General features: G+C 40.1%; 11 protein-coding genes across 14 annotated transcripts in view; 5 read left to right on the top strand and 6 right to left on the bottom strand.

Annotated features, from left to right (window-relative positions):
• The window catches only part of ikbkb (inhibitor of nuclear factor kappa B kinase subunit beta), a 35801-nt gene extending 31767 nt beyond the window's left edge, over window positions 1-4034 (top strand). The window contains exons 19-22 of the mRNA XM_085367443.1: window positions 1198-1345; window positions 3144-3232; window positions 3531-3624; window positions 3733-4034. Coding sequence (XP_085223569.1) covers window positions 1198-1345; window positions 3144-3232; window positions 3531-3624; window positions 3733-3792 — 391 coding nt within the window. The 3' untranslated portion in view covers window positions 3793-4034. The remainder of the gene's footprint in view (window positions 1-1197; window positions 1346-3143; window positions 3233-3530; window positions 3625-3732) is intronic.
• Window positions 4035-5660: 1626 nt separating this feature from the next.
• vdac3 (voltage-dependent anion channel 3) lies at window positions 5661-16715 on the bottom strand. Of its 2 annotated transcripts, XM_085367444.1 has the most exons (10): window positions 16645-16715; window positions 12145-12260; window positions 10786-10857; window positions 10490-10539; window positions 9378-9530; window positions 8788-8840; window positions 8479-8706; window positions 8237-8387; window positions 6725-6782; window positions 5661-6611 (listed from the first exon to the last, which is right to left on the bottom strand). In XM_085367444.1, the coding sequence occupies exons 2-10, from the start codon at window positions 12254-12256 to the stop codon at window positions 6520-6522; spliced, it is 969 nt and encodes a 322-aa protein (XP_085223570.1). In that variant the 5' UTR covers window positions 12257-12260; window positions 16645-16715; the 3' UTR covers window positions 5661-6519. The 2 variants fall into 2 exon arrangements, with proteins under 2 accessions (XP_085223570.1, XP_085223571.1); XM_085367445.1 differs by lacking the exon at window positions 12145-12260.
• A 2142-nt stretch (window positions 16716-18857) lies between these two features.
• On the top strand, window positions 18858-21590 carry enkd1 (enkurin domain containing 1). Of its 2 annotated transcripts, none has more exons than XM_085368517.1 (7): window positions 18858-18942; window positions 19608-19832; window positions 19994-20169; window positions 20257-20412; window positions 20495-20631; window positions 20760-20896; window positions 21430-21590. In XM_085368517.1, the coding sequence occupies exons 1-7, from the start codon at window positions 18858-18860 to the stop codon at window positions 21588-21590; spliced, it is 1077 nt and encodes a 358-aa protein (XP_085224643.1). The 2 variants fall into 2 exon arrangements, with proteins under 2 accessions (XP_085224643.1, XP_085224642.1); XM_085368516.1 differs by having other exon boundaries at window positions 20489-20631.
• A 652-nt stretch (window positions 21591-22242) lies between these two features.
• Window positions 22243-27519, top strand: polb (polymerase (DNA directed), beta). The gene is made up of 14 exons (XM_085368515.1): window positions 22243-22427; window positions 22735-22792; window positions 23831-23897; window positions 24271-24345; window positions 24474-24532; window positions 24663-24712; window positions 25014-25065; window positions 25194-25248; window positions 25338-25410; window positions 25492-25562; window positions 25647-25733; window positions 25864-25931; window positions 26246-26385; window positions 26557-27519. Exons 1-14 carry the CDS (start codon window positions 22367-22369, stop codon window positions 26649-26651), a joined length of 1011 nt encoding a protein of 336 aa, XP_085224641.1. The 5' UTR covers window positions 22243-22366; the 3' UTR covers window positions 26652-27519.
• Window positions 27520-28400: 881 nt separating this feature from the next.
• On the top strand, window positions 28401-30452 carry dynll1 (dynein, light chain, LC8-type 1). 2 transcript variants are annotated; one of them, XM_085368514.1, is made up of 3 exons: window positions 28401-28469; window positions 29226-29364; window positions 30046-30452. In XM_085368514.1, exons 2-3 carry the CDS (start codon window positions 29233-29235, stop codon window positions 30181-30183), a joined length of 270 nt encoding a protein of 89 aa, XP_085224640.1. In that variant the 5' UTR covers window positions 28401-28469; window positions 29226-29232; the 3' UTR covers window positions 30184-30452. The 2 variants fall into 2 exon arrangements, with proteins under 2 accessions (XP_085224640.1, XP_085224639.1); XM_085368513.1 differs by having other exon boundaries at window positions 28401-28473.
• A 1593-nt stretch (window positions 30453-32045) lies between these two features.
• rpl6 (ribosomal protein L6) lies at window positions 32046-34792 on the bottom strand. The gene is made up of 6 exons (XM_085368511.1): window positions 34623-34792; window positions 34422-34520; window positions 34079-34222; window positions 32660-32708; window positions 32333-32517; window positions 32046-32245 (listed from the first exon to the last, which is right to left on the bottom strand). Exons 1-6 carry the CDS (start codon window positions 34767-34769, stop codon window positions 32093-32095), a joined length of 777 nt encoding a protein of 258 aa, XP_085224637.1. The 5' UTR covers window positions 34770-34792; the 3' UTR covers window positions 32046-32092.
• Window positions 34793-43350: 8558 nt separating this feature from the next.
• acaa2 (acetyl-CoA acyltransferase 2) lies at window positions 43351-51253 on the bottom strand. The gene is made up of 10 exons (XM_085368510.1): window positions 51145-51253; window positions 47835-48001; window positions 47611-47739; window positions 46236-46352; window positions 45995-46142; window positions 45711-45886; window positions 45316-45445; window positions 45151-45221; window positions 44340-44494; window positions 43351-44241 (listed from the first exon to the last, which is right to left on the bottom strand). The coding sequence occupies exons 1-10, from the start codon at window positions 51158-51160 to the stop codon at window positions 44160-44162; spliced, it is 1191 nt and encodes a 396-aa protein (XP_085224636.1). The 5' UTR covers window positions 51161-51253; the 3' UTR covers window positions 43351-44159.
• Window positions 51254-51516: 263 nt separating this feature from the next.
• mrpl40 (mitochondrial ribosomal protein L40) lies at window positions 51517-54650 on the top strand. The gene is made up of 5 exons (XM_085368508.1): window positions 51517-51673; window positions 52633-52716; window positions 52910-53065; window positions 54054-54135; window positions 54252-54650. Exons 1-5 carry the CDS (start codon window positions 51612-51614, stop codon window positions 54477-54479), a joined length of 612 nt encoding a protein of 203 aa, XP_085224634.1. The 5' UTR covers window positions 51517-51611; the 3' UTR covers window positions 54480-54650.
• On the bottom strand, window positions 54542-56736 carry lg12h22orf39 (linkage group 12 C22orf39 homolog). Its single transcript, XM_085368509.1, has 3 exons — window positions 56677-56736; window positions 55449-55616; window positions 54542-55350 (listed from the first exon to the last, which is right to left on the bottom strand). Exons 1-3 carry the CDS (start codon window positions 56707-56709, stop codon window positions 55219-55221), a joined length of 333 nt encoding a protein of 110 aa, XP_085224635.1. The 5' UTR covers window positions 56710-56736; the 3' UTR covers window positions 54542-55218.
• A 472-nt stretch (window positions 56737-57208) lies between these two features.
• ufd1l (ubiquitin recognition factor in ER associated degradation 1) lies at window positions 57209-61563 on the bottom strand. Its single transcript, XM_085368507.1, has 12 exons — window positions 61419-61563; window positions 61084-61216; window positions 60090-60122; window positions 59883-60004; window positions 59423-59553; window positions 59256-59328; window positions 59073-59141; window positions 58923-58991; window positions 58799-58849; window positions 58621-58709; window positions 57850-57934; window positions 57209-57753 (listed from the first exon to the last, which is right to left on the bottom strand). The coding sequence occupies exons 1-12, from the start codon at window positions 61419-61421 to the stop codon at window positions 57679-57681; spliced, it is 933 nt and encodes a 310-aa protein (XP_085224633.1). The 5' UTR covers window positions 61422-61563; the 3' UTR covers window positions 57209-57678.
• A 2841-nt stretch (window positions 61564-64404) lies between these two features.
• Window positions 64405-67412, bottom strand: part of dhx37 (DEAH (Asp-Glu-Ala-His) box polypeptide 37) — a 9060-nt gene continuing 6052 nt past the window's right edge. The window contains exons 18-27 of the mRNA XM_085367438.1: window positions 67403-67412; window positions 67085-67209; window positions 66680-66796; window positions 66424-66596; window positions 66230-66344; window positions 65748-65885; window positions 65574-65668; window positions 64961-65034; window positions 64732-64829; window positions 64405-64647 (exon numbers count right to left, since the gene is read on the bottom strand). The exon at window positions 67403-67412 is cut by the window's right edge and continues 179 nt beyond it. Coding sequence (XP_085223564.1) covers window positions 64571-64647; window positions 64732-64829; window positions 64961-65034; window positions 65574-65668; window positions 65748-65885; window positions 66230-66344; window positions 66424-66596; window positions 66680-66796; window positions 67085-67209; window positions 67403-67412 — 1022 coding nt within the window. The 3' untranslated portion in view covers window positions 64405-64570. The remainder of the gene's footprint in view (window positions 64648-64731; window positions 64830-64960; window positions 65035-65573; window positions 65669-65747; window positions 65886-66229; window positions 66345-66423; window positions 66597-66679; window positions 66797-67084; window positions 67210-67402) is intronic.

Below are 67412 nucleotides of genomic sequence, written 5' to 3'. Positions count from 1 at the left end.
AATCATTAAACAATATGCACTGGTGAGCTTTCATTTGGAAACTTTTGCTGTTAAACTCAAGATCCATTATTTGGTGTTGAAGAGCAAAGTTGGTATCAGTTTTCAAGGATACTCATCATCAGGCTGGGAAAACACAAAGGCATTCCCAAGCCAGCTGAGCAATATAATCTCTCCAGGGTGCTGTGTGTTTGGTTCCCCTCCTCGTGGGACATGCCCAGAACACCTCACCAAGGAGGCATCCTTGTCGGATGCCCGAAACACCACAACTGGCTCCTTCTGATGTGGAGGAGTGGTGGTTCTAGTCTGAGCCCCTTCCAGATGGCCGAACTCGTCACCCTATCCCTAAGGGAGAGGCCAGGCACTCTTCAGAGAAAGCTCATTTCCGCCCCTTGTATCCGCAATCTGGTTCTTTCGGTTACCTCGAGCTGACAACCCTAGGTGAGGGTAGGGATGTAGATTGACCAGAAAATCGAAAAGGCTTTGCTTTCACGCTTAGCTCTTACTTCACCACGACGTACCAATACAGTGTCCACATCACTCCAGCCAAAGCACCAATCTCCCACTCCTATTTTTTCCAAAAATATTCTGCATTACTTTACATAATCCCAACCATTGGTGGCTGTCAAACTGGACCCATGCAAAAGTACAGATGAAATAATGTTTAATGATGAATCAGTACTGTGAAGCCTTCTGGTGCTATGGCAGTCACTATGTTTCCATGAAGCCCAACACTACGACCAGAATTCTAGCAGAATAAAAATGTTCCACAAACTCAGCTCAATGAGAAAAAATGATGTCAAAGTGATCAAAATTTACAGTTTATGAAAACTGGTTTCAAACCTTAAACCTTTTTATAAACCAATCAGAAGAATAGCTGTTTCATGTGAGGAAAAACTGATTACACTCAAGCTGTTTTGCTTGTGCACATAAATGGGGATGTGTGCCAAGCGTGGCAGCTTCTCAGTTTAATTTGAATACAAACTCTCGCGTAATTAAAGAATCAACAGGAGCTCAGCAGTGACACCTACTGTGCTGAACAGCTGATACACATAAATATTTGGGGTATTTATCAAGCAAAAAGACAAATACACTACATATTCGTCATTTTCATGCATGCTCTATGTTCCAGTTATATGTGTCAGCACGTTAGCTACACGGGTGCTTCACCTTCAAATTCTGTTTTTATGTGTTATGCAGTAAGACTGCACTGTGCCGCCAGCGTGTGATGGAGTTACTGCCAAAGGTGGAGGGCGTGGTCCAGAAAATGGCGGAAAGCGAACAAGTGCTGATGAGTCTGCAGGAGAGACGACAGAGGGAGCTGTGGAACCTGCTCAAAGTCGCCTGTGTGAGCAAAAATGACCTGTTCACAAACACAAAGACACTTCCAATTCTGATCATAAGATAAGATAAGATAACTCTTTATTGTCATTGCACAGTCATACTTAGTACAGTAGTACAATGAAATTGGAAAACTGTCCTACGTCGGCACTACATATAACACAACACGACACGATATGACACATCACAACGCAACAAACAACACAACACAGTATATTAACTTAGTATAAAAAAGAAGAATAAGTGTATGTGTATTGCACACTGTTATTATTGCACAATAATTATTATCGCACCTTGTTATAAATATAAATATTATTATTGTTATTGTTTTAAACATTGTTACCTCCCCCCTAAAAAAGTCCAGGGAGGCAGCCAGTCAGGTGAGCTATTTGCATTGATCAGGGCTATTGCCCTGTTGTAAAAGCTGTCCTTGAGTCTATTTGTTCGGGACCTCAGCAGCCTGAACCTCCTGCCAGACGGCAGCAGCTTAAACACCCGGTGTCCTGGGTGTGTGCAGTCCCGTAGGATGCTGCGTGCCCTCTTGAGACAGCGAGTGCTGTACAGGTCCTTCAGGGAGGGAAGAGGATGTCCAATGATTTTTTGGGCCATATTGATGACCCTCTGGAGTGCCTTTCTGTGTGCTGTGGTGCAGCTGGAGAACCACACACCGATGCAATATGTCAGCACACTTTCAATGGAGCAGCGGTAGAAGACGGTCAGCAGCTCCTTCTTCAGGTCCATTTTTCTGAGGATTCTCAGAAAGTGGAGATGCTGTTGGGCCTTCTTTAAGACCGCAGAGGTGATAGAGCTCCATTGGAGGTCTGTGTCTATGTGCACACCCAGAAACTTGAAACTGGAGACCCTTTCCACGCACTCCCCGTTGATGCTGACAGGCTGCAGCTCGGACTTCCTCCTTCTGAAGTCAACTACCAGTTCTTTTCTCTTGGTGGTATTGAGGTCCAGGTTGTTGTCTACACACCAATCTGACAGCCTCTGAACTTCAGCTCTGTACGCAGTCTCATCTCCCCCTGAGATGAGCCCCACCACGGTGGTATCATCTGCAAACTTGATGACTGTGTTGTCTGGGTGTGAAATAACACAGTCATGTGTGTACAGAGTGTACAGTAGGGGACTCAGTACACTCACATACATATAGACTCATATACACTCACCAGCCGCTTCATTAGGTGCACTTTGCTAAAGCTGATTTAGAATTACATTTTGAGAAACACTGGAGATTTTGGTCCATGTTGACATGAAAGCGTCACACACAGAGTTGATGCAGATTTGTCAGCTCCTCATGATCCGTGATGTGAATCTGGAATTCTGAGATTTTATTATGTTCAGTAAATAAATTTGAAATGATTTGAGCTTTGTGATATGATGCATTATCCTGTCTGAAACAACATACTCAGGTAGACTGTGGCATTTAAACAATGCTCTGCTGATGCTGTGCCAAGATAATATCCCAACACCGTTACCCCACCAACAGCACCAGCAAGCCTGACACGTTCAAAGTTCCTTAAATCACCGTTCTTATTCATTCTGATGCTCAGTTTAAACTTCAGTAGGTTGTCTTACACAAGCCTAAATGCAATGAGTTGCTGCCGTGTGATTGGCTGCGACTTATTTATGTTAACGTCAGTTGAATAGTTGTACTTAACAAAGTAAGCACACAAAATACAATTTGCTTACAGTTGTAGCCAGTAGTATATGTGTAATTTCTGTCTACTGTGATTATCAAGAGTGTTACATTTACTTTATCAGCTAATATTGACTAAAGTCCATCATCTTGTCTTACATAGAGTAAAGTTCGCAGTCCAGTGAGTGGGAGTCCTGATGGATTACGTACCCCGTCGTCAGTACTCACTCCCAGACACAGCTTACAACAACTGTGAGTGCACTCTCTCTCTCTCTCACTCACACACACACGTGAGTACTGGGATGTGAGGGTAGGCGTCCATTCAGACCCTAAAATTAATGATTGTGATATTGTTGAGGTGGTGTAGGCTTACGTTTATTTTTACATGCCTATACATGATGACTAACCAAAAGAATTTTAAACTAATTATATATTGTGGGATTTTGTTTAAAGACAACTTTTCAGAACATCTCAGATAGCACAGACACATAACAGGAATCCTAACAAAGTCGTCAGAGGAATGCATGAATAACTTTGGGTGTGTTTGCAGTGATGAGTCTCTTGTGGAGGAGAGCAGGACATTTGAGAGCCGCCTTCAGAGTTTGCTGCACGACACCATCCAGGAATCTGAGAGCAGTATGGAGGTGTGCAAACAGATGCATAGCAGCTGCATGGAAGTGTTTTGTGATTATTATTTTTTTTTAATTTTTTTATTGTTTAACTAAAACAATTGCCTTTTGTTTTTGTCCTAGATGCTGAGGGAGTGGACGTGGCTGCGTGGAGGCCAGGATTTCTCCAGTGACCTCTCATAAACTGAGTTTCCATCTTTGCAGATATGTAGTACTCTGCTGCCTCTGTGTGGATGGGCTGTCAAATTACACGTGGGATGTATGACGACAGTCTGAAGTGAACGTGTAGCAGTTTAAAAAAAAAAAATCAAAAAAAAATCAGTGAGATCGCTAACACCTTATTGGCTTTGTGAAAAAGAATAATTAAATCTATGTTCAGGATTAATGTCAGAGAGATTAATTGGAGTGTCATCTTTCATCTTAAACAGAACATTCTGGCTGTAATTCCAGTAAAGATTAAAATCTTAATCTCATATTACATATTTGTACATTCCTATAGGCTTATGGTTTATGAAGCACCTTGCACAGTTCTGACCCAATATCTGCATACAGCATGATTATTGTAAATAATCTTTTGCTGGATTTGTAAGACGATCTCTTTCTTAGTTTAAGAACTAATTTTGTTTCATCGTGATTGTTGGTCTTTGGAAACCACAGATGTTATTCTTAACAAATGTGTGCCTTGAGCTGCGTGTTCATATCTGGAACACTACTTTTTATTGCAGGTTTTATTTGGTTTAAGGGTGTGATTTAGAATTGAAAAGAGGTCTGTTTTAACCGTTTGCTCAGTAACTGTATGAATGTGTTTTTAAACCCACTTATGAATGCATGGGGAAATGAGGAATATCTTCAATAAGAGGAACATGTATCAAATGCAGCACAGTCCAGTATGCCACGAATAACTGCAAGTGTTTTGTTTATACTGTTGAATTGTTTTGACATGCTGGGTATGGCAATATTTTATACATTTTTTTAATCATTACCTTGAAACAATGAAAAAGAAGTTAAATGTGTGAATTTATCAAAACTGTGAATTACCACAAAACTAACATATTACTCTGGTCTGGTGTTTTGGCCTCATCGCAATTGTTTCCACATTTTTCTTCTCGTTTTCATCTTAAGCCCAACAATTAGAGGTAGTACTGTAAAGATCACACAAGGTGATGCTTATTATCAAGTATCTCGGAATTATTTTGTGTACAGACTTTATGCTGTTAAGATTGTAAAAATGTCAAACAAAATTAAATCTTGACTCTGGTAAGCAGGTTTAATGTGACCTGGTGTTTTCTTTGCTTCATTTCCAAATAATTTGTTTGGACACGAGGACGCTGATGGCCTTGACTGTTTTATTGCGATTAAGAAAAATAATATACAGAATTAGTGCTTGTAGTACTCTGCCATCCCATGATTCATTAGGCTGTAGAACTTTTAGCAGCAATAATTTGTAACCTAGTAATGCAGGTATTCCATCTTACTTCCTTTAGTAATCTTTTTCTATACAATTGTCTCACTCACATTCTTGAGGAACTGAGGTTTGCAAAACATTTTTTGCACAGCTCTCTGTGCATAGATCTCTACTTTGACTCTTTTAAATCATTGTCTCCTTGAATGACTATTTCAGCCAAGCTTTGGCTCTCAGAGGTTCTCACGTGTGACTCTAGAATACTTTGTTAGACACAGGTTTATTCAACTTGACTGCAAGGTTCCCAGATCCTGTGGCTGCACCTCAAGCTCAATTCATCACCCTCCAACTGCTGTGCTCGACAGTTATGAGGCGTTTGTGTTATGTTGCGTTTCGTTTTCCCCAAATGTAGTGTTGTGGGCAAACATCTCCACTTTGGTCTTACTGGTCCAAAGGATATTGTTCTAGGAGTCTTGTGGTCTGTTCTGAAGTCACTTTGCAAACTTATGTGCCACCAAGAGCAGAGGATACAGGGCTGCAGAGTACTGTGAAAACAATTTTTCACATGACTAACATCAGTAGGGTGGGGGGGGAAAAAAAAGAAAAAAAAAACAAACAAAACAAGAAACCAAGCCAAAACCCACTACAAATCTGTTTTTAAAGTCTTTATTTCATTCAATAAAGCCAGTTTGAGGTCCTAACTGATGGCTAACTTCCTATACAAAGCACAGCACAGGTAAAGTGAAATGTAGTGCTCAAGGTTTAACAGTTACAGGACATAAAACATGACAAAACAAAGAGGTCATATAGAGATCCTAATTTTTTGACCAAACAAAACCTGAAAACAAAACTTTTAGGTAACCAAGGGCTCACAGTGTTTAACTGTTTTATTTAGGTGGAAACAAAAGCAATCCACTCAGACACATGACCCGTTTTTTCCTGCTTATTTCTCTCTAGCCTCTATTGCATCAGTTGTAAATATGACAATGAAAAGTCTAAAATAAAAAATAAAAAAAATAAAATTAAAAAAAACCTTAGCATTTAAAGCGTGCAACAAAACTACAATATACCAAAACAAGCACCCTCTAACAATCTCACTGATGTCTAAATCCTAGAGTATCTGAACAAAACCTGCCTGAATAACACAGAATGACAGGGTGCTTCAGACATGCTATTAAAAGTGCACTTTGTCTGGCCAAAGCAGCCGAGAAGTAGCACAGTATTTAGAGAATGGGGTATTTGAATAAACTGGCTGCGAGACTGTATGCAGTACTCTGGTAATATATGCTAAAAACTGATGTGTGGGTCATGTCAATAACACTGTGAAATCCTTGCTTTAGAATTACAGTACTAGAGGTCTTAGAGGCTGTTTGGAGTTTCAGGGTTAAGGCCAAAGTGTGTGTGTGTCTCAGAGGGAAGATTTGTTGATGCGTTGCTGAGTGGGGCCATAGTGGTGTAGTCTTCTCCTTTGTTTGCTTTCCTCTCCTCTTGCCAGTCCTGTTCAATCCTTACGCCTCCAGCTCAAAACCGAGGCCGATTTTGTGTCCACCGGCGTTCACGTTCTTCCCGTCGATCAGAGCAGAGAGGGTGAGCTTCACTCCTGCAGGAAAGAGCGTCACATTGTATCATGTAACCATACAGATGCTCTTTAGGCTGTTATCACAGAATACATGTTTTTTTTGTTTTGTTTTTTAAAGAAGTCAAACGGCTAACCTGGCCTGAGTGTTTGTGTGTATCCAACTCCAACGAGACAGGCGTTGTTAACCTTGGCCTGTGAGGAGAAACAGATCATCAGGTGAGTTAGTCATAAACACTGCATTAGGAGAGTATATGGAGTAGGTTACATAATATGGAGTTTATCATAAATATGAATATCAATCAGCCTCAGGCTGTAAGATAATGATGTTTGAGAAGCACACAGCTGTAGGGATGACTCAGTAGGCAGCTGGTTCCACATTCAAATATTTGAACAACTATTGAATGGATGCTCATAAAAAGAATGGTATCCAGTGACTTCCTCCAGCATGCATTTTAGAGTTGTATAAATCTCTTGATGATTCTGGGACGGGTTAAAACACGTTTATCCTTTTTGTCATTGAACTTTTTTGGTAAAAAATAAGTATGGATCGTAATTTTTTTTGTTAATTGTAACTTATTAACAACAATATAAACATTTTTTGTGAGCCTGGTGTGATCAACCAACAGATGAAGACTTTAAGCGGCACCCCTTTGCTCACAGAAAAGCAAGGATGCAGTAAATAAATAAATAAATGCATTTAGGTAAATCCATGAGTTAATTCATGCTAATAAAAATCTGTTCAGTGGTCTTTGTGATTATCAAAATATCTGAAGTCTAGCAGGAGGTATCTTTAGAGCATTCACATTTTGCTTAATCATATCCCTATTCCCTAAAAAATCCCTTATTTTATTGTCAAATATCATTTATTTCAACTCAGCTTACTGAGTTTGCTTCTTAACTTATTATTTACACAGTCCACCCAATGCTTATATAATAAATACAATTTTATTTGCATAGCACCTTTCAAGATTTAAAAAAAAAAAAAAAAAAAAAAAAAAAAAAAAAAAAAAAAAAGGATCACAAAAAGCTTCAGACCTTCTCAGACCACTAAGTCCACAGATCTCAAGCTCAAAGGAGAGAGTTCCAGAGTCTGGACACCACCGTTACAAAAGCTGTCACCTTTCGTTTTCAGCCTCATATGCTTACTACCCAATATTATTGTGCCAAAACAGTAACTACCATAGTGGGCATACTGCAACACATGCATTCATAAATTTTCTTAGCTGCTGGAGCATATCACAGCTGTCACTGAGCACATGGCAGAGTACAACCAGTCTGCAGGGCCAACGCAGAAACAGACAACCACTTACACCTTCAGCCAATTTAGCAACACCAACTAAACTAACATGCATGTCTTTGGACTGTCGAAGGAAGCTAGAATATCCAGAGACAACGCATGCACAGACATAAATAACAGGGAATCTCAATAGAGAACCTCCCAAGCTAGACAGCAGATTTGAACCCACAACCTTTTTGTTATGCAGATCTAACCACTGCAGCACTGTGCCACCCCTGAGTACAGTTGTACATTTAACTCAAACCTCCAGCAGAGTCCCACAAAAGTTATAGCGTGATTAGCTAGCAGTGAAAATGTATCATTTATTTATGTATGTTAGACGTGTGCAGGATGTTTTGTCAGTTCTCACAGAGAGGGATGCATCCTTATCCAGCTGGTATTTGGCTCCAAGTCCAAAGCGTGTGTTATTGCTGCCTGCTGTCCAGGCTAGGTTGACTGCTGTTTCCAGGTTGCTGTTCACCTTTTGGTAAATGGAGCCACCGAACTCCGTGCCATCATTACTGAAATACAACACCAAACAATTTAAGAACTGAGGGGAAAAAACAAAAACAACAAAACCCCTAAACTTTGTGCTATGCTGTAGTGACTCACACGCTGGTATGAAGTTGGAAGTCACCAGTCTTGTATCCAAGGGCAAAGTTGTTCTTGACGAGTTTAGATTTGGCAGTGTCGAAAGCCATCTGGTAACCAGCCAGCCAGCCCTCGAAGCCAAGCACAGCCGCTGTGTGGACAGTGGGGCCGGCCATGTCGAAGTCCAGGTCACAGCCCACATTCACAAAGTCCCGCTTGTAGCTGGTCTTCAGTTTGGCACTCTTCTTGCTAAAGATCGTAATTATTAGACACATGTCCTATTGAGAACATTTATTAAAAACCCTGAGAACAACAGAGCGTTACTCTTACCCAGTGTTCGGCACAAATGACGTGTCCAGACCGAGCTTCAGGCCGTTGGCCAGCTACAGACAGACAGAAGACTTAATACATTAAGTACTGAAGTATTAGCCACCACATATTATTAAACCTTTCCTTATTTTCTGTCATACGTATATGTTTTAAAGAGGTAGGTACTTATCACCATCATCCAAACACTCAAAACTATGTTTTTTTTCCTACTCTTTGATGTCAATGAGAGCAGATGTCTATAATATTATCATCACAGACACAAAGCTTTAATCGTGAGCCACACACTTGCTATCCAAATTTCTTGTCATGAGGAGCAACCCATCAGTAATAATAATATTATTTTTTCTTAAAAAATAAAAATATAATTCTGGCAGCTCAGCCTCCCAGTAGATGCACCTATGGTATGAATTTCAAAATTTGCCTAGTTCTTAAGATATCACATTCACAATATTTTCAGAAAACATGACCTCTGACCTCTAACCTTGAGGCAGAGGTCAATGAGATTTAAACACATCTGAGGTTTTTAGTAGATACACCAATGCTATTTTGCCCCCCCCCAATAAATAAAATTCCTGTTTGTTTGACTTCACCTGGTCCTCCAACGTGATTTCTGTTGTAAGAATGTTGTCAGTGTTCCACTTCTGGTTGAAGGTGAGCCCCAGATCTTTCATTTTGTACTTTGTCTCCAGGTGGCCTCCAGACCTCCCTGTATCTGTGTTGTTGGAGCCAGAAGTGGTGAACTCCTGTAGGAGAGACGGATCGAGTAATGAGGGGAAGATGGAAGATGAGGTGGAAGGGAAAGTAGAAAGAGACATCAGAGCACAGCTAAAGACACTAGAGGCCGGGGGGAAACGGAGACAGGGATAACAAGCATTACGTTTTTGGCTTTTCCTCTGCCAAACAATCCCTCACAGGGTTGCATGACTGGTTATTCAAATAAATAAATAAATAAAAATCTAGACCTTTAAGATGGAGAAGTGAGCTGGGAAGGTAAACTGAGGACTGTGAGGGAGAGGCTGGTCATGAGAGTTTAACGATCAGTGCTATTACAGCTGCGGTTGGGGTAATGCTGTCACTTAGGTGAGCCGTTACTGCAAAGAAATAGTTGGCAGAAAGCCTGCACACAAACACACACTGCTATCACTCTTGCACCCTGCAGTGCACCTGTGTTTAATGATTACATATGCACACACACTCACTCTCCCACTCTTACCATCTGACAGGAGCATCCAAAGAAGAAGCAGAGAAAAGAGAAAACAGAGGAAGTTAGGGAAAACCACAGTCTACATGTGACAGTTTGACTGCTTGCTGGGAAAATGAAAACCAGAGCTACAAAAAGTAAAAGTGGATGTCTTTTCAGTGCTTTTTGAGTGAGGCTTAAAGCTGGATCAGATTTGGAAAACTATGCAAGAGCTCATTTGTGGTTTTACTATGGTAACCGGTTTATGGCAACACAGATACATGGCACGTTTTGGTGAAACTCTTTCCCTTCGTGACAGAACATGCTGCTTCAGAGGAGAGAGTAAGGAATAAACTCATTCGACAGAGTGTTTCTCTGCTGACTCTGTATGTAGAGGCACGTCAGGCACTCTGACATGAAGACCTCCAAAGCCGTGAGTCAGACCTTTGCTCTACATCTAAGTGCTTAGAAAGACGTTTGAAACTAAATTTAAATGCATCCAGTGACAACAGTAATACTTACAACTCCACTTTGAGACTTGGTCTTAACATCTAGCTTCAATATTCCATAGCCTGTGGAAAAGAAATTAGGATATTTAAAAAAAAAAAAAAAAAAAATACATATATATTACAAGGAAGGGCAGTAAAAATAATCTCTTTGCACTGGCCAGAAGAACAATAGACACCTGCAGCACAGAGCACACAAAGCATTCTCTGAAAATCAGTCCTGCACCATAGTTTGAGCCCAAACAGCTTCAGTATGATAGCAACAGAAGAGCAGCAGTTACATATGCATGTTAAGTAGATTTCTTCACTTACCGAAGCCTTTACTGAAGATGTCTTTGGCAGATTTTCCCAGATCCGAGTATGCAGGAGGGACAGCCATTGTGCCTGAGGAAAGAAATGTACCAATAGTTTAATCACAGCAGTGACACACATACACCCACACATGTGCACTTTTTATGTAAAGAGATATTCCAGCAATTTAGAAATACACTTTTACAACACTGGTGAAATTGCAAGATTTAAGAGTCTGTCCAGCAGAGCACTAAATATGCACATTTCCAGCTTTCCAGTTTGGGTTAAAGTACAAATCTGTTGGATCACACATTTGCCTTTCATATCTCAACCGCTGAAACATTTGTGCCATGTAGAATAGCACAATATGAGCTTTCAATCGTTACTGAAGCACATATTGTGTAGTTTTTCAACAAAGATTAAATGGATACAGAAACAATAGCAGAGTGTCCCTTTAAAAAATTAAAAATAAAATAAATCAAGATGCTAACACAAAATGAATTTTAAAGCTCTGCACTGGAAGCTGTGCTTTGCAATGCAAATAGCACTTCTGAGGCCACACACACGCTGACAGCACCGCCAACAGCATTTTCGATCAACCATCTACTCACCAACAATCATTACACATCAATACAAGCCAGTAGGGGGGCTGTCTGGGTGCTGGTTATAGCCCCTCTCCTCCCCCTCTATCTTCCACAGAAACCCTATTGATTGCCTAGCAGCAGTACATGAGCAAGCAGCAGAGGTTGTTAAACCAATGAAACTGTTTCCCTAGTTTAGGAGGACAGTATACAAGTCTTATTTTTGCAATAGCTGTTGCAGAATGAACAAAAATATCAAATATCAACATAGCATATTTTTTTTGCAGACTGCGGCCAGGTCACTGCAGCAGAGCCAGCACAAGCAGTGGCTGGTTTGGTTAGTCAGCAACTACCACTCCTGCACACCACTGCACTGCACTGTAGTGTAGTGTTTCAGAGGCATCAGTGTCCCCTGGGTCAGTGTGCACGTGTCTGCGAAGAAGACAGCCTTGGCATTGACTTATATCCTATAAGTGTTTAATAAGTGTTTAATATTTTACTACCAGCACACCTTTTTGTGGCTCCTGCACCCCTCACCTAACTGGTCTCTTCTACAGAAGATGGGAAATGCAGCTAACACGTGCATGACTGAGCCACTGCAGACAGATCAAATACTGTCACTTGGGGGGAAAAAAGGGGGGAAAAAAGGGGGGAAAAAAAAAAAAAGATAACTGAAAGCAGATGAAAACCGCTTAGACACAAAGACCCCTTCTCTCCCTGTAATGAAACCAACATGCAATCCAGGGACCCTGATGATAATCCATCTGTGTTTTTACATGTAACCCCCAACACCACTCACCATGTCCCTTTGGTGCGTGGCTCTGACACGTCACACAGTGGTCTTTGTTTTCTGCATGTTTGCCTTTTCCTGGCATGTCCTGCTGCAGTACAATCCCAACATTCTGTGCCATGACTCTTCAGAGGGAGAAGTAAAAGCAGGGACAATGGGAAACTTTTGGCAAGAAGTCCTTCGCCACTTTAATTAACAGCATCATCACACAATACAAACTCTTGTTTGAAAGTGGTTCACAACATGTTACAGCTACTGTAGCCATACCTAACTTATGTAAACCAGAGCACTCTGTGCACTGCATGCAAACCTGGCCTGTGTGTAGACGTGAAAAGACCTTTTGAAATACTTTTTCCTCCATCCCGCACACAAAAGTACAGAAAAACAGAACAAATCATGAAAGTAAATCACATTGATAAATATGCACTTTAATGCCAGGTTCCTTAAAGTCTGGCGCATCACCTACAGAGATTTATATTTACAATAACCCCTCTCCAAATCCAAATGGGGAAAAGATGCTTAAACAGATGAACTCAATGTGTGCACCAAAGCCCAGTTGAAGAAAGTGTGAATAATGCAAAGCAACTTAACAGAGTCCGGGGGGAATAGCAAATGCAGTAGGCACCAACTTTTCTTTTAGGCTGATATGGCCAACTTTGTGATAAATCCAATAGGAAAAGTCTTTTTTTTTGGTGTTATGTGACAAATGAATGTTCAATATTCACTCATTCTCCTCTAGCTTTCTAATATTTTCATTGTGTCCTTTTTTTTAATAGATCAAGGCAAGAGTAACCCAAGTTTAAGTGTTCATTAAGGAGTTTGTCACATAGATTTAAAATAAGTTCAGAGATAAGCGGGTGTTAAACACAGGGTGCTTGGTTTATGTAAACATGTAATTTGTTGTTGTTCTGGTTTACGTGCTGAAAATGGGTTTTTTTTTGTGTATGTTGTGTTAGACTTGTACATAGTTAAACATATATGGATCAAATAATGCTGAATTCTGGATATGGATTTGTAAGCAATGAAATTTGAAATAAGGGAGAAGGAACAGGAAAAGTGTAAACTTCATCCGACTCCTTTTCGAACATACATTCTGTAGAAATAGATATATACATGAAAACTTGATGATTTTTAAGTTTTGTTTTTTCCTCTTGTTATTTCAATTATATTTGCATGTTGGAAATAAAATGATATCTATTTTCTATCAACCCCCGAGTTAAAACGTTGACTCTTAAACTAAAAAAAAACCTCTCCAACTTTTGGATAAATAAAGCTTGCGTTAGGGCTGCACGATTTTGCATAAAATGAGAATCACGATTTTTTTGGCTTAGAATTGAGATCACGATTCTCTCACGATTTTCTTTTCAATATAAATATTTATTGCACTTATTAACTGCACATCAACTTCGTAACAGTTGAAACTGAACATAAAAACAATAAATAAACATAAAAACAACAAATGTCTGACGTTTTGTTGCTGCCGCAAAATGTTGTACTGCTTGAAATTCCGTCTCCACCATTGCTCGACACTGCGTGTATAGAGCAGGTAGTGCAACAATAGAAAAATAGTTGCGGGATGGCACTGTGCAGCGTTTGTCTAGGGTGTTGATTATTTTCCTAAATCCCTCGTTTTGCACAGTGTTGATGGGAGCCATATCTTTGGTCAGGTGATAAGTGATAGCCTCCGTAATTTCTTTGTGCCTGCGGGAGTTCGACGGGTATAGGGAAGCGCTGTATAAGGTTCCCGTTATTGATGTTTGGGTGGTTGTCCGGGACGGATTTTCTCCTGTCACTTTGCTCTCCGTTGTTTTTTCCCTGCTAATTTTAGCATCACACGGCATAGCTTCTGTATCACGTGGTATAAGGCTCCACCCTTGTCATTTGTTGAGCAGGAAGAGTGAGCGCTTGATTTCATGCAGATTACGTCCCGGATCAAAATGCAGTACAATCGTCGTCATCTTTTTTTTTTCTTTTTTTTTTTTTTTAAAAATCGTTGTCATTTGGAAATGAGATCGCACATAAGTATGAATCGAGATCGCGATTTTCTAACGATTAATCGTGCAGCCCTAACTTGCGTTATCTTAAGATTGTCATCATTTTCACATAATACAAATCCATCACCTGTGGTCTCAATATTCATTTCCCAGACACTCAGCAACTACATGCAATTCCCAATCTGTCTTTGTCATTCCACCCGACAGACAATCCTTCTCCACTCTCTATCCCCTCACCCCCCCACCCCCACCCCACTTAGTTTCCTCACCAAGTCGCAGCTCTAAATTTAGCCCATGTGAACATGACACTGAATTACATGTGACTTGGCTTTTAACATGTGTCCTCCTCCAGGTTCAGCCTATTAAGATCCCTATTTTTTTTTTAAGTACCAGCACAGTGTGTTTATGCACAAACACCTGCCACTCATCGTATTACTTACAATGCGCATACGTAATTATATGCAAGCTGTAGCCAGGTGATAGACTGGAGTAAGCGCAAAGGTCAAGATGACCCCACATAAATGACATGGACGTATTTGAACACAAACAAAATGTTAAATGACTTAAAAATCCATAGAACTGTCCAACGCAACATGCTTTTAGTACATACTGCTCAATTTGCGAGCAGCACAAATTCCCAATGTTTATTATAATAATAATAATAATAATAATAATAATAATAATAATAATAGATTGCATTTATATAGCACTTTTCGAGACCCTCAAAGCACTTTACAATTGCACTATTCAGTCACTCTCACATTGACACACTGGTGGAGGCAAGCTACAGTTGTAGCCACAGCTGACTTGGGACAGACTGACAGAAGCGAGGCTGCCATATCGAGCCATCGGCCCCTCTGGTCATCACCAGTAGGCGGTAGATGAAGTGTCTTGGTCAAGGACACAACGACCAAGACTGACAGAGCATGGGATCGAATCGGTAACCTTCCGGTTACAAGATGAACCTCCCAACGACCTAAACCACAGTCGCCCCGATGTTGCACAGCTGACTAATTTGAGTATTGTTTCTTCTCTTAAATACACTGTGAAATATAAAAACATCTAAATATCTAATCTGAGTCCAGATTAACTGTGGAGAAGAGCAACTTATATATATTACATATGTTTAACCCCTCAAGTTGAACTGGCATCGTCTGCAGGATTAAATGAAAGGAATAATTCTGACATTCGCATCCAATAACAAGCCATAAAAGGGTGTCAAATATGCAATTAGGCAGTTGCACAACTCTAGCATAGCGTACAGATAACCAAACCAAGAGTGTGTGTGTGTGTGTGTGTACCATAATGTAGGGAATGTTTGTGAGAGATAAGGTGAAGTGCAGTGAAGTTATAGCTTAAACGTAAAGTGAAATATGCAGCTCTGTCCTGCATTAGAGTCACTTTTAATGGGTGTTTTAATGTGTACAGTGACAACAAAAAGACTTCTGCTGTGTGTAAGCATGTGTTTATAAGTAGCCTTAGTTTATACAATGCTTGCATCATCCAATAGGGCCTTAATAAACCTTTTTACAGTGACACAATAAGGTATTTAAAGGCCATCTTTATAGTTTCCAGCAGTGCTTTTCACTATCTAGTTAACAACTTAAGTTAAATACATCACTAGACTTTGCACCAGCTCCTGCTACATGTGCTGCAGAAAGTGCTGAGATAGGTGTGAACCACGTTTTCTGAACTACTCTGCTAAACACACCATGTGAGGACACCATTTCTAAATTAACCCAGTTATGCTTTTTATTTCTACATAACACACACCGATGCCAATAACAATGAACAGCAATGATTATCAAAATATCGGCTGATAGCACTTTCACTGATTGCTTTATCCAAATAACCTAATAAAACTGTGTCTCTCTAGGCCATTGGCAAGGATAAGATTCTATAATTGAACAGGAAGGAAAGTCTGAACAACAAGTTACAATCAATGACAAAAGATAGCGGTGCTAGTTGTTAATGTTCTTTTGTGTTTCTCAACAAACACACAGATAAGACGTTTAAAATAGATTTATGGTCTCCCGTCCCCCGGTCCTTAGCGAACATGCTCATGGCCAGATGCGTCCACCCTTTCATATACATCTCCTTTTTTTTGTTTTTTTAAAAAGCACAATCTCTACTTTAAGTTGTGTATTTCAAATGTTGCAGCACAACAGTGCAATAAATCGCACTTATTATCGCTCATAAAAATTTGTTTTGTTGTTTTCGCTGCATGCCGTCAACACTCGTGGTAAGTTTTGGGAAGAGGGCTAAACTTCAGTTTTTCGAGGATGTTTTATGATAGTTAATTTTGGCTAACTATGGGAACACACAGGCCCGAACTGGCATTAAAACCTTGGCATAGCCGTCTGCGGTGGCTACTCCCACCCATGTGTGACTCATATCTCACTAAAAATCAAGCGGTTGTTGACAACAACTACCAATGCAGGAAAAAAAATCGCAAAACAGTACCTTAAAAATAAAATATAATAAGGGACTTGCAAAAGAATCTTGCTTAGCTTACCTTTAGTTTTGTAGCGGAGTGTTGCAGAGTTTCAAAGGACTGCTCACTGCAGCGGAGCACAGTGAAGAAAAAAGCAGAGGGAACCAGACTGAGCAGGCGCAGGTCAGACCTCCAGCAGAGGGCGGGGCCGTTGTGCAAGTGACGTTGGGCACCAAATCTCTCTTTTATTATAAAATGTTTGCAATATGCACATTGTGTCCATGACGCACACAGGCCTAATCATTCATTAGAGAATAAATTAATGCCCAGCAGCATTTGAAATAGAGAAAAATATGTTGATATGTTGAAAAATGTAACTAAGAGGTCTGAGAGGTTAGTAATTCCAGTGTATATAAGAGTCTAAAAATATTTAAACACGGCCATCTTCATACATTAAGAGAAAATGGAGGGGAGAAAGGATATATAATGCCTGAGAGAGAATAGACAATAATTTAGAGATTTCAGTGTAAATGTACCAGCTCACAGAAATAGAGGGACTTTGGTTGGAAGAATCTGATAAGATTTAATGCTTTATTACACCTCTCTCAGAAATAACGCGATACTTCAACCCCACTCCCCACCCACCCTTTCTGCTGAAACCCAAAATCCAAAACCCAAAGTACAAACTGCTACGATGTTTTGTTTTGTTTTTCCTTTTATTAAAGACTATTGGACACATGGTGATCTGTGTGGTCTTTAATTGTGAAATTCCCTGAGAAAGTACGATTATATGTTTCTGAGTATATACCTTCAGAATGGAGATCTGGGTGCTAAAAATACTGTTACTGAGAAATGGATATTATTACAGGAGAACCCAGTGCACATGGACGGAACTCACAAAGGGCATGTATAAAATGGAGATCACAACAAAACGTTTCATTTATCCATCCAAATAATTTGTTTTATACTGGCGAAATTTAGTCTGTTCTTGGCAATTATTATTATAACAATAATAATAATGAAAACATCTAAAAAAGAAATAGGGAAGAAAATCATGTCATATTTGGTGAAAACGGCATGTGGCTTTATTATAGTACTCTGTTTATATAAGTGTATACTATATTAGAAAATTAGGGTTGCTACACTGAATAATTGTTTCTATAATTCCACAAACACTAACCTTTCATATTTTTGTTAAAGTTCATGGACTCCAGTAACAAAGAAATGTGGTAAACATACTCTCAGTACAAGTACCTTAGTGAAAAGTTTTATTCTCTGTAGTGCTGGAAAAAAGGGGAGAATAATAACTGTGAAACTGCTATATTTACAGGAAGTGCACTCTGGAGTCAATGACAATGACCTCTACCTAATGTCCCCTTCGAATGATTGGGTTTATAAACCCTGAGTTAAGCATGTCAGGCAAACTGGGTACCTCCTGTGTACTTAGGCTGCACGCTCTGACAGACATTTGGTCATATTTATATTTATTTTTGCATTAGCTAAGATTAGGGGGATTGTTAAGATTTGAGTGTAGCTCGATAATTAATTAGAAGAGAGTACTGCTGATCCTGAAAGACAACACGCAGGGTCACTATACCTCCCTATACAAAGCGACAGGATTAAAGGTTTAAAACTGCAGAAACCATTGGATTTAGAGGTTTTAGTTCTGATTACAGTTACTATTGTGTTTTAAGAAGCCCAGCGCTTTGTATTTGTCTTATTCTTTCAGGAATTTGATCGCTGTATACGCTTTTCGATTAATAATATTTGCCCGGCAGCTCTATTTCTGTGTGCGCCTGCTCCGTTGCCATGGTGAGGAGTACTGCAACAAGTGCCGGCGTCATCAGCGTGCGTGAAAACAATCAACTGATAAACAACAGGGGACAGAGGTAAATAGATTACCGTCTCTTCTTTAGCCTAAATGGAGCTGGTTGCAGCGACGTTAAGATTACCTGCAAGTTATTCGTGACTAAACACGTGTGTGTTTAGTATCTTATCCTGAATACGTCGAAAGAAAAGGTGTTGAGGAGATAACTTTACAACGAGGTAATTAACATAGCAATAGTTAGCCTTTAGCAAGCCCTGAAACAGAGGAAGAACATGTATTTCCACTACTATATTCTGAAGAATCACTGTATTCCGATCAGCTGAATTAGGTACAGAAGCTGCTCTTCTGTATAGTCTATATGAGTTGGGTTAATTACTTTTTATTAGAAAGGTGCAGGCCAAATTAAATCAGCAGTCTTACGTGTTTTTAAGTAACATTAGCAAATAATTCACATCGTCTTTTTCAGATGTGTGAGGGACCTTCGTCTATATCTGGGCCAATTCCCCCGGATCCTTCTCTGTTTCCCCAGTACTACAAGCGACCAGCTTCAGGTGGGGTGCAGCCACGTGACTGTGGTGTAATATTTTTTTTTTCACACAATCCTTTATTTAGATATTGCAGCATTGAGATATGAGTTGGGGGGTTGTGATAGAAGGATGGCAACTAAAGTGAAAAGGGAAGTTTATAAGATAGTAATGAGACCTGCTGTGATTTGTACTTTGAAGATGGTGGCACTAACAAAAAGACAGGAGGCCAAGTTCGAGGGTGCACAGCTGAAGATGTTTGTTTATTAGAAATGAGTCCATCAGAGGGTCAGCTCAGGCTGAATGGTTTGGAGACAAAGTTAAAGAGCCATAGGGTGAGTTGGTCTGGATAAACCAATATTTTTGGTTTATCCAGACCAAATAACCATGAAAATTGGACTTAAGAAAAGAAAACTAAAAAATCTATAATTATGATCAAAATTAAATACACAGTGGATTTTTAGTGCATGTTTTCTAGGACAGGAATGGCACTGAAACTAATAAAAACTAAACTGAAATGACCAGGCCCACTTTGGATATTAAAATTTCAGTAATTTCAAATAAACTAAAATGGAAAGCTAAATATTTATAATTAAAGGCTTAAAGCTACCCAAAATACTTAAAAACTGCAACAAATATTAAACTCTAATAATTCTAGCTCAAGTTTATTTTATTTTTCTCTTCTCCTCAAGCTCGGGGTCGTTTAGAGGGAAACCACGATGGTACTTTGGCCCTGCTTTCAGGGCCCCTTGCTCCAGATCCTGTGTTGTACCCAGGTTGCTACAGTGCTCGTACCCCAGCACAACACCCCCGCATCAGCCCCAATGCTACCCATATCCTGGAACGAGGTCAGAAAGGGGTTGTAGGGGAATTACTAAAAATAGACAGTATTTCTATCTCTCCTGTTCCAAAACAGAGTAAGTGGGGTTTTTTTTTTAAACTACTAGTTATTAAGATTGAACACTGATGTATTAGCTTTTGGTATTTTTTAGCATCTTATTATAGAAAGCATGAAAATAATGAATTTGAATCATTGCATTTGTTAAAAGAAAATTAAGACAGCCTTTCTTACCCTCAGAACAGCGAGTGATGCATGATTTTGGTAAAGAGAACGTCCGTCGACTGCGAGAGATCCAGAAACGTTGCAAAGAGCAGGAGGCTGAGAGAGCACAATCACGTGCTGTTCCAGTTAAAGCTCTTTGGACCGCCTCAAAATACCAGAATGTCCCATCGAGGGTGATGGCTCAGCTGCAGGCAAGAAGCATATCTGTGAAAGATGCCCATCCGTGAGCACTTCATTTTTCCTCATTAGGTTTTGACCAGTCTGTTTCTTTTGTGAAGGTTTCCAGTCCAAGTGTTAAGCCACAGTGTCAAAACTTTCTGAAGGCGCATTCCTATGGTGGGTCTGCTTCCCCACAAAGGCCACAGTCCAAAACTTCACGTGTAGCTGAGCAGCGTCGGGCCTCCTGCAACTCTACACAGGACCTGGACTTGCAAGTGAGAATTGCTAAAGTTTTATTGGAAGTTCACATCTACATTTTAAACATGCTTCTAGAGATTGTTTAAATTGCAGTTACAGGTTCAAGGTCAGACAATAGACTTCATAAAACATAATGCCCGGACTGCAGGAAAAACTGTGATTCGGCGGTCCCAGTCACTGACAAACCTCAGAGATAAGCCTGTACCCAGTGCAGTCAAGGGCCAGGTTCCTCAATAGTGAGTGTTATTGAAACCTTCGGTGTCAGTGTGCTTAATGCTCATGATATTTCACCACTAGATACTTTTGACTTTTCTGACACCCTTGTTTTTTTTTTCTCTGCCCTTTGACATTGACACTAATATAGCCTTCAGGAAAGGAAGGAGCAGTGGCGTAAAGAGAAAGAAGAAAGGAGGAGGAATACTCCTGATCCTACGGTCCCAACTGGACACACCTTGATGCCTGAGAATGAGAGACAGGAGACTCTGAAGTCCCTAAAAGAGAGTATGATTCCTCCCTTACATTCATACATGTAGATAACTGCCACGGGAATGCCCGTGATCTCTAAAGATATTACACAGTGCTTTTAACTTGGCAGTGTTGTGTGTGTGTACTGCTTGTACATTAGTCCTAAAATCTAGTAATGGGATGTGGTGGCTGAGCCTTTGGAGTGTGTGTTGAGAAATCCAGGAAGTCTTTTATGAAGCGTGTATCAAGGCTTAGTTGTTGTTGGATCACCACCTTTAAGTTGCAGAAACAATTTTGTTTCTAGTAAAATTCTTTTCTTGGTTTGATTTTTCGTCAGCGATTGTTTCGCCCAGTCCAAACAATCTGGACTATAAATATGGCAAACTAATCCACTGCTGTAGGAAAAAAAAGACTGGGCTGTCAGTCTGTTGAAAAGCCTATTATTTCTTCCTCCGGTGCTCAGCCATCCATCATAATAACAGCAGCTTAGTAAGTACAGTAAATAGTACAGAATGAACATCAGTATTTGCCTCACTAATTATGTGTTTCTGACATTTTTTTTTCTTCAGCCCACCGCTCCCTGGTGACCGAGCTGCTCTCCCTGCCTCTCAAAGCTGACAGTCTGAGTATTCGCTCACGCCGGGCCCAACTTGACTGTAGGCTTTCTGAAATTGAAGAAGCCATAAAAATTTTCTCCAGAGACAGAGTTTTTGTAAAAATAGATTCCTAACACACGAGGAAAGGAGGGAAGGAAGTGGCTAAGTAAATGTGTTGCTTTATTGAGATTAACTTTCATTTTTTAGTTGCATTAGGTAACATTACGCTGATTGTTGTGAAATTTTTATTTTTTCAAATGTGATTAAATCATTTTGTAAGCTTATTACAAAATACAAAAAACAAAATATTATTGAAGTGATACGATTCTTACGTGAAACTTGTCCTTTATACATGCTGCTCACTTGTATGTAGAAAAGAGAGGCAGATATTGTCCAAACTTACTATCGGAGCATCTTTAGGTGTCATTTGCTGAGATGTCATTTCTTTTGTATGGATGTGCTAATGACTTATGATTGTGACTGCTAATAATTTATAATAAAGAACATTTTTGTGAAGTTATTGTGTTTGTACTTACATCATTTTTGTAACGTGGAATATTAAAACCTACCAAACAATACACTACAGCTTTTTTTTTAGTTAATTTGATTTCATGAATAAATAGAGAAACACACTAGAACTCAGTAAATTTTGATTGTTCCGTTTCATTTTGTGTCACATTTATACTATAATTATACTAGTTGAAGCAGATGTGAACGCCGTGGCTAACGATGACGGTTTACGCACGCCCCGCCCCCTCTACATTATCGTTCATTGTTTGGCGTGAGAGCTAGCCTAAGCCAACCTGCTAGTAGGAGGCTAGCTGGAAATAAAACGAGCTTCAGGCTCTTGTGCCTACATAAACGCTCATATATCTTTCCAGCGTTTATTTGAGAGACTGTCAGATTCAAAATGAGCAAGAGGAAAGCGCCACAGGAGTCGCTAAATGAGGGAATAACAGACTTTCTCGTCGGTACGTAAGAGATTTTTGAACTCAGCTAACCGTAGCTAGCATGGAAGTTGGGTTCTGTTATTGAATAAAAATACCCACCGTGCTGGTAAACTAACTTTGCACGAGTAGCGGGTATCAAAATATTTTAAATATGGAGTTGTAGTTGTTGGATCTAGTTATCTGGATTACTTACACGTGTGATTTGGTTCGCTCGCTATCTGCCTTGTCATTTAAATGCCTTCTACCTTCAGCTGAATTGGCAGAAGATTAAACTAGCATGAGGGAAATGTGAAGTCTTGCATTGTCCTAACACTGCCTCTGTTTCCAGAATTGGCCAACTACGAGAAAAATGTCAACAGAGCAATACACAAATACAATGCATACAGGTAAGTTCATAATTATGTGAAAACCTGTCCCAGTCACTGGTCTTCATAAAACAAGCGTTTCAAGTGTATTACGTCCACTCAGCCATCAATGATGGTGTTAGTACAACGCCCCCATATTAAAGATTACAGCGTTTATATGACTAAGAATAGAGTCATGCTAAAAGAAACATTTTATTGAATTAGAATTTCTTTAAAACACTTAGAGTTAAGAGAAATAACTATTTTTTCCTTTTTTTTTAGTTGCTAAAAACTACATTATTAGAGTGAACCCCACATGATCGGATATGCAGCACTTCACAGGAAGAACCCCCTTTTAACAGGGGGACCTCCAAAAAGACCTCCAGTAGAACTAGGTTCGGGGAGCCTGTCTGTAGTGACCTGTTTACAACAACAGGAACTTGGAGGTGGTAAAAAAGGAATCATAACATGCATTAGTGGTATATAACACATAAAGTGTTAAAAGAGGTTAACTGAATCATGGGAAGCCCCAGAGCAGGCCTTGTCGTTATCAAAAAGGAAGTTTTATAGTGGAGAGGGTGACTGTCTCTTCAGTAATAAACTGGAAGCTGATTCCACTGGAAAGGGGCTGATGGCTGAAGTCTTTACAACTTTGTTATTTAGGGTCCAGTAAGCCAAGTAAGCCTCCAGTCCGAGAGTGAAGGACTCTGCTGAAATAATAGGCTAGAGTCCAGTCATTCAGGACTTAAAAGGATTTTAAATTTGATTTTGTATTTAGCAGGTAGCCAATTAAGATAAACTATAATAGGAGAAGTATGATCTAGTGTTCTAGTCCACCAGAAAAGCATCGAGTGCAGGATAAACTTTCTGGATTTATGATTAGGTTTTTGCTGTATGCTGTATCACTGGCTTGGTGTACATGATACATTGTTAATTTAATATACAATACACTAAGTAGAATAGCATTGTCATGTTTACACTTATGATCTAAAAGAAATTAACCTAAAGAAAAAGTGGCCTAATTCAATTTTACATATGTTTTTTGCTAAGACTTACATGGTCCCTTTTTTCTGTGCTTAGGAAAGCAGCATCTACGATTTCTAAGTACCCTCACAAAATCAAAAATGGAGAAGAGGCCAAGAAACTGGTATGTATGTATATGTTGTCATAGGCAGACTGATAGATAAAAAATATAAATGAAAGAAATATCTTCTTTCTTAACAAAAGAATTGGCATATAGGACAGCAGATTTCTCTTTGCATGTTGTCAAATCAGAGATCATCTTTGATCCTCTCCATGTGCTTTAAAATCTGTGACTTTCACTGTCACAATGACATTGTTAAACCTGGCAGCACCCCCGTCATTATTTATCTTGTCTACCACTAATGTGCTCATGCTGCTGTTTATGTGATGGCCTCTGTTGTAGCCTGTTTGTCAACAGCTTCTCTGCACATCTTACATAATCACTGCAGATCACACTGCTGAGCAGCAGCCTCATGATTGTTGTCACATTTCAACAGGATGGTGTTGGAGCTAAAATAGCAGAGAAGATTGATGAGTTTCTGCAAACTGGCAAACTTAGGAAACTGGAAAAGGTGAGTCTAAGAATGTGAGATCACATTACTGATGTCACACTGTAAAAATATTTTTTTAATAGTTATTTTTATGTATATGTACTGAGTTATTACACTGACTGATGCGCTACATTTATATCTTCCAACAGATCCGAAACGATGACACTAGCTCTTCCATCAATTTCCTCACCAGAGTTACTGGAATTGGGTATGTTGTTTGGATGTTCAGTCTGTACTTATGATAAAAAAAATTATATGTTCATATTCAGAATTAAAATATACCAAGTATATTATTCACTTTCTGTTGTAACATTGTATGTGCTTTATGTTCACTTCAGACCTGCTGCTGCAAGGAAGTTTGTTGAAGAAGGGGTGAAGACTTTAGAAGGTTTGTGTAGCATTTGCCTCAAATTAAAATTGATACATATTTTGTGTGGTTAGTATAATTTTTTCTTTTTTTAGCTTAGTGCCGTGAGCAGGCAACCACACGCCACATGGCTAGAACGCAGCAGGCAAGGTTCAAGCTGACCTGTGGCCCTTTGCTGCATTTCTTTCCCTCTCTTTCTCTCTAATTTCCTGTCCTCTCTACTTACAATCCAGAAAAAAAGGCAAAGACCAAAAAATAAGTAAATATAGAATAAATTTCAATGAGAAGGATTCTTGATTTTGTTTTTTTGTTTGTTTTTTAGATTTGAAAAAGATCGAGCGCAAGCTAAACCATCATCAACAGATTGGCCTGAAGTAAGTGTGACTAAATGTTCTCCAGATGTTGTCTTGTAGGTTCTTGGTCATCCAGATCATGGTTTGATGTATTTTAAATATTTTGAAAAAATGTTTCAGATATTAAAGTTGTTTTTTGCTGTCTTTAGGTACTTTGAAGAGTTTGAGAAAAGGATTCCAAGAGCTGAAATGGAAAAGATGGAGGTGATCAAGATTTTTATATTTCTAATATCTTTACATGCTTTTTTTTCATACAGACTGCCCTTACACTGTGATTTCTTGTATTTACCCAGACTCTTATTCTTGGAGAGTTGGAGAAAGTTGATCAAGAATATATTGGAACAATCTGTGGAAGCTACAGGAGAGGTATTCTTATCAAGTTACTGGTCCATAGGTTTTAGGTTGCAATACCACTTGAGCCTTTTTAATACTGTTCATAACTTCCAGGTGCTGCATCGAGTGGTGATATTGATATTTTGCTGACCCATCCAAACTACACCTCTCAGACTGAGAAGCAGGTAAGACTTAACTCCATCACTCAGTTTAATTACAGGGTGACATGTCTTTTTAATCTTATTTTTTCTTCTGTTTCTGTTTTGCAGCCAAAACTCCTTCATGCTGTGGTTGAGCATTTGGAGTCCATCGGGTTTGTGACTGACACACTGTCCAAAGGAGACACCAAGTTCATGGTGAGGCATCTTGTTTATTTTCTGTCTTACTGAAGGAGGTACTGATTTGTAATGTAGTTAGTACTGTAATTGCACCCAGTCGCTGTAGCGCATGACTGTGGTCATGATGTTTTGGATCTTGTTTTTCTAGGGAGTCTGCCAGCTGCAGCAGAATGATGAGGATGACGAGGAATACCTTCACAGACGTATTGACATTAGGTGCCCTTCTTTAAATTGGTCATTTACATTTGAAACATTTATACAGGCTCATGGGATTCATTTTGTTGCTTCAGGATTCTTTGTCAAGATTATGTGTAATCATAATTAAGCACTATGCTCTTATGTTTAATTTTGTGTATTTATGGGATCTATTTGTGATGCTGTAATTAAAACAATGCCAGTACTGTTTTTCAAGTACCAGGCATTCCCAGTTATTCAGCACAGACAGTAAAGAGGCAACCCTATTTTTGTATTTGATATTTTAACATGTAGTTTGTACCTGCTCACTGACAGTCTTTTATTTATTCTCAAAGGTTAATTCCCAAGGATCAGTACTACTGTGGAGTTTTGTATTTTACTGGCAGTGACATCTTCAACAAAAATATGAGGACCCACGCACTGGAGAAGGGCTTCACTCTCAACGAGTACACTATACGACCACTGGGGGTCACTGGTGAGTGTTAGTTCCAAAAAAACAACAACAACGACTAAAACAACAGGAAAAAAACGGAATTTCCTGAACTCTTCTCTAGCTCTGAGCAACATATATATCATTCATCACCAACCAGTGATTCATACTATAAGCTTTTAACATGAGCTGTTTTCCTTTGTGCTTCTGTTGTAGGTATGGCAGGGGAGCCTCTGTTGGTGAATAGTGAGAAAGACATCTTTGATTACATCCAGTACAAATACAGAGAGCCGAAGGATCGCAGCGAGTGAAGCAAAGGACAGCTTTACAGTTAGATCTGGAATTAAAGCCACAATTCTCCTAAAAGAAAAGAACTAAAAAAAATAAATGTTTCCTGGTGTGTTACTCTTATCCCTGCTTAGCCATGACATTTATAGAAAATAATGTGAAACAATTTTAATTTGTTTTAATTTTCTTCCCCAGTCATGATATTATGATATAAACATGACAATGCTTTGAAAGAAAAATTACCTGAGGTTTAATTCTTCACAGTCAGGCATTTGCATCAGTTTTTAAACAGATTTTTAAAATCATCTTCATTAGTAATTTATTATGTCTTTATTTTACCTCATATGTACCTTTTAATTTTTGATAAGCCAAAAAAAGGATAATGACCTGCAAGAAGTAATTACTGTTGACTGGCTCCTGTTACATTTGTTCAGCATCACAAACGATGAAGACTGTGGTCATCAGAGCATTCCCCTCGACAACAGTGCTCTTTAACACTTTGCTTTAGTTGTGCAAGGTTTTTAAATTATATTTTTTTATATATTATTGTATTTTTGTTTTCTACTTTGGGCAGACCAATTGGAAATTATAAGGGAACATGCAAGGAATTTATGATTCACAGGCTAGGCTGGTTATTTACAAATACAACTGGTTTGGGACAAAATTGGCATTGAAATCTTTTGACAAATTAGTTGTTTTGGTGGGGTTTTCGTTTGTATATTTGTTTTACTCCATTGCTGTGTGACTGCACTGGTAGAGTTGAGTAATCTATTTTGTGTGAAACAAATCTATGTAGTGAAGGTTACCACAATCATATCTTCAACGCTTTGTTTTTGAAAGGGGATAGACTAAAGATGCAAAACTTGAATATTTGAATTAAGATGAAACTTAACAACTTACAATATGTTTTACATGTTTACGCAAACGTGTCAGAAAATATTTAAGAAAAAAAGGATCTGTGAGGTTAATGCAAATTGTTCATTTTCTGTATGTATGAGTGTAGTAAATGCAATACAAAAACCATATTTGTATTTTTATTTATTTATATTTATTATAACATTTAAAATCTAATGTAAATCACTAGGTAATAGTTCATATACCATATTCATGACATAACCCTTGGGATATAAGCTGAAAGCCATATTTTCAACGATTATGGTTTGTTTACTGCAGGCAACTTTTTCCAGGTACGTCGCATTTACCAAAAACTGTTTCTATGGGCTATTTGTGTTCGTTTGTTTTTCCCCCTTATATACAACAGGTTTGTTTTTGTTTTTTTGTTTGTTTTTATTTCGTAGGTTTTAAGTTAAATTATGTTAATGTAAATATGAGTGAATAATTTAGAGATATATTATTTTTCTTATGCTACTCTGGCATTAAAAATAATGTAACGACGATAAGACGACTAGAAAGAAATTTCAAGTACTCTGGCATTAAGTTTTTTGGTTTGTTTTTTATTTCTCTTACAAAACAATTAATTTAAACGACAGAAAAATACAACTTTTTAACTTAATTGTGAATTTTTTTTGTAAAAGAGGTAAATTAATTTGTTGTACATCCTAATAGTGGTATAAGTTATTTACAACGATTGCCACGGCAACAGCAGCAACCGCAAGGCATGATGGGTTGAAATAAAATGCAAGCAGAAATACCAGCAAGATAGGCCCGAGTCAGCCAATGATGGCGCTTTGTGCATTAATATCAGCCAATCGGAACTCGTCGAGCCAGCAGTCTCTTACTGCTACACACCCACGTTACTTTTGTGTCAACCACTTCGCGGGAGTTGTCACTTCAGGAGCGGTCATCTCTTTAAAACTAGAGAAACAGTATACGAGAGACTAGTAGGTAAATCAACCAATTCGCATGAAGAAATTTGATTTTAATTAAATATCTTGCAAATGTTACTGAAGCCGTGATGTTTGCGTGTAACGTTAACTGATGTTTGTTCCTTTTTTCTTATTCGGGATGAATGATCAGCTAGTTATGGTGCTTGAGCTAATTAACGCATCATCATCGCTTGTGCATGTGGCCATGTGTTTGCTAGGAAACCACTCTCCTGTTGACACCTTACTTCAGATTAAGTACTGTTTTTGACAAACGTTACGTTTTAACGGGAGCTGTGGATGTATTATTTTGATAACTTATGCACCGAAGTAGATAGCGACAGGCGTCCATTCTCACTGTTTTCTAACGTAGGGCAGTTGAAGCAATGTGGTTTAATTTGTGCAGTCTGATTTCACAGGCTTGTGGCTGAAATCTCGGAAAATGTGAGACTATATAATCGCAATGTCCTGCGTATCCATAGAAACTACGCAGAGCGCGCGTCCAGCGAGCCTGCAGCTGATTGAAGTTATGCAACACTCGTAGAAAAAGCTAGCTCAAATATTATGTATCAGGTATTATGTAATACCGGCGTCGTCACTAAAATAGGCGTTTTTCCCCTTCTTATTCTGTCGCTAGTCTTGAAGCAGTTAAAGGCTTGAGTCAGACAATGATGAGGACTCTTAGGATGCTCAGGCTCTCCAGTCAGCGGTATTGTGTGCGTGCCAGTGTGCCTGTGAGGATGATGAATTCACCGCTGTGTTTTGGTTTCCCAGGGCAACCATGTCTGACAGAAAGGCAGTGATCAAAAATGCCGACATGTCGGAGGACATGCAGCAGGACGCCGTGGAGTGTGCCACTCAGGCCCTGGAGAAGTACAATATCGAGAAAGACATCGCTGCATATATTAAAAAGGTAAAGCTAAACAGAAAACATTTTTAAAAAGCACAAACTAGGCTGTACTTAAGCATGCAGGCAAAATCTGGAAGACTGAGGCTATTTTTGCACTCAACCATCCTGTGCATCATTGCAAGTTACATACCCTGCCTGGTATTTGCAATTGTTTCCTCTCTTCCTGAGGAAACCTGTTCCTCTCGAACTGTCTGTCCTTCAGAAGCCTCATGCCCACATTCTTTAGCTCTGTGGTGTAGGGAAAGAAACCAATATAAGGAATTTGGGATCAGTGATTTCTTGCAGCTCTTTTTGTATATGTTTGTATCTGACCAGATATTTTACCTTGAATGGGTGGAAAATGTCATCTAAACTTAGCTGTCACACTAGGCCACCCAGTGTATTTCTCCAAATTCAGTGCTTTCCGTTACCCCTGCCCAATGATTGGGGGGGAGGCTTAAATTGGATTTCTTGATTATTTTTTTTTTAAAGAATAATCTGAAAATATGGTTCATGATCTGGTCAGATAATTTTTACTACAATGTAATCAGTGCAAGAAATCTTCACCTGTTTGAGAGGGGGGAAAAAAACAAGACTTTTGACCATCACCTTGTCTTATATAGGATTTGCAGGCATTGTCTTACCCGCTTAACATTTGTGCACTTTTTTTAAAAAAAAATTTTTTTTATTTTTTGTTCCACTCAGGAGTTTGACAAGAAGTATAACCCAACCTGGCACTGCATCGTTGGGAGGAACTTTGGCAGTTACGTGACTCATGAGACGAAGCATTTCATTTACTTCTACTTGGGTCAGGTGGCCATTCTGCTGTTTAAGTCTGGCTGAGAGGGGAGGGGAAAGCGTTTTCCCGACACCAGCTGACCATATACAATACGGACTGACTCCACAAAAGGCACTTATCATTCCTTGGCAAGGGGCCGCTGCCTTTTTCTGTGCTGCTTTCTACTTTGTTGTTTTTGAAGATTTAAAACAAAAAAAACAAACTAAAAACTAAAACGTGGCCATGTTAAAGAGATGAAACACTTGTATTTATTTTTGTCTTGTTACATTAGACATGTCATTTTTTTAATTAAAGTATAGCTGTTAAGCTGTTTGGGTCCAATGCCTGCTGTGGTCATTTCACTCAATTTCAGTTTTCAGATTGATTAATGTGACTATCTTGCATACTGAGGCCACATCTATAACCCCGCCATCAACAAGATGATCATGACTTGTGCCACTCCCAGTCTCTTTCCAGGATGGTGTAATGGGGTTACATTTGTACAGGATGAGCGGTTTCCAATCTGTGCTTCCTCAGGTCTTGATATGACAAAGCGTCTTTCAGTTCATTAAATCCATTAAATGGTGAGTCACAGGGTTCTGTTCCAATGCATTATCCTTGGATAAAGCGGGAAAACATTGCATATATATCCATTACTATTCAGGTGACGCCTAGCTTTAATCATAAAGCCAGATGTTTCAAATTGAAGTACATGTGTTTTTAGGGTTTTATTCTAAATTGACACAAAAGTGAGGCTATTGTACTAAGTCATAAAAAGTCTTAGAAATGTCTACATTTACTTTAAGTAACATTACCTTGACCGCACCCATGACTTTGATCATTATGTCCTCAAATGTTCATATGTAGAATTGCTTTTTAACATTTGTTCAGCATCCCAAACACAGCCTTCAGCTCTCTCTTCTGTGGAACCAACTTAGTTTGGAATTAGAAAGACAAACACCATCTTTACTTTTTAGATTAGGCTTAAAACGTATCTTCTTCATAAAGCTCTTAGTATGGCTTAATCAGTTGATCCTGAATCCTCCCTTTTCATTGACCTCTTTGTCCTTCCACTCACCTGGTAGCTCACAGGTGTCAAACTCCAGGCCTTTAGGGTCTGTGTCCTGCAGGTTTTAGACGTGTCCTTGATCCAACACAGCTGATTTAAATGGTAAAATCACCTCCTCAACATGTCTCGAAGTTCCCCAGAGGCCTGGTAATGAACTAATCATTTGATTCAAATGTGTTGAGATCTAAAACCTGTACGACACCAGCCCTTGTGGTCTGGAGTTTCCACACCCCTGTAGGCTCAAGCTTCAAATTCTGGTGAGTTGCAGGTGAAGATTTTTTCCTGGTCAGGAGAGCAACCAGAAGATTGAAGGAGGGGTGTATCATATACAAGACAGGGTGAATAGTTTGGAGAACATAAGAGGCAAGACATTAATGCCAGGAGAGAGAGAATATATTGTTAAATTTGTGCCAAACATGAGACCAAGGAGGATGAAAAGTGCACGCAAAACAAAAAGGCAAAAGGCTATATGGAGAGATTATCCACTGTAGTGACCCCTTAAGAGTACAGCTAGAACACTTCTCTGCTCATCCATATCATCTTGATCTCACCTCATAGCCAATCAACATGAGTTGTCCATAGGTTGAACTCACCCCTAATCCTATTCATCAACCTCATCTCCTGTCTTCAGTGTTTGTTTCAGTCTCCAAACCACAAACATAGCTGGCCTCAACCACCTTGGTAAACATTCGCTTTCATTGTTGCTACTACGTTTTTAAAATCACATCACTTCTGATACTTCTCCACCCTTTGTTGCTTTGGATAGTTGACCCATATAGATGGACATGTATATTACAATGTGCTACTGAATTGGCCAGGTTAATTATTAAGGACCATATGCAAAGAATTTAAGTAAAAACCAGATGAGACATGGCATGAAGCGGTCACTGTTTATTTCAACACATTTAGAAAACCAGCTTGTGAGGGTAGACGCCATTAGACAGGAAGAAGGAAGAGCGCAGGTACCCTTGCAGCTGAGGTACTTTCTTGATGAGGGGCAACAGCTGAGAATCAACGGCTTTCTGGTCCTCCTTCCTCTGCTCTGTCAGCTGGAATTTCTGTACGTGAAGAAAACCAACGAGTCAGTCGTTTTTAATCCAAAAGCTCATTTTCAGTACAGTAAAAATTCAGAATATATATATTACCTCTTTTTCTGTATCAAAGATTTCTCCCTCCTGGTGACGTGGCCTCCTCAGCTTCTTCTTCTTGAAGTAGGCATCGTTGAGGGTTTTGGGGATCTTCATACCAGAGATGTCAATTTTGGTGTTTGTGGCAATCACAAACTTCTGGTGGGCCCTGCGCACGGGGACTCTGTTCAGGGCAAGAGGGCCTGTGCAAAGGAAACAAAGATTACAAGAGTTTAAAAGATGCTCAACATCTTTTTTGTAATTTAATTTATTACAGGTTCTACTGCCATGTGCATAACTGTGAAGTAATGACAGTATTTAAAGAAGAACAAAACCCATCCTTACCAGTGACGAGCAGGAGACCACTGGAGAGCTGCTTCAGGAAGACCACGCGCTGAAATAAAAAGTGCAATTTAAGCATTAAAGAATTAAGAATTAAGAATTAACATTACGGCATCCATTGCTCCATATATCCTGTGTCACCATGAATAAGACCATTTTAACATTTTAACTATGGTAGTGGGTAGACCAGTTTAATAACCTCAGTCGGCTTTAATGCCAAGTTATTAAGATTGGAGGAAAGTAATCTTTTTGACGTGCTCTCCTAATTTTAATGAAGGGCCTCTCTGCCTCTCAGTTCCACAGCTGAAGCATTATTTAGGTCAGCCGCAGTTTGAAGTGTGTGGGAACACTCGCTTCCATAACTCGCCCATGCAGCATTCAAGAGTAGGAGCGACAATGTCTGTGGTAGTGAGGGTGTGATTATGGTGATGTACCCAGTGTGTTTGATAAGCAACCTTCAGCAGGTTTATTTTCAGGAAAAATGTATCTGATACCATGTGTTTTGCATCTATTCTGTTTTTTGTTTTAAATTAAAGTTCTATGATAATTTATGGCAGAAAATAATGCTCAACAGATCATTAGCAAACTATGCTGAAATATGCCTCAGCTTGGGTTCTTTTGGTAAAGTCCATTAACTGTAGACTGAGTGCTTCACTGGCGTGTTCATGCAGTGATGCAGTTCACGTTCAATGTAGTTTATATTTGACATGAACTGCCTGCTAGCCCTATAAAACTAACTCATTAATATTACTATGAAAATTCTTCTATAATGAACTAAACTATGAATTGCAAACAAAACATGACCGACACCAAAGCTATCACTGCTATGGATCCTTCATACGGCATGAAGGCAGTTTCCAACTGTGGAGGATTTGTTTTTGCTCTTCTAGAGTAACAAAGCCAACAGATTTACACGATATCACATTTTTCATGGCTCAGAATGGGCCTTAGAGGGAACCACAAATAGGTACCAATCTAACTTCCAGTGATATTTCTGTCCATTTGAAAAACAAAAGTGTCCATTATGGTTCAGTATACAAGACCAACATTAACAAAACTCATGACTATGCCCTTTGGGGTTGACTAAGTCTTCTATGGGTGACAGTTTTTGTTTTGTTTTTTGATTACATAATACCTAAAAATAAATAAATAAATATAACACCTCGTGATTCCAGCAAGTTTTAACTTATGGCAAGCAGAGCTGATTTGGTCCTAAAGCAAGATCCTTGCTCTTATGACACCCAGAGTGGACTTTCCACTAAAGATAAACCAGGTGACATTGAAACAGAATATTCATCTGTAATGTGACATCATCAACTGATGCTACAGCCTGAAAAAGTCAGCCTGTGTGAAGCTGCAAGTGCTCCTGCTAATTGATGAGACTGACTCATTATTGAGGCATATGCCAGAAACTGTTGTCACCTTTCCACGGTGGCGCCCAGTGAGCAGAATGAGGACAGTTCCTGGTGTGATGGAGGCACGCAGGTTCCTCTTGTGCTGGGAGAAGGGCTTGATCCCATGGCTCTTCAGTTTACGGGGCACGTCCTCTGTGGGGTAGTAGCGGGGCTGTCGGAGTAGAAAATAAAACTTTAGATTGCTGTTGTATGTTGTTGTCAATATATAAACTTTATGGACAAATGTTTGCCTCCAAAAAACCACAACATGACCACAAGGCAATAAACATACTCTATTAAAAACACTGTGCATTAACTGTGTACATAAAACAAATCTTAATAGAAAGGACAAATGTATATGCATTACTCACCATCTTGCGCAGTTTAACAACACGAGTGCCTCCGTTCTTGTCTCCTCCAACGGTTTTGACGACAGTGGCCTTGGGTCTAGCCTGGATCTTCTTTTCCACCTGAAGGAGAACAAATTACCATCAAAACAAGTGGCAAAGAAAAAGTGGCATGCCTTTGACCATTATTAAACAATTTGTGTGGTGTCAAAGGTCTGCCCTTACCTTGGTCTCAGTGGTTTTGGTCTTCCTCTTGTACATGGCCCTGCGAGCATACATAGCGGACCGGGAGTAGCGACCGATGCCCCGGGCCAGAACCGGGTTCCGGCTCCCGTGCTTCTTCTTCTTGGCAGCTTTGTCTCCCTCTGCCATCTGACACAAAGTAAAAAGAAGGTAGATGTTTGTTAGGGTCTCAGATGAGCAATGATTTATGATACCACAGTGATGTTATTGGAATGTGTTCCTAGGTTTATTGCACTAACAACAGCAGAACAGCAATGTATTAAGACCTTAAACTCTAAGCTGTTGTGCTGCTTGCATTTCTGCACAAACTATTAGTAAGCACCAGTAAACACTAATAAACTATAAAGTACTATGAAAATGATTTGGCTGGTTACTACCAAAGAGCCATCATAAATGCAGAAGCATGACAAGTAACGCTGGCTAGCCGTTAGCAACTTTCCGGGCTAACCAGCCATTTCTCGTCTTCATTTACAATTAGACAAAATTGATTTCTTAACATTTCCAAGTTTAAATGAAATACCCAAACAACGACAGCGAATAAGTGGAATGAATAAAACCGAAGACTGAAGAAAGACGACACGTTTCAACCACCAGCCTTGCTAACGTTACAGGCTGTACGGAGGCTAGCCGGCGGCCTAAACCTGCACATCTAAGCATATCTACAGTAACATGAAGAATAAATCATGGCAATAATGATGTCTACCGTATAGTCTAAACATAATGAATCGTCTCATGATAGTTGGAGAGAGTATTTTTTATTCTCTAACACGGATGAAAGCAGATTTCTTTCCCACAGTAACACGAAGGAAAGGCTGTCTTACCTTTGCTATGAAAAAAAGACCGACATCCGGGCATGTGACGTATATAAGGACGCTGGGCAATGGCGTTGACGTAATTACGTTGTTTACATGACGTGATGGTACTTGTAGTCCACATAATGATTTTCTGTTGCTCTAGTCCCATTTCCATAAATACCTCCTCGGATCGACTCGGCACGGTTCGTCACGGTTTTTAGGGTTTTTCATTAGGTCATAGCACCTGGTACCAGGTATTATTTAGTACCTGTTCTGCCAAAGTTCCAAGTCATCTGAGCAGTTCATAAATTGTGACATTGTCAGACTGCATGCCACCGATTGGCTGGGTCACAGGCGTTACTCAATGATTAATAAGAGCATTTCGTTCAACACCGCCATTTTTGAAATCCTGCAATGAGGGAAATGGCTACAAAAACAATCCCATGTTCCCAGAGTCTGACGAAAAGACACAGACAGAGCAGCAGGTATATTCTTGACTGGACGTCCACCTTTGTTGTAGCATTCATCTTGCCTTGTCTCGAGACCATGCACATTTCGAGGTACTACACTGTAATAGAAAATCATTTGATCCAAGTCTAGTGGCGAGTCGGCCCAAATAGGTTCGAATGGAAAAGGAGCTTATGTAGCATAGGCGAGTTTAGACCCTTCTCCATAAGAGCACCACAAAAATAACTATATTAAAACTAGTTATGATCGCATATTTTAATATTCTTTTCTGACTGTCTTCAAATGTTATATTTTCCTAACTTGTCTGCTGGCAACAGTACAGGACAGAATGAAGACAGGTTTTATGTACAGTATTGTTGATGTCATGATGTTACAGTGTGCTTACAGAGGCATTGCTACTTCAACAGTGTGGCTTGTCATTAATATCCTTATAAGACTGCATTAGAAAGAACAGTGTCACCAGAGTCACCTGCAGTGGACTCCACTCCAAATCAGTTGGTCCCTCTCCGCTGCCTGCCACGGACTCCACGACACCTGCCCCGGATTCCACGCCGCCACCTGCCGCGGACACCACCGTGGAGTCCACCTGCCAATCCTCCAAAGGGTGCCAGCCACCAGCTAATCCACACTGCAGCAGACCACCTGCCAAGCCACGCCACCGCTGGCCGCCTGCTAATTGCCACAATCCAAGCCACTTGAAAGGTCCCGCCTTCGCCCCGTCGTTGACCTCTGGTCCTGTCGTCCATGGGTCTTCGCTGTAATGGTTGACCCCTAGACCTGCTGCGCTTTCTTTGTCGGCTTCCAGATCACAATTGCGTCTGCCGGTGGCCTCGTGACCAACCTCCTGAACAGTTGTCTCTTCCAACAGTCTTGAGGACAGTGGTGTTTGTTCTAGCATTAATATTCTTCTTCTTCACCTGAAGCAGAACAAATTATCATCAAAACAAGTGGCGAAGAAAAGTTGAAAAAAGAAAAAAAAGAAAAAAGTTGCTAAATTGACAACCCTGTGTCCAAATTCATGGGCTGCATCCTCCTGAGGACCTGGCCTTCGCGGTCTACGTGGGCCGGGTCCTCAGAAGGTCGGGTAGGCCAGAAGTAAACGGCTGGGGAAATTGGACGGTCTAGCCTTCAGATTAGCGTCGCCGCTGTCTCGGTGGAGTTTAATGAACTCAGCCGTCTGCTCCTTGCTATCTAAAATATAACAGGACACTGCCGTAAATTCTCGACCGTCTCATACTTCTGTTTAATCAGTTTTCTGTTTGACGTTTAGTCAGCTGTGTAAAAACCAAGGAGGAACCCACCCGGGGGATTAATAAAGTTTTATTTTATCTAATCTAATCTAATAACTTTAATCTCAGCCAAACCGATTTACTCACAAACAAACAAAACACTGAAAAAAGCCCAACAATAACATTTTTAGGTTGTCTAAGTGACTTATATATTACGTTTAACCCGAGTAGTCCGCGGTGATCTGAAAATGATGTGCCGGGAGTTGTGCCGTTCTCGGCGGCTTCAGTGACCCTCGAGCTCCTGGCTAGCTGTCGAGCTGGTGGGTAGCAGACGTCTCTGAAAACGTCGAAGCACTTTTGCAAATATGCGATATCTTGATAAACCGAGCAGATATTTGATGTTTACACAGCTACTTTCTCGCCTGAAAATATGTTAAAAGTTTATTTTGTGACCCAGAAAGATTAGTAAGAGTAATTTTAAAACTTAGTAGAGCCCGCCATTGTTGGAAAATGGAGTTTGGCTGGGCCGCGCTATGAATTCTAGGATATGATAGGCCACGAAGGACACACCCGACCCATCCTTCAAATTCGGGGAAAAGGAGGACGCATTTGTTGGCTGCATTCGGAGGAGTCTACAAATTTGGACAGCCTTCGGTGCGTCGCTGTGACGTAATCGGTCTACAAATGCTGCCTCAGGAGGATGCAGCCCATGAATCTGGACACGACAAGTATCGCTAGCTAGCCATTAGCAACTTGTTACAACTTTCCCGGCCAACCAGACATTTCTCTATGAAATAATGCTATCTACTGTATCGTCTAAACATAAAGAATCATCTCATGATAATTGGAGAGTGTTTTTTATTCTGTATCATGGATGAAAGCAGATTTTTTTCCTACAGCAACACGAAGGCACGGCTGGCTTACCTTTCCGAAGACCAAAAGATCGACATCCAGGCGTGTGATGTATATAAGGACGCTGGGGAAGGGTGTTGCCCAGCGTCGTTACGTTACGTTTACGTTAAGTTTACAGGATGTGATGGTACTTGTAGTCCAAATATTGATTTTCTGTTGCTCTAGCCCCTTTTCCATAAATACCTCCGCGGATCAACTCAGTTCGGTTTGCCTCAGTTTTCAGGGTTTTCCATTTGGTCATAGTACCTGGTACCAGATACTTTTTTAGTACCTGCTCGGCCACAGTTCCAAGCGGTCCGAGAAGGTCTTAAATTGTGATACTCGATGATTCATGAGAGCATTTTGTTCACAAATATCAACACCGCCATTTCCGAAACCCGGAAAAGAGGGAAATGGCTACGAAAAACAATCCCATGTTCCCCGATTCTGACGAAAAGACACAAACAGAACAACAAGTATATTCTTGCCTCGACGTCCGCCTTTGTTGTAGCATTCATGTTGCATGTTAATTGCATTGTGGGACGCTCGGATGCCACACCACCCGCTGCTTCTTGGACCAAACCTGTTGGTCCCTCTCTGCTGCATGCCACAGACTACATGCCAGTACCTGCCATGGTCTCCATGCCACTGCCTGCCACAACGCCGGAGTGGATTCCACCTGCCAAGGATATCCCAAGGGTCTCCATCTCAATTGCTGCCAGCCACCAATGAATCCACGCTCCAGCAGGCCACCTGTCAATCGCTGCAAGCCACCAACTAAGCCACCTGAAGGATTCTGTTGTCGGTTTCCAGTGCTGTTACCCATTAGTCTTCGCTGTAATGGTTGAACCCTAGGCCTGCTTTGCCTGCTTTGTCATCTTCCAGATCACCATCATGTCCAATGCTGGCCTTGCGACTGGCCTCCCAAACTGTTGTCTCTTCTAACAGTCTTGATGACTTGCCTTAGGTCTAGCCTTACTCTTATCCTCCACCTGGAGCAAAAAAAATTATCATCTAAAAAAGTGACAAAGAAAAAGTGGCATGTCTTTGATCAATATTAAAAAAATTGTATGGCACCACAGGTCTGCCTCTTGGTCTCAGTGGTCTTGGTCTTTTTCTTATATATAGCCCTGCGAGCAGACCAGCAGTAGCGACCGATGCCCCGGGCCAGAACCGGGTTCCGGCTCCCGTGCTTCTTCTTCTTGGCAGCTTTGTCTCCCTCTGCCATCTGACACAAAGTAAAAAGAAGGTAGATGTTTGGTAGAGTCTCAGATGAGCAATGGTTTATTGCACCACAGTGATGTTATGGGATTAAGTTCCTAGGTTTATTATTCTTCTAACACTGGTTTTTAGCAGCAGGACTCCAGCACCAACTACAGCAGAATAGCAATGTTTCAAGATCTCAAACTCTAAGCTGTAGTGCTGCTGGTCTAAGCACCAGTAAATTCCAAGAAACTATAACATACTATGACCCAGTGTTTTCTAGTTTGTGTAGTTTGTTGCTTAATATTGAAAACTTTTTTGTTCTTCCAAGGTTCATGATAACTTTTAAGTCTTTTAATAAGTATGTTTGAGTTAGTCTTCAGTTCCTTGTGATTTTTATGTTTCTTTCCCTTAGTGTCTCGTCTCCTCCTGTGGTTAGTCAGTCTTGTTTTTACATTTGTTTGGTTTTTTTTTCATCTCAGTGATTGGTGGTTCTTTTGTGTCTATTTAGTGTCAATCACGTCCCCATGTCTGTTTCTCCCCTGGCCCCAGTGTCAAGCCTGTGTGTCTTAGTCTACCTCTCAGTGTATTTCGTTTTATTTTAACAGTGTCTCGTCCTGTGTTCTGCATGTTCAGTTTTGCCTCCCCTGTCTTATTATGTGTGATTTGTTCCTCCTGTGTTCCCACCTGTCGCCCATTCTTTCGTTATCCTGTGTGTATTTAAATCCTCAATCTCCCTCTGCTCATTGCTCATTTTTGTATCACAGCACGAAAGCTGCCTCTTTTGTTTTATTTCTCCCGCCTCTGAGTCCTGCGCTTGGATCCTACCCTTGCCTGCCACATAGTCTACTATGACAATAAGGAAGTAATGTCACAAATCCATGATACAGATTTAAAACACACTTTAACTGAAATATACCAAAAGTCCAAACGGTTCTGGTAAAGCGAGGACATTGCTGTGACTTATAAAGCGTCTGCTTAATTTTATTTTTTTCTCTAAATAGGGTCCAAAACATGCTGTTGTAGCTTAAATCACTAGAGTTTATTAGCAAGGCCTGACTTTATTATTATTTTAGTTAAACATTTCTATTCCTCTTTTGGCTGAATTTGGCTTCAGTGTTTGTAAGTCAGTGTCCAGCAGCAGTCTGTATTCAGTTTGAATATTGCTGTAAATTGATATGGATCAGTTTATACCTTTTATTAACTGTAACATTTAACTTTTGGGTGACAGCACAAGGGAATAGAGAATGAGAGAGCAAGATGAAAACGGCAAAGAGAGAGAGCAAAAAGAAACGGGTAAGAATGGACTTGTGGTGAAATTCACCAAAAATGATAAAGCTGTAGCTTCCATTTTTCTACATTCATTGATGATGATTTCACATAACTAAGTAGTGTGCTGTACTGTTATCAATTATGGATCCCTAACCTGCTCTTATAATAATTATCATAAGATTATATTTTTCTTTTTTCCTGTGAATATAATTCTAGTTGAGTGGTGAGGAAGAAGAGAGAGATGTTGTAGAACATAGGTGTCAAACTCTGGCCCGCGGGCCAAATTTGGCCATACCAAATTACTATTAGAGCTGGCCTACTGGTATTATACAGCTAATATATATATTGTTTAGTATTAAGCTTTGCTTGTTCCAGATTCAGTTTTTCAGCAAAACGTGTTTGAGTCCATAAGAAAAGATTCATTCTTATATCTGGAGGAATAAATATATTTCAATAAATATTAACGTTAGCCCGCGACTTTGTTTCAGTTTTGAATTTTGGCCCACTGTGTATTTGAGTTTGACACCCCTGTTGTAGAAGAACAGGAAGAAGGAGAGAGCAGGTAGTAAAGTTAGGTGAAAAAATATATATTTATAGAATTAGTGTATATTTAAAAAATATACACTAATTCTTTGTGTATTTCAAGGATGTTCAGTAGCAAAAAAAAGAAAGAAAAAAAAGTCAGTGGACGTTGTAAACAGAGCATGTTGATATAAACAATGGCATTTTTTCACTCTAAACATGTCTCATAAAGGATGGCTGCCATTACATTGATATGACGGACTACAAATCTATTCTCCACTAGTAAAATTGGGGTACACGATGCTGTGTTCTGAGACTGCATACTAAAGGAAGTGTTTGTATAAATTCAAAAACTTTAATAAAAAGCAACTCTATTACCAGTTTGCTTCATGTACAGGTCTATAGACTGGTGATTGTCCAGTGTCCATGATTCAATAGCTTGCAGAATCTCCTTTAAGAGTAATAATTTGAAATAATCTTCTTTTAAGTATGACATATTCAGTCTCCCGTGTCAGATACCTGTGGAAAAAACGTTCTCTACCCTTCTTTAATTTATCACTTAACTTCATTGAATGCACAGCCCTATTAATTCAGTCTGGTTGACATATGGACTTTTACTGAACCATTCCAACAACTTGATTTTTTCTGCCAGTCTGTTGTACCGGTAGTTTGTCCTGTTGCATGAACCAGTTTCAGTGTGAAGGCTTCACATCTGACAGTAGAATACTGAGGCTTGGACCTCCTCCAGTTTCTCCAGGGGGACACCAAAGCGTTCCCAGACCAGCTTCAGGCTTCCTCTCAGTGGGACATGCCTGAATATTCACCCAGGAGGCATCCTTGTTAGATGCCCAAACCACCACAACTGTCTCCTTTTGATGTGGAGGAGCAGCGGCTCTATTCTGTGCCCCTTCCGGATGGCCAAACTCCTTACCCTATCTCTAAGGGAGAGGCTTTCAGATGCCACCTTTCAGATGAAGCTTCTGCTCTCATTCTTTCGGTCACTACCTACAGCTCATGACCATAGGTGAGGGTAGGGACATAAATCCCTTGACCAATGTTCCCTCTAAGCCGCAATTGCACACTGCTGGCAAGGTCTCTGTGCACAGAAAATCTGCGTTGCGTACCCAAAAAAAAATCTAACCTGAATTGAAATTAAGATAAATACGTTAACAATTCATTCTGTTTTGCAGTGTTAGTCAGTAAGTGACTGGCTGCTCCAGTATGGGATTAGAACGATGCCACCTTATCCCATAGTCCAGCCAATGATGCGATTCACATTCGTATAGCTAATCAACGTCGTTGACAGGCTATGACAGCATCCTTATGTGCCGACACCGGTGTTTTATCTAGCAAAGCGGCGTGGCTGATGTGGAGTGAAGCCACGTTAATGACAACGTGTACAACCATTGGAGATGTGAGCAGGACAGATGGAACAACTGTGTGAACAAAAGTGTGGACTTTATACCAGTTTTTAAATTGTGTTGATAGGCCACGTAAAACCAGAGTTATGATAAAAATATATGTAATGTTTGGTTTTTTTTCCTGAATCCTATCTTGTTTATATTTATACTGCAAGAAGAAACAGTAAAAAAGGCGTTTTATAAGGAAAGCGCTGGAAAGCACTCTCAGCCTGTGAGCAAAAACAACCCCCCCCCCCTCCCTCCTCCCCCGCGCCCCCCAGCCTTTCCTATTGGTGGAAACATGTACCATGTGGACCAATAAAAAAAATGATATGGCAACATGGCATTTAGTTGTTTAGGAAGGGGGAAGTTTTAGGAGTGACAGAGGTGTTTTGAGATGTGACAGATTTGCAACGTTTAGCGCAAATCTTGTGTAGTTAGTGTGTAGTGTAGACAATAGTTTTGTTTTGTGTGTCAGAACAATGAAGCGACTGCTGAATGTTACAGGTGTTACAGGAGTGATACATCTCCTGTTGTCAGGCCTGCAGGTATCAAGTTGTTGTTCTCCTTTATCTCATAGTGGACAGAAATTATTTTTTGGAGCGGCACAAATAATTTGTGTGGCATCAAATTTGATGCAGAACAGCTGATTGTTCTGTAAATAGTGTGAAATGTTTATTTAAAAAACTGCCTCGGCTGCATTTTTAGGTAAACAGCTGCAAAAAGCTTTGTTTTTTGCAAAACTCAGTTACTTTTTTGAAGAAGTAACTATATAATTAATTGCCCAACATTGGTCATTATATACTGTATTTTGCAGACAGAGAGTTACAGGACTCTCTCCCAGACCACAGACTTATACTCATAATACCAGTCAGAGCTTTATAAAAACAAAAAAACCCCAAAGCTGTAAAACGTTTTCAAAATTGGGGTCCAAGTTATTTTTATTTCCAATAGTGTTAACATACTACACAGGTCATGAACATGATTTTTTTTAAATCTTCACTGTAAGTGGGCTAAAGCAGTTAATTAAAAGTAGTCTAACTTAAATGTAAATGCTGTAATTTGATTATTTTAATAAACCATGTGACTTGGATGTATTTGATGCTAGCGTGACCACAGTGCACACGTCTGCTGTTGCTCACAGTGGTCCAAGGGACCGCTCAGGGAGTTTGTGTGTTCGACACATGAAAAATTAGAGGGAACATTGCCCTTGACACCAATGGGTTTGAAAAAAAGTTGCAGCTGCAATAAAAGACTGATCATGAAAACACATTTTTTCTTTCTTTCTTTTAATTTGAGATTCTCTGACACAGAAGTACAAAATCATTTTTTGCTGGAGCCATCACAGGTAATTTTCTAGCATTAAAACTTAACATGTTCTCAATCTCTCTGCTATTAAGGCAAATTCCAGTTCCATCAAGTCTCACTCTGTCGTACCACAAACTTCACTGTTATTATATGCTACACACTGTACCATCATTTTAGGCACGTGCTTGAAAAGTCTTTTGCACTTATGTGAAACAGGAACAGGCATGTCAGTGAGCAATTAGCACTCAGTCTTTACTGGACTTCCAAGCCAACTCAAGAATGAAACATTTAGCACACATGTTCTGATGTGAAAATGTGGGAAAATATCCCTTTTACAATGTATCATTTGCATTTTATTTAGCATTAGCGGACTGTGGGGTTGAGTGTAGGTCATTCTTCTGCAGGAAACCTAGCAGCTGGCAGGTTCTTCTCTCAGCATTTTTCAATGATGATGGCGATACCCTGACCACCGCCAATACAGGCAGACCCGATGGCATACTTGCCTCCTCGCCGCCTGTCAGAAAGTAAATAATTATTCAAAGTCACTTTAAATAACGTGCAGAACACTTCTCATTATATAAGATACCGTGCACTATTAAATGACTACGCTACCTGAGCTCATGCACCAGGTGAGCAGTGATGCGAGCTCCAGAAGCACCGAGAGGATGTCCGATGGCAATAGCTCCACCGTTAACATTGCTTTTCTCCGGGTCGAGTCCTAGAGCCTTGGAAACAGCCAGATACTGAGAAGCAAAAGCCTCATTGACCTGTGCAAAACAACAAAAACACCTGAGTATTCACTTCCTAAATAAATCACAAACACCATAAATCACAACAGGCTGGTTGCTGTTATATTTTAAAAAAGCAACTTTCAAGTATTAAAAAATATTAATATTAAAGTAATATTTGAGTATTAAAAAATAATAATTAGTTTAAATGATGTTAGTTTGTCCAATGAATTTCAAGCCTCTGAAAGTGTGGGATTATGTGGGGTTTTATAGCTCAATGTCTAATGTCAACATTTAATCACAACTTAATGGTTTGATTTCAAATCCATTGTACAAAGGCAAAACTACAAAGAATATGTGACTGCCCAAATACATACGGGCCTAACTGTTGTTATGTAAATTTTACTCATAATAGTGGTTTATATATTTGCCTAACAAATGAAAGATTCTGGTTCAAACCCAGGAAGAGACACAGATCTCTTTGTGGCTGCGGCAGGAAGAGACACAAATCAAACATGTGCTGGTGACCTCTTGTCAATAAGGAAGCAGGCAAAAACAGCTGTGTGCACTTTCACCAACATATTATTTTCAGTTTCCTTAATTAATTATAATGGAGTATTTTTAAGTTGTTGCATTACTGCTTTGTATATGACAAAAAAGCATGTAAGTATTTGTTTCACTGTATGGGAACAAACCTCCGCAAGATCCATGTCTTTGAGAGTCAGACCAGCTTTCTTAAGTGCTCCCGTGATTGCTGGAACAGGACCTAAAATAAATAAAGTAAAAAGAAAGGTTAGGTAATCATTACTTTTAATCCAAAGGTGCCCAGATTATACCTTTAAGAGAGCAGTGTTGCTAACCTATTCCCATAATGCTTGGGTCACAGCCTGACACGTGATAGGCCACAATTCTGGCCAGAGGAGTGAGCTTGTGTTCCTTCAGAGCATCCTCACTTGAAATCACCAAAGCAGCAGCACCATCAGATACACCCTGGGGATAGAAATAATAGGTACAATCAGGAAAGAGGAGGAGGTTGGATAAAATTTATAATGAACTATATTTAAATGTATTTTAAGTGTGAGTGTACAAAAACATGCTGGAGTGATATCACACAATACAAAAGGGACTTGAATGCATTAAAAAAAAAAAAAGGTGGTCTGTTTTTCCCAGTGACCACGGACCGTCTTACTTAGACTAAGAAAACCCGATCATGTCAGATTGTTGAGAACAGTCGGCACCTCTAGCATAAACTCACTGAAGCGTTAGCAGCAGTAACGGTTCCTCCCTTCTTAAAGACAGGAGGTAGTTTGGCCATCTGTTCCAGAGTGGTCTGAGGCCGAGGGTGCTCATCATGAGTCATGGGCACTTTGCCTTTCTTAGCTTTCACCTCAATGGGAGCAATTTCTGCTGTGAAATAACCACCCTCATGAGCTGTAAACAGAAAGCAGTAAAAGCTTAGAGTTTAAAACAGTAACTGAGTATGAGGGTGAATTAAAAGGCAGACCATGAAAAGAAATCAAAAAACAGGGTCTGCCTTACCTGCCTTCCACCTTTGTTGAGTCTTATGTGCGTAGTTGTCACAGTCCTCTCGGGTGATCTGGTATTTCTCTGCCAGGTTTTCTGCTGTGATGCCCATCGGGGTTTTAATATGCAGGTCAGTCAGCCCCGCCCACAAGGTATCCTCTAGCTGGTAGGCAGATGAAGGCAGGTTTAATACCAAATCATTGTAGTTATGGTGATGTACATTTATATCAAGTGTTCACAGATCTGATCTACCAACCTTCAGATCGACGCCAAACTTTGTACCAAATCGGATGTTACGGACAGCATAGGGAGCCTGGCTCATACTCTCTGAACCTCCACACAGGACCACCTCTGAATCCCTGAGACAAATCTCCTACAAACACAAAGGGGAACAGGTTTTTTGTTTTTAGACCAGCAGAAAAAGGGTAAGATACATAATGATCATTTTACTGATGGTTTTTGCACACATTGCTGACTTAAAAATATCACTTCAATTACTTTCCACTTATATACATGACAGGAAAAGATCAGAAACTTTTAATCTTCCTTTTCATTTGGGGAGATACAGTACAGAACGAAAATACATCAGCATATAATTCATCCAATGAATTTCAGTTGTCATAGTGCAGCACTGGGTTGTTGTTTTTGGGTCGTTTCTGTCTTTCTCTGGTCTTGGATGGGTTATGCAGGCTGTGCCCTATGGGTAGAGCACGGGTTCCTGCTGCTCACTGAGCACACCAGTGGCTCATTGGTCTCATCAGTGGCTGGTATTTAAGGGGCACCTGAAATGTTTGCCATCATAAAGTAGTAGACAGGCTTGTTTTTGGTTATGCCTACTGAGTTTTTCCAGTGTTCTCAACTCTGTGTCTCTGTGATTGTGTGCTGAATAAAAGGCTTCCCTAAGCTTGCTCACCTGCTACCTTCAAACAAGCATTCACCACAAGGATTCCTTTCCATCTCGTGTTACCTGCCTGTCCACAACCAGTGCCCCACCCTCCAACTTCACTTATCTCTACTCCTAGTAAGAAACGTATACGATAGATTCCTGGAGTTATCATAAAACCGGGCTGATGTGAAACCACCTCTTACATTTTGCTTTATCTTACTCACTCTTCTCCTTACAGAGAAGCTGCAGAGCTTCTTTTCCCCGCAAAAAGTAGTACTCTCATTAAGTATTTCTCTTCCTTAGTATGAATGTGCTGTACTGAGGATCTCACTAACTCACCACGTCAACCAGCACTCAAATGTTTGTGGATTTCACTCCAAAATAGTTTTAAAGTTCTGGACATTCCCAAAGGAAATGGTAATGATAAGCTACTGATGATCCACCAAACCTCCAACAATTTGTTCCTACACCTTAATGTCTTTCTGTAATTAAAAAAACTTTGCATTTTTCCACCCAAATTCCGTCCACATACGTGAAACTGCAGTTTTCCACTCTGACCTTTCCATTCTTCTGCTATTTTGGCTTCACTTTCCCGTTTGTCTTCGTAGTGTCACTGTTATTACTTTTTAAAATCAATTTCCTTGTTTGTATGTTGATAGGAAAACATTCAATACACTGTTTTCTGCTTTGGCTAATTCCTCTTTTATGGGTCTGATAGATTTATTTTCGTTAGTTTAGTGCTTACCTGAGCGCCATTAATGATGGACTGGAAACCAGATCCACACAGTCTGTTCACGGTGAGAGCGGGCACTGGGATGGGTACGCCACACCTCAGACCCACATGACGAGCAATGTAGGGTGCATCAGCTGAGCTCTGAACGTAGGGAAATGGATCAGAAACAAAATGTAAGATACAATAGTCAGATCATTTATAATGAATCCTTTCAGTGTTGTATGTGTGATCAGTACCTGCATGACATTTCCCATGATGATGCTGTTTACAAGCTCTGGGACCACACCCCCTGCAGCGAGGGCAGCTTTGGCTGCATGTTCAGCCAAGTCTGTTGCACTGTGATCCTTCAGTACTCCACCATAGGTACCAAATGGAGTACGCTTGGCAGCTACAATAAATACACCTAGGAAAAAAGAGCATTTTAGTTTGGAGTTAACACCACCCACCACTGAGCTACAGCCAGATTGTAGCACGAACAGAGAGAGAAGATTTGTGAAGGGATAATTAGCACTAAAGCGACATGATTTACAGGGTGTTGAAATAAAGCTGCGCCTGATTTCTTGTTTTCAATTCTTTGTTGATGTATTCAAATTAAAGTTCCTGTTTAGGTTTTCTCCTATAATGTTTCTGTTTTTTATTTCCTGACAGTGACTTTGATTTATTGCTTCATTGCTGTGTATGGATTTGTTATTTGTATTTTCTGATGTTTAGTTTTATGATGAGTACATGTAGCCATGGTCTTCCCCGTGTTTCTATTTGCTGCTCATCATTCCTGAAACCTGGTCCTTCTGTTTCAATCAATCAATCAATCAATAAATCAATCAAGGCTTTATTCACCACGTGCAGGTTGCCCTGCAGTGAAATGGGACCCCCCGCCCCGACCTTACACACACAACACAGACATCACATGGGGATACAGGTCGGAGATCAGTAGTGTTACAGAACAAACACTGAAATATACACTACAATGGGAAAGTACAAGAGGAAAAAAAGAGACCTCTACTCATGCTGGGCTCCTGGGAGGACAGCATGAGAACAGGAAGCAAAAAAACTCCTCTGCACATAAAAGCACATAAATGTCCACAGCACAACATTGTGGAACACGTGACAAGTCACAGGGTCGGGTGGGGGGTGAGGAGTAATCCGAAGCAAACACAGCAGCCATCCTGTCCAACGCTACCATTCCAGCGCGGGCTCAGACCCGCCGTGTTCCCCAGGAGGGAACAAGCGTCGAAGGCGTTTGGAAAGGGAGGGGGATGAGTGTGTGCACATCAGTGTATATGTATGTGTGTGCGTGTCCAGAGTTCAGCTGACACAGTGTCCTTCGCCCTGCCAGGTTAAGTAAACAGTCTACCAGCCAACCCAGGTGGCCTTGCATAGAATGGGAAGAACAGTCTAAACACAGTCGTTATCAAGGTGTTGTTGTTCAGCTCCAGCCTTGAGACCGCAGCTGGCGCCAAAGGGGTATCTGCATGAAGTGATGGTGGTTTTTACTTTAGTGCGAACAACTCATATGAATTTCAAAGCTGTTCTAACAGTCCAACACTGGTCTCTCAATCTCCCGTTGGAGAGCCGCGAGCTTCTCCAAGATGTGATCCATTTCCATGTGGATCAGTAAGAAATATAAATTATTAGATGCAACTTTGTTATTTCTTCATGTTGGCTGCTGGTAACTTATTCTTGCATGTAGAACATTTGTTTTATAGTAATGAATGATTCTAAAACAGTTCGCCTATTTGTCGCCTACTTGCTAAGTGCATTTCAAATTTGTATCTAGAGAAAGCCTACGTTTGAATTCTGTTTCTTTCATTTTAACTTGCTCTCAGACTAAATGCCTCTGAAGCAGCAGCTGAAAGAAAATCTAAAACTGTCTCTGAAACATTAATTCAAGGTAATATTTACTTACTACAGCTGGAGCCCGGGTGAGGTTTTAACAGTCTGAAAGCAAGTAAAGAGTAAATTTAAACAGAATTCAAATTTGGAATAAACTGAAACTCGGAATTTAGACCCATCTGCACACAGGGATCTGAGAAATCTTCCAGGAATAGTGATGCCATTTCATTTCATACCTGTCCTCTAATCTGAAGCAGGTTTTCAGGAGCTACTTTGGCAATTCTTTGTTTTTCTTTTTTTAAATTCCCTGTTTCTGCATTTGGGGCCTGATTGATAATCTGCCAAAAATTTATCTGAAAGTCACAGCAACATTTTTGAGAGGGAAAAAAAATTGGTTTAAAGTTCACAGTACCTTAATAGGAATGATCTCTATTTTGAAATGTTGCACTGAGGGACCTTTTTCAGTTTTAGAGGGACACTGAACTATCGACTAATGTCTGCTACGTGTCAGGAAACGCAGGATGCTTTGACCTGGAATCGAGTTTGCAAATATTATAGTAACACCTGACGCATACAGCTGGAGTCTGTTTAATGTTGAGTAATATGTTCCCTCCACTCTGAATGGGGGCACTGGACCAAACTCACAGAAGAGCGCAGAGATTTGTGAATCAATAAAATTGTATTTATTTATAAATCCACTATAAAGCTTTTCTGACTAGTCATTTTGTTTACATTTTTTAAATTGATAGGTTTAAGCAGAAAAGTTAAACATAAACTAAACGTAATGAATTTGCAGCAGAAAGTATTAAAGAGGACTGCATAAGTGATTCATTAGACAACAGTAGTGACAAGCTGTTGAAACTCTTTGGTTATCAATACTTTTTTGGATAATTACTTAGTGTTTAAACGGAATAATAACTCAAGGGAGTGATTGAATGGCTGTGCATGTAAGATGGGGAAAAAAATGTTGGGAGCTGCTGATATGATGCATATAAAATGGCTCAATGACCAGTAATCCAAAGTCCTTATAGATAATTTCTTTAAACATTTACTCCATATTCATGATGTAATTGCCATATGAAGAATAACTCAAATTAAATACTGTTACCCAACTTTTTTGATGTTCTGTCCTCGATCATATATAAACACATAATATGGAGAAATATGAATAGCAAAATCAGGAAACACAATAATGCAAATTAACTAATGTATGAGGCACAAATGTATATTTGTAATCTATTAAACATATAATTAAAACAGATTTAAAGCACGGTTTCACCTTCGCTTAAGTAAATGCATCACAGCATATGCTATAGCATATACTTATAGCTATAATATTCGCACACATGAATATTACAGCTGAAAGCTGTAATTTTCTAAACCAAAAAAGTGTGGGCATAACAAAAGCAAACTGGTGTCCTCAAAGTTGTGAAAGGTTTCTGATTAAATGTTCAAATACATATTTACAGCTTTGAGTTGAGTAGCAGCAAGGAGCAGCTGTTTAAATAATACTGCCACCATCTTGTCACCTTTCGCCTACATTGCAGTTAAATTATGTGGAAACGAGACTTCTTTGCATATAAAATAAATAAAAAGGTAGATTTTTAAAGCACTGTTGCACAGCAGTGTGACCCAGATACTTTCAAACGCCCCATCAGAAAATCCCGTCCCAGCAGTCTTACTGCTGAAATGAAATGAATGGTGTTTGTTTACCTCTGAGAAGTGCCATGGCGCAGACTCAACAATCCAGCGATGACCGGATCAAAGTTTTAGGCTGATATCTCGCTGCGTGGAGCATATAAAAGCCTCGGACCACTGTGACCTTTCCCCCAAATACTGCAGCCCGGTAACGTTTTACTCCTCCATGAAGATTCAACAAAATATCTACACATAAATATCTACACAACGCAATGTTACAATTTTTTTTACTGTTTATCTTATTGTTTTATTAAGTAATATATTAACGAATTATAATATACCCAATATCTGTCTTTGATTTTATTTCCAGGATTTTTAAATAAGCGAAAGTGCGCACGTTGAAGTGTGCGGCCGCTTGTTTGAAACGTCATCTTTCAGCGACGTGTGTGGGGGGGGCTGTCACTCCAGGGGACGACATGTGAATTTTTGTTGTCCTGGACCCAAAACTGAGTTAAAGGAGGAAACAGAAACGTAATTAAAACATGTCTTTGGCTCTTTCGCGATGTCTTTGCAGGGTTTTATCGCGGCAGGCCATGCCGTCGAGGTGAGTGATTGATGTACGATGTGAACGAAGTGCGTTAGCTGCGTGGAGCTAATATAGCTAAGGTTATTCGGTGCTTTAATGGAGAAGAAGTGTGCTTATAGCGATTTTCAATAACAAGGGTGATGAGCAGAGCTGTTGTGACTACAGAGGGATGTAGTTGTTGAGAGTATGGTTTCATGCTGAGAAAGAGTACAGATGCGATGTTTGCTTTGAGCCTGTTGATGGAGAAGTATAGAGAAGGTCAGAAGGAGTTGAACTGTGCACTTGTGCATCTAGATAAAGCATATGATGGGGTGCCAAGAGAAGTATGAGGGTGGTGCAGGACATGCATGAGGACAGAGAAGCAGTGGTGAAGTGTGCGGTAGGAGTGACAGATGGGTTGGACCTGGATCAGCATCAGGGATCTGCTCTGTGCCCCTTCTTGTTTGCAATGAAGATGGACAGATTAGATCAGTGAGTAGTCTCTGTGGACCATAATATTTCCAGACGATATTGTGATCTGTACCAAAAGTAGAGAGCCTGGAGAGGTGAATGTATGCTTTGATAGATGAGAAATGAAAGTCAAAAGCAAGACAGAACACGTGAGAGGCAGACAGCTGTGCTCGTGATGCTGAAAGGAGCCAAAAATTGTGACGGTGGATGGTTAAATACCTGGGGTTAAACATCCAAAGCAAATGACAGTGCACAAAAGAGATAAAGAAGACAGTGCAGGCAGAGTGGCGATGAGCATCAGGGGTGATTTGTGACAGAAGTGAAAGGGAAAGTTTACAAGATGGTAGTTAGAGGGTGGCACCAATAAAAAGACAGGCGACTGAGCCGAAGGTGGCAGAGATGAAGATGTTAAGATTTTTACTGGGAGTAAAAGAAAAAAGTAGCACTCTTAAGACTGTCTTCTTCAAAGAATACACAAACTTGAGAGAAATGAGAACTTGAGAAATGACCTGTACTCTATTTTGCAGCTCTCTGTACGGAGAACATCACCATCTTGTACAGAGTCCTTGGTTTGCACCAGTGATGACCCTGAAGACATCTGCTCCACTGAGGTATGATTCAGGCTCAGGCTCACAAACCAAGTCATGACCGAGGTTTACCACAATTGTCATTTCATCAATATTTTAAATTGAACAACTTAGTCCACCAATGTTATGGTGGTTCGTGGTGCTAACAGTATTTCTCAGCAAGCTCTATCTTGTGGCTGAATATATTAACATAGAGGTTTGATCTGTGTTATTCAAGAGCTGAGCCAAAAAAGAAGAAGAAAGTGGACCCGAGAAGGGAACAGATGTTGAGAGAGCGTCTGAAAAAGAAGCTGAAGAAACTGGAGAAAGTTCCACCAGAGCTTATACCCATAGAGGACTTCATCACTCCAACCAAATGCTTGGATGAAACAAGGTGGAGCTCATTTCAGTCTATGTGCATAAATGTCGTTTGAAATAATGAGGTCAAATTTGTATTGAAACATTAATGTATAGTGCTCAGTGTGATAACACACATTCAAATTTCTTCTTGTCAGCAAATGAACTAAAGCTACTGGGCAGGTATGGATCATCATAAGCATGCAGAGGCATTTTTTAAGACCAATGGATGGGAAAAGAAATGTGTTTTTATTCCTAAATAAACAGGCAACAGATCAAGCAGCTCTATAAGTCCAAGGTGTAAAATTAATGTGTCGTGGCTCAGCCCACGGCGTCCTTTGAGAACGCTGTCCTCCACAGCCAATGAAGAAAATCTGAGCTGATGTCAACTCTGTTTTCCACATCAGAGTTAAGAACTATTTTAATATCATGTGTTAAAATCAGCTTTGTTGGATCACACAAACAAATGGAAAAAAAAGAAAGTCAAAAGCACTTATTGTGTGCTTTTTTTGAATTTTTATTATTCATGACATCTCACTGGTCAAGAATGGATTTGACAATAATGCCCCAGGAGTGTTAACACAAACCTTATTTATGTCAAGATAATGTAAATACTACTATACTACAATTCTACAAGTCTCATTTAACCCATCAGACGCAGTTTTATCTACCCCGAAGCATTTTTCATCATTCGTACACACTCCAATAGGTGCATTAGGGGCAATTTGCCAAGAACATTTTGCTGGCAGGAGGAATCACAGACTTCTTTGCCTGCTTTGCTAGATGACCAGTTCGACCACCTCAGCCACAGCTCATTTTCGCAGAGAAATTGCCTTTGCAAAAGGTGGCTGAAGTTCTGAGACGTGATTGTTATCTGATGTGTTGTTGGTTTTATCAGTCTTTTTGCAGTGAAGCTCTGGGACGTTAAAACAGCTTTGAAACTTTTAAATTGCTCATTTGAATACCTTTCTTGGATATAGGGCTTTTAAGTCCTTTAAATTGATGTTCATAATTCTCTGTCTAAGGGAACGCACTGCTCCAAGGCTGTCATTTGAAGAAAGTGAGGGTCGAGCCCTGCTGCTGAAGGAGTGGTGTCGATACAAACAGGTTACCACTTACCTATCGCACCTGCGTCACTAAAGCTTTTATGGAAAATGTTACATCTGACCCCGGCTCTACATCTCATGCACTTAGTGGGTTGTATCTGTCTGCTGTTCTTGCAGAAGCAGCACATGGCTGAAGTGGAAGCTGTTGAACTGGCTTTGGAAGCACAGAGGGAGGCACTGGAGGAGCTGAAGCTGGAGTCCGAGGAGCTGTACCGGGCAGCGCTGAAGCCTGACCCGCTTCTTATTCCCTTTGTTCACGAAGGTCCCGCATATACGCCAGCAATACCCAATTATGACGCCCCTGATGGGAAATACAACGATATCACTAAAGTTTACACGCAGTGATAAATGAGGAATAGCTGTGTGTAGTTTAGTGTGTCTGTTATTCATTAAGCAAAAATGCAGCTTTTAAGCACACTGTCTTTATTCCTTCATTGTCATTCATTGTGTGAGAGTTACAGTGAGTTTGTGTCACGTTAATATTTGTCTATAATAATGGAATAAATCTTTTTATTGATCCAGTGTTCAGAATCTTTTTGAACATGTCATGTTATAAGGCAGAAAACTGCTACACAACTCTGAATTCTGTCATCTCGATTTTTCAGTAGGATTAAACATCCCATATACCTACATCATTAACCTTTCTTAAAGTCAATTCATTTGCTGAGCAGCTGACAAATACAGATAGGCCTACAGGTACCATGCAAACACCTGGCTCTTCACCTTTTTCAAGGAGAATGAAGCAGATCACTGATTACCTGTACTGACTATATATTCTGTCAACATAAGGATAATATAGAGCTAATTTTCTCTGAGTGCAGTCGGTCTTTGTGCTTAAGTTTACACAAGCTTTGCAGAATTAGTACCTATGAGACACCAGCCTGTCTGGAAACGGATCATATTTACTGATAAAACAGCTAATCCTTATCGCTGAGCACTAGCTGCTGCCAGCATTGTTAGACATACTGTATATATATATCATTTTACATACAGCAGTTCTCTGAATACAACTGATGACATCTCGTGATCATGAGAATGTCCAGGCTCTTAAACTGAAACTAAGCATGTTGTCAAAACTCGATGTTCAGGAGTCCTGAGGCTTCTCCTGGTTCAGTGGCACGTGCCAGTCTCTAGGAGGCTCCTGCCTCAGCTGCCACACTGGAATGAAGTTTCTTTGCTCTGCCACTCTGATTTTCTCACTTCTCCGCAACGCCTCCTGCAAGACAGACAGAGTGAGTGTATTTATACAGCCTGGAGCGGATCACAGAGGTCACCCGTTTAGGACTTTAAAATTTTAATTTCTTGCTGTTCCACCTTAGCCTCGGTGCCTCTGTGTTTCTCCCACTCTCTGCAGTTATGGTAGTCCTCTTTCCACTGCTGGCAGGATGGCACGGTACCGTAAGTGTAGTAGTGGTGAAACCAGTTTTTAAAACTTTTGCAGTGTCTAAACTCGCTCCAGTAGTCTTCACATGCCCGTGGTGGCTGTGGCGACAAAGCAAACAAAAATCAGAATAAAATTTTAAACTTCTGTTGGGATTCTGGTGACTGACATCAGACACTTTGTTGGGTACGCCTGTCTAACTACTTGTTATTAATAAAATAATCAGCCAATCAACTGGCAGCAACTGAAAAGGAGGAAATATACAGTGAGGGGCAGTTCTCTAAGCAAAAATACCTTGTTGACGTCAAAGGAGAATAGCCACACTGACTCGAACTGACAGGAAATCAACAGTGACTATCAAAAGTACCACCAAGATATGCAGAAGACCATCTCTAAATTCACGGCATGTCAAACCTTGAAGCAACAGAAGACCACACTGAGTGCCGCTCCCCAAGAACAGGAAACTGAGGCTACAGTTTGCACAGGTTCACCTATGCAGCGCAAAAGAGAACTGGAAAAACACTGCCTGATCTGATGAGTTCAAATTTCTACAGCAACATTTGGCTGCTATGGTGAGCAGTTTATTGATGTTCGTCTCACATCTCTGTCAGCAGCAACTGAGTGATGCTGTCGTGCCAAACTGGAAATCTCTAAAGAATGTTTTCAACACCTTGTTGAATCTGAGCCACGAAGTGTTAACGCAGGTCCGAAGGCAAAGAGAGTCCAACCCAGTACAAGCATGACGTTCCCAATATAATGGCCGGTGAGTTTTAACCTGAGTCTCTGAAGTGTTCAACATTTAAACAGCGCCTCTCTGCGGTCGTATTAAGAATGGGCTGACCCTCAGTTTGGTCAGTGGCTCATTTGACTTTCCAACTACACACATGCTGTTTTTAAATTTGATCAGCAAGCCCAGATATTAGTGCATTTCGTGAATCAAAAAAATATACGTCGCCTCCTCGGATCTTCTTTGTCTGACTTTGCTAGATGGTACAGAAGGGTACATTTGCGGTTTAGCATCTAAAGCTAATCACCTTGCGACCTACGTCATCAGGATTTGACTTTGATTATTTTGAGTCTTCTCATAAACAAGGCAAATCAAATTAACTAAGGAAAAGTTATCATTAACGAAATTAATAACCTAATATCTGGTTTAATTACCCTCCATGCGATTTCTCCCACAGCCCTGTCCATCGCTAGCTGCGACAGCTTTAGCAACTGTACTTCTTCCGGTTTTATTTTTCACAACAAAAGCTCTTGGCACATTTCTGTATCACTTATACGAGGCCACAAAGCATCAAAACGAAAAAATGTGTGCATGGCTGAAGAACGTCATTGTGAATTCACAGTTTGTTTAAAGATATTCTGCTTTTACTGGAACTAAAAGTATATATTATTTGCAACAATATTTTTTCTGAAACGATAAAAATGTTGGTTTTCTCAAATCTGAATTTGTAGGTACTTTTGCTGATTGAGAGCTCAACCATTCATTATTTTACACATTTATGTAAACTCACCAATTCCAATAGTTTATCCAATGATCATCTTCTTCGAATATAAATACTCAACTCAGGTGATGTCACAGAAAGAGCATAATACCTCAAAAATAGGTCTGAGTGTAATTCATTTCAAAACAATTTTATTTGTTGATAAATAAAGCAAAAGAAAAAATTCCTAAAAGTCTGGAAAAAAAACCCCCAAACATAAAAATTTTCTTAGTATAATCAAAACAAAAAGCTCCCATTTTACAGTAACACTGGGATTGTGGATAACAGCCATTTTAAAGTGGATTGTAAAAATAAAAAAAGAATTATGGAAAAGATGGGTCTGCGCAGAGTCAGAGGTCATTCAATCTGATATAAGAAAGATGTTTGCTGTCATTTTTTCATGTTCTTGATAAGATATTGGCAGAAAATCAGTCACTCTGAATTTGTGAATACCAAATTAGAGCAGACAGTATTTTAGGCTGCTCAGATTCTTTTGAGCAAAATATTACTGTCAGACTTTTAATTACACGCTATAATCAACAGCAAAACCTCCATTTAAAAAGGGGCAGAGGGGCAAAACCAACGCATCTGAAAACCAATATTTTACTTTGCTGCTGAAGGTGAAAAGAATAAGCTAGCTCTGTGCACATGAGTCAGACTCCTCGTTTGTAACTCTTCAAGGTTTTCGGCCCTTCTTGCGTAGTGACTGCCCTTGTCCAGAGAAGGCGATGAATCTGTTTATGGCATCATCCTGAGAAGATTCAGAAGAAAATTGAAAAATATGGCTTGAGAACTAAATGTAGGACTTTAAAAATAGCCAGGAAAGAGAACTGTTTGCATTACTTACATCATCCACAATTTTCCTGGGCAGAGGTCTGGAGTTTCGAATGAAGGTAATCCTGCCAATTTTGAAGTCATAGTTGGGAATCCCTCTGTGTGACGAAACATTAGACACACAACAGCTTGGAAAACCATTGTCTGCGTGGTGTGGCTGTGTGCTGTCACAGCTTTAAAAAAATATGTGGGACAACACCAATGTATAGTTACATCGCTATATTTTATACTTCGTTGGTGTTCAGTACATCTTTGTAGAGACAAAGACTCACCACAGATGTGCAACGCCGTGTGGACCATTCAGAAAGTTCAATAACCACTCCAATTTTTTTTTATTTTTTAAAAAAAGGTAAGCAAAGAATTTTCTGACAATTCTGTTATGGTTCAGGCTTTAGGCTTCAGGGTTAAGACCAGGGTACCCAGTTGCCTTAGAGCATAAATCCGGTATTCCTCTCTGTTTTTATGAAGCATAAAAAATACATAAACTGCTCAGAACTTTATTTAAATATATCACGTGACAAACTCATGTGCCTCAAGGTGTCACATTCTATGTCTCAACTCAAGTCTGAGATATCTAACATAGCCTAATAGATATAATAGCTCCTGCTTGGGGGCTTTCATATACTGAACAGCAGTTTGAGTTGACTGTCATCCCTCTCCTCATCAATTTGCAATACGCTGTTAAATAAAGGTGTAACATTCCCTGTAAAAATAGCTTGTCTGTTAGGCCACTTAACAGTTGAGTTATTTTTATGGGAATGTGTAAGAAACAACATCTTTTCACCTTTTAATGTCACTTGGGGCAAGGGGAGCAGGGCTGGGTTCAATCCCTTTAGTTTTACCATCCAAACGATTACCAGAACCGGTGAAAGCCTGAAAATAAAGCACAGATTAGAGATTAAATCAGATTATGTTATTCAAGTACTTTTAGTAGCAGTAAGTACACATTAACTTGAACTCACTCTGAAGCCTGTGTCCATGTCAGCGTAACTGCTGGGATCTGTTTCTTCCTCCTGTCAGAAAAACAGTTTTATTACATTGTTCAAAGGAGAAAACGTACAGTTACCACGATGGTTTGCTCCTTACTGTCGGTTCATCCTGGTGATTAGGCCGTCGTTCAGGCTCTTTGTAACCCAAGGGAGCATCAAAATCCACCTGAACAGCAAAGTAACAGCACGTGAGCGAATAAAGCAACAGAACAATTCACTGTGACTGTGGTGAAGTCCAGGATCTTACATTCATATCACACTCGATGATGGATACTGCTTTATCTGGTTTGGTCTCCATGACTCGCAGCTCATATATCTGAAACCCACAGATTACCAGATGGCATTTTTATGTTTAATCTTCCAGGAAACTCTCCAAGAACAACCCTTGGTCACATATAATCCCAACAATGACTTAAAGAAACTGATTCACCTTTTCGTTGTAGTTAATGGCTATGACATCACCAGTTGTCAAGCATGCAAAGTTTCTCAGTGCGTTCTCCAGTCTGTAATGAATGTTAACCACTTATGTTAAAACATGAAGTGTCAAAAAAATAAAAATTTAAAGTTGAAATAAACATTTCAGCCTGTACTCCTTACACTGCCTTGGGGTTTGTAATGTCCAGGAAGTCGGGGCTCTGAGGCTGGAACTTTGAGTAAGTGGCCACCATGAGGTTAACACTTTCCACTTGAACAAGACCGCCTTCCTCTAACAGGAGATTCTGCATCATCTGCAGTGAACAAAATACAGCAAATGTCACTCCAGCCTTTTTTTTTTTTTTCTATTTCCATCCATCTATCAGGTCATGGGGGAAAGAGTGCAAGGCGGGGTACACTCTAGACAGGTCACCATCACAGGGCTAAGACACAGAGACAGACAACCAGAATCACCAATTAACCTAACATGCAAATACTTTCACTGTGGAAGGAAGCTGGAGTATACCAACAAATTTGAATTTTTAAACCCATACTTCTAAAACATTGTTATCCACTTCCACACAAGAAGAATATGTAAGTGCTCCTCCACTGCTGACACGAGACACTCATTACTGTTTCTCACCCAGTGAGGCAGGTAACAGATTCCCTCGTCTGCCACAAACTCCAGGACACCACAGTGTGTCATTCTGTCTGAGTTCTTGTTGGTCAGCTTGAACAGCATTGGATAGGTAATGTTAAGCCTGCCTGAACAGAGGAATATAGAGCAATGCTAAAAACAGGATGTAAAAAGGACATTTAGTAAGAAGGTTTTGAATTAACATGCGCTTACTGAGCTGGTCGAGAGCAGAAGGTGGCATTATTACTGAAAAGAAAAGAAAAATAACAGTTATTTTAAGGAAAATATGTGTTTTCATAAAATAAATATAAAGAAATATGATATGTAACTTTCACCTTATACATACTAACATAAACTTGGACATTTTGAGGATATTTTTTTTACAGTTGTGTTTTCTAACAAGTACCACAAAGCAATAAATAGTTAAATAACTTCAGATATGTTTGCGGTACTGGATGTATGTTTGGACAAGGGAGCTGGTTACACCATGTGGATGTTGGCACAGATTACACCCACAATACAGTGGTGAATGCAGAAAATTAGCTACATGTAAATCTGCCATACATCACACCATTGCTCATCAAACTCTATGAACATCAGTTTAGGTCGTTCTATGAACGACCTAAACTGATGTGATGAAGTAGAAGGCCTACCCTGAGGTCCTTCCCAATGACTAAGTTCCCCACCTTATCTCTAAATGAGAGCCTAGACACCCTACAAAGGAAACTCATTTCCCCCAGTCTCTGAAATGTAGAGGACTGATGATGCACCAATCTTCCAAAACACATTCCCTTTTTTGATATTTTAATATTGATGGTGGAGAGCACTGTCTAGCATACTGAACTAAAACAACATGTTCATAGTGACCTCTTGAGGATTAAGGATGGGAGTTTCATTTTCTCCCATCAGGATTAAAATGTTTGATCACAAGATAAAAGTGATCAGTCAGAGCAAATTGGTTTCTAGTGACCTTTCCCTCTAAAAAGCAACAGTGGACCCAAACTATGCCAACAAGCAAAACAGAATCACCAGATCCTGCATTTGCAAAGGTCAAAGATTAAGGTCTTCATTTAATTCTTCACCCATACATACTTTGATTTGAACGAGTGGTATGGGAGAAAATACTGTACTTCAATATCTTTTGTTCAGAAACCTTGAACTGAGTGACTGTCTGAACCAACATGACCATTCTTTTAATGAGACTCACTTTTGCCTCCTTTCTCAACATCGGAGCGGTCGTTGGGTCCAGCCAGCATGGACACCGAATAGCATCGGTACTGAGTGGAGAAGCGGTTCTGAAAGCCCCGGGCCAACTGGTGGTCAAACACATGGAAGGAAAACTGTGGAACAAACATCAGGATTGTCAGTCAAACTCAGGTCACGTGTATACTTCAGAGCAAATAGATAACAATTTAATTGTTCAGGACAGGGAATCTTTATGCTGTGCTGTAGTCCTGTTGCTAGCCGCTAGCTAACTAAAACTGGAGCAACTACGATTTGTTTTGATACAACGTCACCGGCGAGAAAAACCACAGTGCTCACCATGTTGACTGTTTCTGTTCCTCGCTGCTAAACGCCCGCTTAATGATGTTTGCTTCAGTTTTCTAATTTACAGAAAATTTTACAATTTCCAACGTTGTAAACAACTGAAATTGTAGTCACTACCAGATCCGTACCGGAAACCCGATCGATACCACGCATGTGCAAAAGGCCACTAGTGATGGGATTTCCGGATCTTTTTAGAGAACCGGCTCTTTCGTTTTGGCTCACTAAAAAGAGCCGGCTCTTTCGGCTCCGAACCGGCTCTTTCGGCTCCGAACCGGCTCTTCAGGTTGTTTTGTTGCTTTAATTAATTTATTATTAACAATAATATAAAATTATGCACAAAAGGAATTACTAATGTAAAAAAAAGTGGTTTTATTTATATATGTTTATATATAAATATATGTGGTGGCCCCTAGAGACAAAGCACATACAAACTCCAAAAAGCACGTACAAACTCCAAAACACATTCCTAGAGTTAACTGAACGTCCAAAACAGAGCTATCTAGATCACTTAAATTACACAATTGAAAGCATATGTGTATGGTTTGTGTATTTATACACAAGCACTCATATATATTCAAATAATTAAAAAAAAAAAAAGTTCATTTACCTGTTATTACCACACACCAAATCAGGTCATTGGTACTTGCTGGCTTGTGTAGCCACTAGGTAACAAAAGCTCAACACTGCGCCTAGCATTCTGGAGCACTGGAGCAGTTTTTACGTGCTTCAGAGTTCATACGTGTTTTGAAGTTTGTACGTGCTTTGTCTCTAGGGGCCACCGTAAAAATACTTTTATTTATTCACTCCACATAAAATGTAATAAATAAATCATATAATACAAAAACCAGCTATTCACATTTCAACTTTTAACTATTTAAATTTCCAGCTTTTTCCTTTTATTAAACAAATTTAAAGTGAAACAACACAAAACTCTTCAAACCACAACACAATTAAATATAAATTAAAATATGAAAACAAAAAGAAGATGCATATTCTCTGTCATATGGGCATGCATGAATAAACTTTCTGAATCCTTTATCATCCACAACTGAAAATAGTTGTGGATGATTGTTGTCCCTGGCTCTCTTTCTCCCTCCGGCTCTGTTCCTGTGCTACTTTGTAACTATTACAAAGACCTTCAAAACTGTCTCACTGCCTTCATACATGTCCTGCTCCACCCTCACGTAGTTCTCTGGTATACCTGACTACAGTTCCTTATGCTTTCTCTCGCTCCACACACACAATGCACAACTGACACAATGCAACTCCTGACCTTCTTTATACTTCTCCATCAACACTCTCTAAGCAAACATCACATCTGTAGCACTCAGAGTGAGAGAAATTTTGTTAGGGTAGCATGGAAATCAAATGGGGTGGCAAAATCAAAGCCTTTAAAAAACATATGCAGGTGTTACATATGGTTAAAATGATTCAAATGCACTAAGTATACATATATTTCATATAAATATCGTCTATAACTTAATTATTTTCTGTAGCCCACATAGTTGAAGATTTCCATTAGATAAAATATGTGAATTTTGATGTTATGTGGGACGACCGTGGCTCAAGAATTAGGAGTTCGCCTTGTAATCGGAAGGTTGCTGGTTCGAGCCCCGGCTCGGACAGTTTCGGTCGTTGTGTCCTTGGGCAAGACACTTCACCTACTGCCTACTGGTGTTGGCCAGAAGGGTCGATGGTGCGATATAGCAGCCTCGCTTCTGTCAGTCTGCCCCAGGGCAGCTGTGGCTACAACTGTAGCTTGCCTCCACCAGTGTGTGAATGGGTGGATGACTGGGTGTGTAAAGCACTTTGGGGTCCCTAAGCGGGACTAGTAAAAGCGCTATACAAATACAGGCCATTTATCATTTATGTACTTTATAGCCTGCATAATTAATAAATATGTAGCTCAATAAGTATAAAATCCAGAAAGCAACACAAACACAAGTCTTACTTAAGTTCGATCCCCGGGCTCTCTGTCCTGGTCGTTGTGTCCTTGGGCAAGACACTTTACCCTACCGCCTACTGGTGTTGGCCAGAGGGGCCAATGGCGTGATATGGCAGCCTCGCTTCTGTCAGTCTGCCCCAGGGCAGCTGTGGCTACAACCGTAGCTTGCCTCCACCAGTGTGTGAATGTGAGAGTGAATGAATAGTGGCATTGTAAAGTGCTTTGGGTGCCTTGAAAAGCGCTATATAAATCCAATCCATTATTATTATTATTATTAAGTTTCACACTGTTGGGTTTTTTTTGTGTAAAATCTGAAATGCCCATGGTGTTGATTTAAAATGTGCTCTGGCACAGTCATAGGCATCGCTTCCTACTGACAACAAGAAAAAAAGCCGGTCTGCACTTTGGGCTGAACCATTTGTTAATGGTGAGTGGGAGGAGGGTAACACTATGCAATATATTCACTTTTAGAATTTATATTCAGGGTTAACTGTAGCTAGGCTCAAAGTGTTAATGTTGTCTTATTTTAATAAACACTGTCATATACAAAACTAGGGTGGCAGTTAAGGTGGCAAGGGAACATTTTAGGGTGGCACATGCCACCCTTCTAGATCCACCCCTGGTAGTGCTCTTTTTTTCAAGTTATTTTACACAAAGCTTATTCAGCGCTTTCATTCTCAACCACTCCCACCTAGTAAACATCCACTAGCTTTAACAGTTTGTTGACTCTGACTCCATCCTAGAGTTAGAGTAGCCCAAGCTGACATCAAGTCTTATTTTCTTCATAAGCTGGTAATAATCCTCATGACAAATAAAATGCCATACAGTGCAAAATTGGTTCAGTTGACCTTTAACCTTCAAGCACACGTATTAATAAGCATGAAAAAAGGTCAAATGCCAGCCTCTCACAGTCAGTGTTTATAAGTCTTATGAAGACCAAATCAGACACATAAACAGCAGCACACTGATTACAAGTTAAAAGACATTTCAACTGTGCCTGTATATCTTCTTTACAAGTGGTACAGTAAATAAAATATAAAACTAATACTAAGGCAGTGTTGTGATATTGTAAACACCCTTTGATTAACCATAAAAAACAGACACCACAGTCAAAAGATTTAGGCTCTGCCAAAATGTAGCTCCATGTGATGTCTCCGGTCAAGAGTCTGTTGTATTATCTCGGTTGTTTAGACGCAGGCTTTTATAGAGGAGGCCAACTTTTAGCTACTTCCTGGTGCACAGATTCAGGTAACCACTGGCAGTATGCAGTAAGCAGAACTGGAGGAGGAGAAAAAAAATTCTACAATTAGATGACAAAACAACTAACCAAATCAGAAGCAAACTAACAACATTAATGCTTACATTTCTCTTCAGTCTTCCAGACAGAGTGGAGTGCATCTCTGCAGTCAACTTTCTTTGACACCAGTACTCCCAGGAAAGCCTCTGTCCTGGGCTGCAACCTAAAAACAGCAAAGACGTGACAGTAAGAGGAAAAAAAAAAAACTCCTCGAGATGCGCTGGTTTATGGAGTAAATGAATTAAGAAATGCAGTAAAAAGGGATTAAAAGTGTGTGTGAGAGCACCAACTTACTTTGCCCATGTTTTCAGCATGATGGAGGGGTTTGAGAGCAGGTGACTGCTGTGTTTCTTTAGTGCAGGACAAACCTGTTAACCATACAAAGTACACATTACAGTGAGTGAGATAACTGCTCCTGGCAGGTTTATTAATTGTGCAGCCCTTGCAAGGTTTCCCGTGTTTTTAATTGATCTATTACTGTTTTTGTCACAAGGATAATTATGCAAACCAAATGGATTTACGTCCCTATCCTCACCTATGATCACAAACTTTGGGTAGTGACTGAAAGAACGAGATTGTGGATACAAGCGGCAGAAATTAGCTTTCTTAGAAGGGTGGCCGGCCTCCCTCTTAGAGATATGCTGAGGAGTTCAGCCATCTGGGAGGGGTTCAGAGTAAAGCATGTCCCACCAGGAGGACGAAACCGGGCAGAACCAGGAGAGATTATATCTCTCGGCTAGCCTGGGAACGCCTTGGTGTTCCGCCGGATAAGCTGGAGGAGGTGGCGGGGGAGATGTCTGGCTTCTCTACTTAGGCTGCTGCCCTCGCGACCCGGCCCCGGATAAGCGGAAGAAAATGGATGGATGAACTACAGGAAGGATTGCTCAGGATAAACAAAAACCAGTACCTGTCCCTCCAGAAGAAACTTGGCAAACAGCTTGTAGCGCTCCAGGCCCTCTGGATACTCCATCTCCACTGCAGGCAACTGCCAACCCACACGGACTACAGGAGGAACACAGCAGTTAATCCACTGTAGGCAGAAAGAGGTTTCAGCTCTAGTGCTCGGCTGTGGAGAACTCACAGAAGGTGCTTGAACGGTGGCATCTGATGGTGCCGGTAGAAGAACAGAACCACGGGGACGGTGACTCTAGCGGAGAGCCAAAGTGACAGTACTGCGGGAGAAACTGTGGGACCCACTCTGCTTCAACAGCTGAAACACCTGACAGGAATAAAGGAAAGGCATCAGTCTGCAAATCTTGTTTCAGTAACCCAGCGCCACTTTGTCCTTTAATTAGGGATTAAAGAAGGAAGATATTTAGAAAATAGGTAAAAATGATTAAAAACAAGCATGTAAGCAGCCATACAATCAGGACTGTGCCACAGACTATAAAAGATGGACCTGCAGATTCATGCAGTAACAACCTTTTAATCACAAGGTAGTCCCTTTTATATATTCAACTATAAAAAGTTGTCACACACGTAGGAATCAGACACATCCGGGCAGTCAGTTCTACATGAATTAAGAGGACAAATGTGATTTTATTCCCTTTCAGTCTCATTTACCTCTCATGTACATCTTGCTGGTCTCCATGACCTCCTGGTAGACCACAAACTCTGGCAGCGTTTTGAACAACGCAGAATTTGGATGAATGAACACAGGCTCATCCATAAGTGGCGTCTATGAGCAAAAATGGATAAAGATGAGGATGTGAAGAGACCCATAACACAGTATATACTTCTAATGTTCAATTACAGACCTTGTATGCATTCTTCCATTTCGGGTCCACCAAATCCTCTCCCTGGGCACGCCTCGCAAGATGGTCTCCGAGACCTGCCAGAACAATCTGCCGCAAGCAAACCACCTGGTGCTCCGTCGGTGGAGTCATCTTGGGATCCACAAAGACCCCCACCTCTGGACACACAGCGTTCACTGGGAGGAGGGAAGAAAAATGACTTGCAGCTGTGTTTCAGAGGCAGACATGTTGATTATCTGAGTTTGCTGTGTGCATGTACCTGCATTGGTAAGTTGTCCTCTGAGCTTTCTGATCTCCACCATAGCTTTATACCTCAGCCCACTGTTCTCACAAAACCTGGGAGTGCAGCCAGCAAATTCACAAGCACCAACAGCACCTGGAGACACAGGAATGCAAGTTATTAACATATGTAATATATTCAAGCAGTACATTTTTTTAAAAGGCTTCATGGACCCCAGTTAAATCTGTCTCTGTAAAAATTATTCTAATGAAGAGCCTCCTGCTGTTTCAGCTTCACCTCAAAATTCGGCTTGTTGCTAAAACCTTTAAGAAATTTATGGTTTTGGAGCCATACAACACACTAAGCATGCAATCTAACAGACTGCCTAAAACACTGTTGTACAATACTGACCACTAGTGCAACTTGAACAAAGAGTAAGCTCACCCAGCATAATCATGAGGTCCCCCAGCAGGAGCGAGGCTCCTTGCCCAGCCCACAACCTCCTCATTTGGGTCAGCCGAGCTCGACGTTGGTTGAGCTTGGAGCTCTCATCTTCACTACGAGCAGGTCTGAGGAGAGAAACAGAGGAAAAGGAAAAAAAATTATAGCTATTAAAAATAAATAAAAAAAATCATATATATACGGCTCGAAAACAGACTGAGCTTGAAGGGTATTTCAAGATTTCATCCTACATTTAAAGTTAGTCTCATCTATATGTGGTGATCTGCTCCTCCAAAGCATCAATTTTTACACTTTTCTCACCTGTCGAGGT

Source organism: Diplotaxodon limnothrissa, linkage group LG12 (genome assembly GCF_057381915.1).
Source record: "Diplotaxodon limnothrissa isolate DT_005_m linkage group LG12, D_limnothrissa_male_GT1.1, whole genome shotgun sequence".
Classification (NCBI taxonomy): domain Eukaryota; kingdom Metazoa; phylum Chordata; class Actinopteri; order Cichliformes; family Cichlidae; genus Diplotaxodon; species Diplotaxodon limnothrissa.
The sequence above is the reverse complement of the archived record's forward strand: the minus strand, read 5'-3'. Positions and strand labels throughout refer to the sequence as shown.

Excerpts from the sequence above, each read along its gene's own strand:
- vdac3 (XM_085367444.1), bottom strand. The coding sequence starts at position 12,256 with ATGGCACAGAATGTTGGGATTGTACTGCAGCAGGACATGCCAGGAAAA. Across the intron at positions 10,540-10,785 it reads CATCTTCAGTAAAGGCTTCG|GCTATGGAATATTGAAGCTA; the intron begins GTAAGTGAAGAA and ends TCTTTTCCACAG. Across the intron at positions 9,531-10,489 it reads CCAAGTCTCAAAGTGGAGTT|GAGTTCACCACTTCTGGCTC; the intron begins GTAAGTATTACT and ends TCTCTCCTACAG.
- enkd1 (XM_085368516.1), top strand. The coding sequence starts at position 18,858 with ATGTGTGAGGGACCTTCGTCTATATCTGGGCCAATTCCCCCGGATCCT. Across the intron at positions 20,170-20,256 it reads GGGTGATGGCTCAGCTGCAG|GTTTCCAGTCCAAGTGTTAA; the intron begins GCAAGAAGCATA and ends TCTTTTGTGAAG. Across the intron at positions 20,897-21,429 it reads TCTGAAGTCCCTAAAAGAGA|CCCACCGCTCCCTGGTGACC; the intron begins GTATGATTCCTC and ends TTTTTTCTTCAG.
- polb (XM_085368515.1), top strand. The coding sequence starts at position 22,367 with ATGAGCAAGAGGAAAGCGCCACAGGAGTCGCTAAATGAGGGAATAACA. Across the intron at positions 24,713-25,013 it reads AGGGGTGAAGACTTTAGAAG|ATTTGAAAAAGATCGAGCGC; the intron begins GTTTGTGTAGCA and ends TTTGTTTTTTAG. Across the intron at positions 25,734-25,863 it reads AAGGAGACACCAAGTTCATG|GGAGTCTGCCAGCTGCAGCA; the intron begins GTGAGGCATCTT and ends TTGTTTTTCTAG.
- dynll1 (XM_085368514.1), top strand. The coding sequence starts at position 29,233 with ATGTCTGACAGAAAGGCAGTGATCAAAAATGCCGACATGTCGGAGGAC. Across the intron at positions 29,365-30,045 it reads TCGCTGCATATATTAAAAAG|GAGTTTGACAAGAAGTATAA; the intron begins GTAAAGCTAAAC and ends TGTTCCACTCAG.
- rpl6 (XM_085368511.1), bottom strand. The coding sequence starts at position 34,769 with ATGGCAGAGGGAGACAAAGCTGCCAAGAAGAAGAAGCACGGGAGCCGG. Across the intron at positions 32,709-34,078 it reads CTGGGCGCCACCGTGGAAAG|CGCGTGGTCTTCCTGAAGCA; the intron begins GTGACAACAGTT and ends TTTTTATTTCAG. Across the intron at positions 32,518-32,659 it reads TGGTCTCCTGCTCGTCACTG|GCCCTCTTGCCCTGAACAGA; the intron begins GTAAGGATGGGT and ends TCCTTTGCACAG.
- acaa2 (XM_085368510.1), bottom strand. Across the intron at positions 46,353-47,610 it reads CCATCATTAATGGCGCTCAG|GAGATTTGTCTCAGGGATTC; the intron begins GTAAGCACTAAA and ends TTGTGTTTGTAG. Across the intron at positions 45,887-45,994 it reads TCAACAAAGGTGGAAGGCAG|CTCATGAGGGTGGTTATTTC; the intron begins GTAAGGCAGACC and ends TTCTGTTTACAG.
- mrpl40 (XM_085368508.1), top strand. The coding sequence starts at position 51,612 with ATGTCTTTGGCTCTTTCGCGATGTCTTTGCAGGGTTTTATCGCGGCAG. Across the intron at positions 52,717-52,909 it reads AAGACATCTGCTCCACTGAG|AGCTGAGCCAAAAAAGAAGA; the intron begins GTATGATTCAGG and ends GTGTTATTCAAG. Across the intron at positions 53,066-54,053 it reads AAATGCTTGGATGAAACAAG|GGAACGCACTGCTCCAAGGC; the intron begins GTGGAGCTCATT and ends TCTCTGTCTAAG.
- lg12h22orf39 (XM_085368509.1), bottom strand. The coding sequence starts at position 56,709 with ATGGACAGGGCTGTGGGAGAAATCGCATGGAGG. Across the intron at positions 55,617-56,676 it reads TGGGAGAAATCGCATGGAGG|CCACCACGGGCATGTGAAGA; the intron begins GTAATTAAACCA and ends TTGTCGCCACAG. Across the intron at positions 55,351-55,448 it reads ACAGAGGCACCGAGGCTAAG|GAGGCGTTGCGGAGAAGTGA; the intron begins GTGGAACAGCAA and ends TCTGTCTTGCAG.
- ufd1l (XM_085368507.1), bottom strand. Across the intron at positions 59,329-59,422 it reads ATTACAAACCCCAAGGCAGT|ACTGGAGAACGCACTGAGAA; the intron begins GTAAGGAGTACA and ends CATTCATTACAG. Across the intron at positions 57,935-58,620 it reads GCCCCAAGTGACATTAAAAG|AGGGATTCCCAACTATGACT; the intron begins GTGAAAAGATGT and ends TTCGTCACACAG.